The 68,298-nt window shown below is 43.9% G+C and overlaps 7 protein-coding genes across 17 annotated transcripts; 3 read left to right on the forward strand and 4 right to left on the reverse strand.

The window, feature by feature from the left end:
* The first annotated feature begins 7,766 nt into the window (after nt 1-7,766).
* Nucleotides 7,767-11,905, forward strand: LOC119301369 (agmatine deiminase-like). Of its 4 annotated transcripts, none has more exons than XM_037578325.1 (11): nt 7,767-7,996; nt 8,485-8,598; nt 8,740-8,835; nt 8,923-8,998; nt 9,071-9,121; nt 9,439-9,482; nt 9,604-9,682; nt 9,980-10,114; nt 10,333-10,568; nt 10,782-10,922; nt 11,307-11,905. In XM_037578325.1, the coding sequence occupies exons 1-11, from the start codon at nt 7,811-7,813 to the stop codon at nt 11,418-11,420; spliced, it is 1,272 nt and encodes a 423-aa protein (XP_037434222.1). In that variant the 5' UTR covers nt 7,767-7,810; the 3' UTR covers nt 11,421-11,905. The 4 variants fall into 4 exon arrangements, with proteins under 4 accessions (XP_037434222.1, XP_037434223.1, XP_037434224.1 ...); XM_037578326.1 differs by having other exon boundaries at nt 7,767-7,984; XM_037578327.1 differs by lacking the exon at nt 8,740-8,835.
* Nucleotides 11,906-13,463: 1,558 nt separating this feature from the next.
* On the forward strand, nt 13,464-17,932 carry LOC119301370 (THO complex subunit 6-like). The gene is made up of 12 exons (XM_037578329.1): nt 13,464-13,764; nt 13,853-13,959; nt 14,070-14,146; nt 14,688-14,733; nt 14,848-14,908; nt 15,069-15,122; nt 15,301-15,381; nt 15,460-15,499; nt 15,786-15,892; nt 16,001-16,111; nt 17,368-17,484; nt 17,603-17,932. Exons 1-12 carry the CDS (start codon nt 13,513-13,515, stop codon nt 17,696-17,698), a joined length of 1,149 nt encoding a protein of 382 aa, XP_037434226.1. The 5' UTR covers nt 13,464-13,512; the 3' UTR covers nt 17,699-17,932.
* Nucleotides 17,933-18,091: 159 nt separating this feature from the next.
* LOC119301371 lies at nt 18,092-21,755 on the reverse strand. 2 transcript variants are annotated; one of them, XM_037578330.1, is made up of 4 exons: nt 21,558-21,753; nt 21,149-21,412; nt 19,611-20,536; nt 18,092-19,074 (listed from the first exon to the last, which is right to left on the reverse strand). In XM_037578330.1, the coding sequence occupies exons 3-4, from the start codon at nt 20,510-20,512 to the stop codon at nt 18,576-18,578; spliced, it is 1,401 nt and encodes a 466-aa protein (XP_037434227.1). In that variant the 5' UTR covers nt 20,513-20,536; nt 21,149-21,412; nt 21,558-21,753; the 3' UTR covers nt 18,092-18,575. The 2 variants fall into 2 exon arrangements, with proteins under 2 accessions (XP_037434227.1, XP_037434228.1); XM_037578331.1 differs by lacking the exon at nt 21,149-21,412 and having other exon boundaries at nt 21,558-21,755.
* Nucleotides 21,756-22,621: 866 nt separating this feature from the next.
* Nucleotides 22,622-28,811, reverse strand: LOC119301374. 2 transcript variants are annotated; one of them, XM_037578333.1, is made up of 15 exons: nt 28,623-28,811; nt 28,415-28,518; nt 28,125-28,260; nt 27,845-27,970; nt 27,653-27,751; nt 27,462-27,566; nt 27,255-27,365; nt 27,032-27,163; nt 26,833-26,931; nt 26,644-26,739; nt 24,874-25,057; nt 24,631-24,758; nt 24,440-24,510; nt 23,961-24,089; nt 22,622-23,031 (listed from the first exon to the last, which is right to left on the reverse strand). In XM_037578333.1, the coding sequence occupies exons 1-14, from the start codon at nt 28,648-28,650 to the stop codon at nt 23,973-23,975; spliced, it is 1,536 nt and encodes a 511-aa protein (XP_037434230.1). In that variant the 5' UTR covers nt 28,651-28,811; the 3' UTR covers nt 22,622-23,031; nt 23,961-23,972. The 2 variants fall into 2 exon arrangements, with proteins under 2 accessions (XP_037434230.1, XP_037434231.1); XM_037578334.1 differs by lacking the exon at nt 28,623-28,811 and having other exon boundaries at nt 22,623-23,031; nt 28,371-28,469.
* A 6-nt stretch (nt 28,812-28,817) lies between these two features.
* Nucleotides 28,818-30,325, reverse strand: LOC119301378. Its single transcript, XM_037578341.1, has 4 exons — nt 29,595-30,325; nt 29,396-29,493; nt 29,109-29,243; nt 28,818-28,948 (listed from the first exon to the last, which is right to left on the reverse strand). The coding sequence occupies exons 1-4, from the start codon at nt 30,025-30,027 to the stop codon at nt 28,847-28,849; spliced, it is 768 nt and encodes a 255-aa protein (XP_037434238.1). The 5' UTR covers nt 30,028-30,325; the 3' UTR covers nt 28,818-28,846.
* Nucleotides 30,326-30,549: 224 nt separating this feature from the next.
* Nucleotides 30,550-35,271, reverse strand: LOC119301373 (CRM-domain containing factor CFM3, chloroplastic/mitochondrial-like). The gene is made up of 9 exons (XM_037578332.1): nt 33,972-35,271; nt 33,305-33,824; nt 33,085-33,215; nt 32,334-32,684; nt 32,018-32,174; nt 31,634-31,926; nt 31,490-31,549; nt 31,310-31,399; nt 30,550-30,935 (listed from the first exon to the last, which is right to left on the reverse strand). Exons 1-9 carry the CDS (start codon nt 35,205-35,207, stop codon nt 30,852-30,854), a joined length of 2,922 nt encoding a protein of 973 aa, XP_037434229.1. The 5' UTR covers nt 35,208-35,271; the 3' UTR covers nt 30,550-30,851.
* Nucleotides 35,272-35,281: 10 nt separating this feature from the next.
* Nucleotides 35,282-42,162, forward strand: LOC119301375. 6 transcript variants are annotated; one of them, XM_037578339.1, is made up of 6 exons: nt 35,282-37,344; nt 37,455-37,516; nt 37,625-37,818; nt 38,020-38,120; nt 39,043-39,295; nt 41,923-42,162. In XM_037578339.1, the coding sequence occupies exon 1, from the start codon at nt 36,142-36,144 to the stop codon at nt 37,183-37,185; it is 1,044 nt and encodes a 347-aa protein (XP_037434236.1). In that variant the 5' UTR covers nt 35,282-36,141; the 3' UTR covers nt 37,186-37,344; nt 37,455-37,516; nt 37,625-37,818; nt 38,020-38,120; nt 39,043-39,295; nt 41,923-42,162. The 6 variants fall into 6 exon arrangements, with proteins under 6 accessions (XP_037434236.1, XP_037434234.1, XP_037434233.1 ...); XM_037578337.1 differs by lacking the exon at nt 38,020-38,120 and adding an exon at nt 38,405-38,496; XM_037578336.1 differs by lacking the exon at nt 38,020-38,120 and adding an exon at nt 38,405-38,464.
* The last annotated feature ends 26,136 nt before the right edge of the window (nt 42,163-68,298 follow it).

Raw genomic sequence — 68,298 nt, forward strand, 5'->3', positions numbered from 1 at the left:
ATTGAACAAAATTAGAGGTTAATTGTTTTAGGAAGTCCCTTGCTTTCATATATAAGAGAGTAATTTTGGGATAACTACCGGACTTGCCCTAGGGCTTCCATAGTAAGCATCCCCCGAGCTGACCCTAACATGTGCCTTTACAGGCAACAATGGCATCTTCTTAGGGCATTTTAGTATGTACTCCCTCTGTTCACTATTATAAGATGTTGTAACTTTTTTCTAAATATGATGTATGTAGGCACGTTTTGGTGTGTTTGTTCACTAATTTTAGTCTATATATAGTTCATATTGAAATATTCAGAATATCTTATAGTAGTGAATGAAGGGAGTATCTTCTAAACCGACCTGAATATGTCCTTAAGGCAAGCAACGAGAGAATCTTTAATAGTGCTTAGAGCTTCTACAACTGGAGTCCCTACTTCCTCCCTAAACATGTGGGCAGGCATGTCGAACACCACTTGGATCACGCCACCCAACCGAACCCCTCAAACCCATCTCAAACGTATTTTCTTAGCACTCCTCATATCCGGTGCATTTGTCGGGCGGATATGGGCTTCACATTAGTTTTCTTTGGTATATGGGTCCATGGTAGTAGCTAGTTGGTTTCTGATCTATTATCTCATTTTTTGTGTCTACATGATTAATGATACTTTTTTGCCGGGATGATTAATGATACTTTAGTAATCATATTCTGTATCTTTGCTTTTAATAAAGTGCCAAGTTTAGCCTTCACCATGCCCGGTTCATAAATTTATGAGTTGTTGTTTGAAAACAGATACTTTTCTGTTGCTGTTTAAATATTCCTAAATAGTCAGTACGTGATAAAATCTTGAAATGTTTACATAGTAAGAAATTATAAGTTCAATGTTATGTGGTAATATTTCAGAATTTTTGGAGTTACAGAAGGATGGAAATTTATTCGTCCATTACAGACTATTATATTTTTGACAGATTGTTGTTATAGTTGCATTATTTCTTTAATATTTTATGCGGGAATGGAAATATTAGAAATGTGTAGACATTTAATGTTCAATGTTAAATTTTAACTTGATGATTTGTTACAATAGAGAATGTTAATATGTTGAATTTATTTTGTACTAACCTATCTTACATGTTTTTGTCAAGTTTTTGTGAATGAAGTTTTAACTTTTAAGATCCAGGGGAGACTGTGATATGAGAGGAATTAAGGATACACAAGAGCTCAAGCTTGGGGATTCCCAAGGCACCCCAAGGTAATATTTCAAGAAGTCTCAAGTATCTAAACTTGGGGTGCCCTGTTAGGCATCCCACCTTTCTTTATCAACAACTATCAACTAATCTCAGTTGGACCTATGTTTTTATTTGTTCAGATGATATGTGTGATACTTAGAGCATCTTTTGTTTTCATTTTATTCCCTTTTTATTTTGTGTGTGATCATAATCAATCACCATATCCTGGTATACATATTTAGAGAGAGCTACCAAGTCCTTGTTTATACAATTTGCTCTTTTGCTTAACTTATATTGTTAGAGCATGGTGGTGGTCCTATTAGAAACGATTAGAACTCTCTTGCTTCACTTATACTCCCTCCGTCCAGAAATACTAGTCATCAAAAGGAATAAAGGGGGGTGTATCTAGATGTATGTTAGTTCTAGATACATCCCTTTTTATCCATTTTGATGACAAGTATTTTCGGATGGAGGGAGTATTTGCTTTAAGAGTTGAATAGTAATTGGTAGTTGGCATTGGTTAATATGTTGGTGATTAAAATAATGAAGTATGCTTGGAGGTATAATATTATATGAATTAATTTGAATATCGTAAGGGGTTTAAGTTGAAGAATTTTGTAAGTAACTGCTCATGTAGAATGGATCGGGATGCACAATGAGGCCTCGGCTCCACCAAACTCTTCCCCTAGCAGTAACTGGTTTCACGATAATCTTCATGTAGACTATGACGTACTAGTAGAGTGTTTGAATATGAGTTGCGATCTTCACCTATCCATATTTTGTTTTGGTGCATCCTTCGCTGATACATCCACCACTTGTGAGAGAACTTTCTCTTGTTCTCCCACACATAAACCACATATCCTTTCTCAAAATAGCCACCATACCTACCTATTATAGAATTTCCATAGTTATTCCAATATATATTGTCATGCAACTTCCATCATTATCCATTACATGATTATAGATATTTATTATCATCACAGCATGATTGTAAGATAGCCAGGATGATATTTACATGACTTGTCTATTTTTTATATGTCTTTGCTATGCTAGATCACCACATATACTAGTACACTGCCAGAGTAATTCAGTAGATGTTTTTACATCATGTTTATTATCAATTGAGTTATGAGTACAACTATTGTACTGGTCATCATGTTAAGAGTGTTGCCCCTACCTTGTGAGGAACAAAAAAGCCAAAAGGGACAAAAAAAGAAAAGAGCCACGAAGGCCACTGCTTACTCTCGCAAGATGATGGGATTCCCCCAAGAGAAGGCTGAAGCAGCAAACAACAAATATTTCCCTCAGTTAGAGAACCAAGGTTATCAATCTAGTAGGAACTTCCAAGCTAAACAAGTCAACAACATCGACACACACGACACAAACAAGCTTGTCCCCAACATGGCAAGAGGGTTGTCAAGCCCCTTGTCTTGCTAGTTACAAGGTAAAACACAAGTGATAGAGATAGATAGTAGCAAGGTCACGACAAATAGAAGGTAGCAATTGTGTAGAAGAATTCGATAATGGATCTTAGATCTAGGGGGGCATAGGTTCACTAGTGACATCTATCTCGAAAATAGGCGAATGACATGGTACATAAATTACAGTTGGGAAATTGACCAGATTGCAATATTTATGAATATGCTCATTCATGATATAATATCATATAAGCATTACATCTGTGATAAATAGACTGTTGATCCAACTGCATCTACAACTAATACTCCACCCAAAACCACTATCCAGCATGCATCTTAAGGTATTAAGTTTGCAAGAAACAGAGTATCACAATAAGAAAGATGACATAATGTAGACATGAAGAAGCCAATCAATATGACAAAACCCCGCCGTTTTACCCTTAGTGGCAATAATAAATCACGTGACTTGGCCCTTATTGTCATTGGGTTAGAGCACCGCAAGATTGAACCCACTACAAAACACCACTCCCTCTGAAGAAAAACCCATCGAACTTGGCCAAAGAAGATAGATAGATCAAAGAGCATGCAAAGCTGTTTAATTATAAAACAAATAAAACCTCAACAAATTCAATTGATTCCAATGAATAATCTAATCATAAAGTGACAATTTACCATGTCCCAACAAACACACCACTGCTTACATTGAATTGATCCCGATCATGTGAGAAGCTCACGGGAACATGGTATTGAAGATCCAAAAAGAGAAGAGCCATCTAGCTACTACTATGGACCCTAAGGTCCTGATGGAACTATTCACACATCATCATGGAGGCAACATGGGTCGATGAAGAAGGCTTCGGCAATTGCTTCCCCCTCTGGCAGAGCCCCGGAACAGGCCTCCAGATTGGATCTTCATGAAACAGGAACTGGTGGCGGTGATAAAATTCTTCTAAATACGGCGTGCCACCTAGCCATGTGGGCCCCTGGTGGTCGTCTTCTCCTTCCCTGAAGCTTCTAGGGTTTCTTCTGGTCCAGAAAATCGTCAAAAATTTGCGTCATGTTTTGACCTTCCTACATATGGATTTCCTGTGAAACCAAAACCAAGCACAAAACAAAAACTTTCACTGGGCACAAAATTAACTGGTTAGTCCCAAAAATAATATAAATTGCTACAAAAAGTATATAAAAGTGATAATATAATAATATGAAACAATAAAAAATTATAGATACAGTTGAGACCTATTAGCCACCAATAAGAGGAGAAGGGAATATAAGAGAGAGGGGGCACACTACTATACTTCTTTGCATACATATGTGTTTCATAATGTAGCACATTGATTTATCATATAGAGAGTTTCCATATGCTTTATGTTTCTATACTAGTTGGGGATTTTCCACATAATAGAACTTTGCTTGCATATTCCTATGAGGAGCATCTTCAAATGCTCTATGTCTCTATGAGCAAGTGAGTTGGATGGACACCCCACTAGTCCATTAGGAGAGCTTTCATACACTCATAGATCTAGTGTGTCCGTTGCATGGCAATTAATTCCTACTCCTTGCACCAATATCGATTATAAGGCGTCTCCATTGCCTGATGATCAGACATGTTGGTATGCGACTTTCTTTATTTTCAACTTCTTATTAAACCTCATCATTATCCTATTTGTCCATTTGATAAGTGTAAATATCAAAGCTCGTGTTCGAACATCGTGTGGGTACTATGTAGTTGAAAAGGGAGTCATGTGATTAGTTACTTGACCGGTGCTCTGGGTCATGTTATAATAAAACGTTTGATACGATACAACCTTGAGCATCACGTTTCATGATACAATTGACATTCATTCTAAACCTTATAGTGTTGATGAGTGTGACGTGAAAGTTCTGATCCATGAAAAGCAATAATGATTTTACTTGCATATTTTGATATTATTTGCTTTATATCAACTATAGACAATTGCTTTGTATCACCATCATTTAAGATCATACGCAATTACATCGAATTGATTAGAATTCATGCTAGTGTCATTCACAACCAAAAAAATATTTTTATCATCTATCTACTCAAGGACGAGTAGGGATTAAACAAGGGATGCTGATACGTCTCAGACTATATCCACAAAACCATACTCCTAATAACCTACGATCAAACACCATAATAAATTTCACCTGGGAGAGGGGGAGTAGTTCAAATATATCCCCTGGTAACTTTTGAGCAAACTTACCATGTTGCACATGTTAAAGTTACCGTGCTTCTTATGATGTAGTTACTAGCCTTCTTACGATATAGTTACCAGCTTTATCATGCCATTTTTTGTTACCAGTGTGCTAATGTTGAAGTTACAAGGATACACATGCCATAGTTTTTATCATGTTGCTCATGCCAACGTTATCAATGTTGAAATTAACCTTTTTGTTGACATTGTAGAAGGAAGAAGGATTCAGATTCCCCCATGACTACGAGTTTCTTTTTGATATTTTTGTGACAACATGTAAAAGTGGTTGAGTTGGTTATTGGGTTTAGTAGCTACTTATTAGATATGGGTTCAAGTCCTCTTTTAAGCACTTTATTTCCTTTTTCTTCCCGCCTAGACTAACCGGCATAAAATCAGGAGAGATAGAAAAATTAGTAAGCTGGTTTGTAAATAAAAATCGTTGTAAGCATTGACAACGATCGATCGAAGGGGAGCTGGTGGGGTAGCGATCAAACAGTCTTTTTTTGTTTCCTTTTCTGAGAGGAACAATGAAGCAAACTATGCCTTTCACGAGAAGCAAATATGTGTTTCTCGCAAAAGTTTTTTTCTTTTTTTTCTTTTTCGAGAGTCACTATTGTGTCTCTCGCGAAGCAAACCTGTGTCTCTATGAGAAGAAAATTTGTGCCTATCATGAAAGAAAAAAACATGTTTTTTTCCTTTTTCGAGAGACACAGTTGTGTGTCTCTCGCGGAAGTAAATTTGTGCCTCAACAAGAAGCAACTCTGTCCCTTTCACGAAAGAAAATTCACTTTTTCATGTAATTTTTTTTTAATTTTTGTTTTGTCTAAAACCTAGGGGGACGGGGCAAAAACCAAAAAAACCATCTAAAACCCGAACACACAGGAAGAAAAAAGAAAATCCCGAGAAGACACCCAAAACGCGACACGCGACGGTGGCGCATGTTCAGTCCACCTAAAGTAATCTTTGAAGAGGACCTTTCAATATTATTAGTTGCTGAAATCACTAGTTGAGGAGTACTCGTTACAAAGATCACTTCCACCTCCCCAGGTTGCGATAAGTGGTGTGCTGCATGTACGCCACTTGTCGCAACCGGGGAGTTTTCCATTTTTTCGTAGATTCGTTTATTCAAAATGTTTTATCTCTTAAACCATGCGTCCAAATCTTGAACCGTTTTCATCGTTGAATTCCTCGTGTCGAGATATTCAAAACTAGATCCCATGTTGATAGGTTTTGATGAACTTTTTTCACGAAAAAAATCGTACGAAAAAACCAACCTGGGAGTATGTTTTTTTTCATTTTCGAAAGAGGCACGTCCGTGCCTCTCGCAAAAGTACAACCGTGCCTCTCGCGGAAGTAAAACCGTGCCTCTTGCTGAAGGAAAAAAACAAAAAAACACGTTTTTTTCTGTTTTCGAGAGGCACGATCGTGACCTCTTGCGAAAGCACAACCATGCCTCTCACGGAAGCAAAATCGTGTCTCTCGCGAAAGAAAAAAAATGCGTTTTTTTCGTTTCCGAGAGGCACGGCCGTGCCTCTCGCGAAAGCACAACCGTGCCTCTCGCAGAAGCAAAATCGTACATCTCGTGGAAGAAAAAAAAACAGAAAACACATTTTTTCCGTTTTCGAGAGGCACGGGCGTGACTCTCGCGAAAGCACAACCGTACCTCTTGCGGAAGCAAAACCCTGCCTCTCGTGAAAGAAAAAACAGAAAATGTGTTTTTTCGTTTCTGAGAGACACGGCCATGACTCTCGCGAAAGCACAAACGTGACTCTCGCAGAATCAAAACCCCGCCTCTCGTGAAAGAAAAAACAGAAAACGTGGTTTTTTCGTTTCCGAAAGGCACGGCCATGACTCTCGTGAAAGCACAATCGTGATTCTCGCGGAATCAAAACCGCACCTCTCACGGAAGAAAAAAAATATTTTTTTCCGTTTTTGAGAGGTACAACCGTGACTCTTGCGAAAGCATAACCGTACCTTTCGCGGAAGCAAAACCGTGACTCTCGTGAAAGAAAAAAAAGAAAACACGCTTTTTTTACGCAATTTTTTTGACCTGAAGCTAAGGAAGACCGATAAAAAACCGAAACATCGAAAAAAGAAAAAATGTTTAATAAAACAAAAACATGTGCAGAAAAATAAAAATAAAAACAAAATCTGAAGAAAGCGCCGAGAGCGCGACACGTGACGGGCGGCTGAGAGCGCGCCAAGTGACACTGATAGTTACGAGGCTCCCGAAGGAGCGCTCGTCAACTTACTCTCTCGGGGCTGGCCCTCAGCGGTGCCGTGTCGGGCTGACCTGCATGGTCAGGCCTTTGCCCGACACGGCACGGCCTACCCAGACCCTTTTATAGTCGGGCCAGGCCATTTGGCCAGGTTTTGTGTCACGTTGATGATGTCCATTTTGAAAGGCGTGAGGCTAATGTTGAAGCCCACAAGTTAGCTAAATATACTTTGTCTTTATTTTTAGGGCGTCATGTGGGGCTTGACCAGCCACATGACCAGATTTGTATCCCATACCTTGTGGATTTTGAATAATAAAAGGCTTTTACCCTAAAAAAAGGGAAAACTTTGTTTTTGCCAATTTTGCTTATGTCACTCTAGAATTTGACATCTTACTTTTGCCACTCTTAACTTTTGACAATACATTATACATCACAACTGCCATTCCATGGTAAAAACGATGATTTTTCATTTTACTTTTGCCACTCTTTGCTTTTGACATGTATCACAATTGCCACTCTAAATTTTTTGATTTTGCCACGGAACGGCAAAAGTGATATATTGTCAAAATTTTAGAGTGACAAAAGTGAAATGTCAAATTCTAAAGTGACTCAAGTAAAGTTGACAAAAACTAGAGTGGCAAAAACAAAGTTTACCCTTAAAAAAAATGATGATGTCCACCCTGACCAATTTGAGCGCAGGAAGCAAAGCTGAGATTGTCTCAAAAAAAAAAAGCAAAGCTGAGAATCGATGCCCACCCAGCTCCGGCTTCTCCGGCGAGGCTACCGAGCCGCCGCCGCCGCCACCGTCGCGGCGTCCAAGGCAGGGGCGAAGAGGAAGGTTCTTGATGGAACCCCGGCGGCGCTCGGCTTCCGGATGCCGGCTGAGTGGGAGCCGCACGACCAGTGCTGGATTGGGTGGCCGGTCAGTACTGAGGTGCTCTTGAGTCTTGACTCTTGAGAGACCTGGTTGCTCTTTCTTGAAGTTTTATTTACTTCTGTAAACATTTACAAGAAGGAGGCCAACACGGAACCCTAGCTAGATGATGAAAATTTCACAAAATTTCATTCATTTGCCGATTTGCGGTCTTTACATTTCGGAAATGTACCGTTGTTATGGTGAATTGGTGATTGCGGACCATACTGCACAATGTTGGTAGTTTTTATAAACAAATTTCTTCTAGTGAGATATAGTGGACCAATGGTTGACTACATTGGACGTAGTTAATTATGTGGTAGTAATTCATCTTTTTAGTATGATTTGTTCACCTTCATGTTGATGTTACTACTGATTTTAGCCTGTGTGGAATTGCGTGGTAGTTTGCCTTTGTGCTCTTCCGAAGAAATGCTTGCCACATTTCTCGCATGGCCTGACAGTTAAGGATTTGCACTGGAGGCTCACATATTTGTACTGCTATATGCCAGGATGCTCAAGGATTTTGGAGAGATGCGGCTGCCCCTGCTCAAAAAGCCTTTGCAAATGTTGTAGATGTAATCTCAAGGTTTGAGCCTGTCACTGTATGCTGTAACGCTGCCCAGGTATGCAGACTCATCCATCAGAGATTCCTTTTTTTTTTGGGATCATTTGTCAGAGATTCAGGATACGAATATCATCGGCTTCAATTTTTGTTGGTTTCACCCTAGAAGTTTACCTTTGTTCTATTTTTTGCACCCGTGGAGTACGCGAGGGTAGCCCATTTGATGGAACATAAATCCAACGTTAGAGTGGTAGAGATGAGCGCCTATCTTGTTTGGTTGCGTGATTTGGGCCCCAGTGTAAGATTTCCCCTCTCTGTTTTATGGAGGAAATCGCTGTACTCGCTGGAAATGGCTTTGTTGACCCACTATTTGTTCTATCATCAGTTTGTTGTGCGTGAAGGCGACGCAAGATCGAGGAGAGAAATTGCAGGGGTGGATTGGCAGTACAATGCATATGGAGGTACTACCTCCATCTTCACAGTCTGTGATATCAAGAAATATGTACCAACATCTAATTTGTGCTGTTATCAAGGTTATAATGATTTATTTGGGCCAGAAGATCATCAGCTCAATAGGAGAAAAGGTATATCCTGCCATTGTTTTGAACTACCGTACTTTTATTTTTTATCATTATATTTGCACAGTTCTTAATGTACCCGTAAAGTTGCAATATGTGGCTTATAGTCTTACTTTTTGGATATTACCGTGCATTTTTTTCTGCTACCACAGTTTTCTTTTATGTGAGAATATAGTTGACACATGCTTTCGGTGCATTCAAATGCCAAAGTTTTTCACTTAGAGCTTCAATTTACATGTTACTGCAACCTAATTCTGGAGCTCTGGGCAGCTAATGGGTAACATGTATTGAATTCAACAAACACTTCTTGTTTGGATCCACAGGACATGAAGAACATATAACTCAAGACAACCTTGTTGCCAGGAAGGTAATTTTTTACTAAATCCCAAATCACAAGCATTTAATATTTTTTGGCAACTAATCACTCTAGTTTGTCTTGTTTAATATTTGAGTTCTGGGTAGTGCTTACTATTATTTTTTATTTGTAGGTTTTGGAATTGGAGAGGATTCCTAGGTTTGAAACCAATTTTGTTCTTGAAGGTGGAAGCATTCATGTCGACGGAGAAGGTAGCATGGAGATGATCAACCCACTTAACTTCTTCCATGTTTCGAAAACACTTTCTGCTCTCTGAAAGATTAGAAGTGCTGGCCATTCTATTTCCCCCACTTTATTTGTCGCAGAAGTGCTGTACTGCATTCTTGCATCCTATGCTATTAGAAATTTTTATCCTTATAATTTGGATTTAGTAGAGCTCTCTTATATTTGAAATTTTTATCCTACTGATTCTCAGATTTAGATTTTGTAGAGCTCTCTAATATTTGCATCCTATTGCATAAATCAAAGGCACCTTCCCCTCTACACAGGAACATGTATCACCACTGAGCAGTGTTTATGCCATGGAAACAGAAATCCCCATATGAGTAAGGATGAGATAGAGAACCAGCTGAAGACTCATCTTGGTGTGTCGAAGGTCATATGGTTACCCAAAGGGCTTTTCGGTATGTTATTAAAAGTCAAAAACACCCCATATTCGTAGTGTATAAAGTGATTTTTTTTCTTCTGTACCATTTACTTAAATTACAACCTCTGTAACAAAATGTAGGACGGTTTTTTGTAGCCAACTAATCCAAAAAACGTCTTATACTTTCTTACAGAGGGAGTATCATTTTGGTGCTTACATTGCTACCGACTTGCTACTGAGCCTCTGACTCTGCAGGGGATGAAGTGATCAGTGGGCATGTTGACAACATATGCTGCTTTGCGGGACCATCCACTGTCCTCTTATCATGGATCGACGACAAATCTGATCCTCAGCATGAACATTCAGCTGCCGCATTCGATGTTCTGTCCAATACCACTGATGCCAAGGGCCGGAAGTTAGATATTATCAAGATTCATGTCCCTGGGCCACTGTACATGACTGAAGAAGAAGCACAACCATTTCTAGGCTTGGTAAGGGTATTTGATACATATATTTTTAAGTTTTGCTTTGCAGTCTTACCCTAGTTCACCCGATGTTAAATTCCTTTACAACTTAAGCAAATTTACATGAATTTCAGCTTTGCCGGTATTTGTTGGACAAAACAGATAGTTTCAGTGAGTACTCCTTAGGAGCTCGCGATATCTCACTGGTTCTTGTGTGGTGACAATGTATGATGGTTGCAGGTGGCATTAGGGCAGCAGAGGCTAGCTGGGTCGTATGTGAACTTCTACATCGCCAATGGTGGGGTTGTAGCACCAGCCTTTGGTGACAAGTGGGATGAAGAAGCACGCAAAGTTTTGGAGAAAGTGTTTCCCAAACACGAGGTAATATCTCCAGCCACACATTAGCTAGAAACTTAATCGGTGCCAGAGATTTTTCTCGTACCATCCTCCTATTCGTCTGGAGCCTTGTACTTATACTATCAGTAATGGGTGTTTAAGATTTCTTCGGGCCGAATGTGGATAGTCAGTAGCACTGCGAAGTTTGTCTATTGGAAATCTACTCAAATTGCTAACATTGGAGTCTTGTTAACATGTGCATATTATGCATAGGTCCATCTGTATCTTACTCGAAGGAGATTTTTCTTATGTCTCTCTCTATATATAACATGAATACAGTCAATCTCAATGGTGCGGATTATACCTTTGTACACCTCTCTTTTTGTATCATGAGTTCATCCATGTGATGTGATTTGCTGCCTGTTGCAGGTGGTGATGGTGGAAGGGGGGAGGGAGATTGTCCTCGGAGGAGGAAACATTCATTGCGCGACGCAGCAGCAACCTGCCGTTTGCTCCAATCCCTCTGATGCAGACACCATGTAGGATCAGGGTTGAGGGAAGGGGCGAGAAGCTGGCACCATGATGGACAGGCAAAAGAAAAGGAAAGAGGACACTACCAGCATATACGGTGGTACTGTTGCCCACTCGAAGATAGACAGTTCATGCCTGACGTGTCTCGTGGTCTCAGGGAGCAACAAGTCCTCTGAAAGTCTGCAAACTGAACGAAGCATACGCAAAGTTCAAGTGTTTCTCTCTTCTTCTTTCTTTTGCACAAATCTCTTCTAGGTAATTTGTAGTAATGTTTTTTTACTATTTCTAGGTTGCCTATTTTTCTGAAGCCCGGTTATTTTGCTGAATAGGAGGATTGTTCTGAAGCCTATTTCTAGGTTGCCTGTGAAATCATACAAATAACTCATACTATTTGGTTGCCTATTTTTCTGAAGCCTAGTCATGCACAGGACTTCCTTTGCAACTCTAGAAATTGTTCAGGAACTTATGAGTGAAATCATACAAAATAGTCTTTTCTATGAAATTGTTTCAGCCTCTTTGATCTGCCAGATTCTTACTGTGCAATCATAGAATAAAGACCAAATTGCATTGGCATGCTTCCCTGTATTCTATAGGGTTGATTGTTGCATGAATTTGCACCAAATAGTGATTGATCCAATAATAGAGAAAACATAGTATCTCCAAGATATTTGAGCCAAAATAATTTAATATAAAGTGCAGTGCAAATGATTCCTTAAAAAAAATATGTCTGCAAGCATACAAATTAAGCTGCCTGCATGAGATAAATCCGCAAACATCACAATCCCCCAAAACCCTTTATGTTATTTTTTTTCTGTGCGGGTCCTTATGTTGTTATTGACCGGGTGAAACAAAAAAAAAGTTATGTGTGAAACTATGGAAGATCTTCTAAGGATAAGCAATTCCATCAAACTGAGTGTATGGCATGCGGTACCGAGAATATCAATATACCCTATATTTGCAATTGCTCAGATACTCTCTTTTAGCTAAGTCAAATTTTCAGTGCAAGACTTCAGTTAGATAATCCGTAAGATAATCCTAAAAAACAATTGGTTGAATGCAAAGTATTCTCTTAGCAGGAGGTGATGACCCTGCTGATAGCGAGACTAATATGGTGATTTGGTCATCTGGTCTTAGACTCTTAGCAAGCATCGATATGTTGTTCTTGCAATTTCTTAAAAAGAAATCAAATATTGTATCATAATCCTAAAAACAAGTAGGCTTGTGTCTCCGTCTCCTAAAGGAAGATCTATAATTTTTTCTCTCAATTCAAACGGTACAAAATTTTACCAAAATTATAGAAAAAACTTTAAACAACCACAATACAAGATTAGTAACACTAAATACACAATAAGATATATTTTTATACAGTTTTGCTAAAGCACATCTAGATGTGCCATAAGTATTGCACATCTAAGTCATATGTCATCGATCTTACATTGAGATTCGTGTGAATATTTTCTTTTTCTTTTTTTTTTCTCTTTATGCTTGATTCACTCACTTAGATGTGCAATAATTAGAGCACATCTAGATGTGCCCTAGACACATTATATTATATAGATTTGATATTGTAGTAGTTGTGAATATTTTTTTCCTAAAACTCGGTAACTTTTGTGCAGCATTTAACTCGAGACAAAAGTTATAAGCCTATTCTCAACTGATAGGTCTCTAAATTTTCTATATAAACCACCTAATTTAGTAAGAGGATTTGAAAAATATGAACAAGGTAAATTTTTATATGGACGTTGCTGATGTTTTTTTTTTTTTGCGGGTTAAACGTTGCTGATGTTTGATCCATGTCAAAATCTTCATAAGCACAAATAAATCAAAGACCAAAGATTCATTCCCCGTGCATAGTAATTATATATATATATATGAAGAGATCATATACAAAAAGGCAAACTCTCCTAGAATTCACTTTTTGAACTTGCAAACTCTTCTCGACAGTTTGCCTCTAAATTCGAAAAAAACACATATATATGCGAGGCCCGGCCCAGCCCAGCCCACCGCACGCTTATCCAAGGCCCAGCCGCTGTTTTCCGGACCTGTGCCCCCCTGTACCTCACTGCCGGACGCAGAAGCAGCAGCAGCGAAGAATCGCGAGGAGATGGCGGCGGCGGCGGCGACGGCGCAGCCAGGGCTCGACGCGCGCGAGTGGGACGAGGCGGCGTACCGGCGGGGCATCCTGCGGGAGCGCGACCTCTCCTGCCGCACCCTCTTCCGCGCCGTCTTCTACGACCAGCGCGACGAAGCCGACCCGGACGTCCTCCTCGCCGCCGCCTCCAGCGACGGCTCCCTCGCCTCCTTCTCGCTGTCCTCCTGCATATCCTCCTCCGCCTCCGCCCACGCCGCCCCCCAGGTTTCGCTTCCCCCCTCCCCCTTCTTCCCCCATCCCTGCTCTATTCCGTGTTTGATACAAACGCCCCGTTCCCCTTGATTTGATTCAGCCGGCTGCCGCCGCGCTGGTCGACCCCGTCTCTATCGTCCAAGCGCACAGCGGCCCCGTTTACGACGCCAAGTTCTACAATGATCCGATTCAGCCGCTGCTCTTCAGGTAAATGCTTCTTCTTTCTCACCAATTCCTCTCTTTTGATGCCGTGGGATTGTCGGCCAAGAGTGTTCTCAAGAAGGAAAATTTACAATGTGATCCATTGCTCGTGACAGCTGCGGGGATGACGGCCACATTCGGGGTTGGAGATGGCACGAGATGCAGAGCTGCCTTCTGCCACTCTCTCTGCAAGGTAATGTACAAGAGCTCTCGTTCGTGGCTTGGTTTGCTAGATTAGTTGGAATTGGGCTTAACTAGCTGTTCTTACATAGATGTACTTTCAGTAAGAAGAGAAAGCTACATTTTTTTTACTAGCAAAGATGTCAATCTTGCACATTCAGCTTCTTGTGCATATTCTCAGTCTCATCTTATATACTATAGTTGATTTACAGCAGTTGAATAAAGAAGTATAAATGAATGAAATCTTATATAACCTTACTAATTTAGAGCATGAATGAAATCTAAATCAACAGTTGTAAAAGTGCTTGATAGTTGTGCTCACTTCTATGAAACTAAAAATGCTTTTCAGATGCTTTATGTCGATATTATCCCTGTGGCTTGATGAAAAAGATGATAGTTTGTCAATGAGTTGAGTCAAATATATTACTATGAGTGCAGAGTGAAACAAATTATCTGTCTAGCTAAGCTACCTAAAAAATAATGGTTGTTTATTAATACGTAGAGCACTTATTTTGATCTTTCTCATGATATTTTACCATTGCATTTTTCCCCAGGGGATCATGTTGAACCAATACTTGACTTGGTTAACCCTCAGCATGAGTAAGATTCCATACTAAACAATTGGACATGCAGATCTGACAGTTGTTTGTTCCTGAGGAATACACCAGTTCTCTCGCCCTCCATTTTCTCATATATGTTTCTGTCAATTTATAGAGGCCCTTGGGGTGCACGGTCTCCAATACCAGAAAATAATGCCATTGCAATTAGCAAACAGGTCAGTACTTCATATTTGCTTACTTTCACACTGTTTGAAGAAAGCAATCAGCACACCAGCCTCTTATGTGCAGTCTGTTCTCATTCTTCTCGTAGAATGCTTGATTCCTTATTTGGTTCTGTTGGATATTGATTTTCTCCACTACGCTTCTTTCAAACAGGATGGATCTCTTTTTGCGGCAGCGGGTGATGCATGTGCTTATTGCTGGGATGTGGTATGTATTTTCTTGAGGTAAAATATGACATATAGAAGTTCTGAATTAATTAAAATGAAATATGCTTCTGCCTAAGAATCATTTAAGTCACAAGCTTCCATATCCATAGTATTAATGTTCTATGTGACTGCTTGAGGAGGTGTCTGAGAATAGTTTCGATCATGTCTGCTTGTCTCAGGAAAGTGGCAAGTGTAAAATGACCTTTAAGGGGCATACTGACTATTTGCATAGTATCGCAGTTCGTGAAGCGAACCACCAGGTAGCTCATTATTTTAGTACTGTAACATTGTCTTATGAAAACCTGAGCTATTAATGGACAAACTTGCGCTTTTTTTAGGTGGTAACTGGATCAGAGGATGGAACAGCCCGTATCTGGGGTGAGCAATCCTCTCAATTCGAGAAAGTTTTTGTATTTGTTTTTTGTTTAAATATGGCTTATCTGTGCTCTTCCAGTTCCTAGTGGTATTGAAAGCAATATCTGCCTCTCTAGTTTGTTCAAAGAAAAAACACGCAACATGCTATAGCAATCTCTGCTCCTATTAGTTTTACTTCTCTGGCCATAAGACTGATGCAACATGCTAACAAAATTTATCGTATGAGTTCAATTTTGGTAGGCTTTTATTCTTTTATCATGCTTATTCATGCTCTTTGTGGACACTCCAGATTGCAGAAGTGGGAAGTGTACGCAGACGATACGTCCAGTACAGAACAAGAAATTTGAGGGCTCGTGGGTCGGCTGCATTGCCATTGATGCGAGTGAAAGTTGGCTGGTATTGGGCACATCTGGCTCATATAGATACTAAGTGTTTGTTAGTTTTAGCCAAGTTTTTTGATATATGCTATGTATCTTAATTTTTTTTGGGCTGTACTATTCCCAGGCTTGTGGTACTTCTAGTGGTATATCAGTTTGGAGTCTTCTTTCAAATGAGTGCATCTTTAACGCAGATTGTGGTGCTCCTGTTCAAGATCTGTTGTTTGACAAAAATCAAGTAAGTGCTGATCTGTACATTTTCATTTGTTTCCTCCCTGCCCAAGTAAGACCTTTAGTTAGCTAGCTAGGTTGGAATAAAACTTCAAAGTAAAGCAGTTTTTATAATGCTCATACCTATGAGTTTTATAGACGAACACTTCTTCCCTTTTTTCACCGATTCAAAATATAAATAGGACAGTAACTAAAACCCATAACACCAAAACTTAACCGAGAACACGTTTAGTAAAACTGGTCAATGGACCTTCCCTTTTGTTCAATAAATTGGTCAATGACTCAGTGTAACTCATGATACATATGGCCACTAAACTAGTGTCCAGTAAACTGGTAAGGTTGCTTCCCTCAAAAAAAAATGGTAAGGTTGCTCGATGCTCATCGTTAGAAATAACTCATACTATTTAGTTTGAAGATGGATAAGAAACATCCACTATAGTAATGCCTTGTAAACTGGTCAGGTTATCTAATGCTCATTAATAGAAAATAGCTCGTCACTAGTTTATAGATCGGCAGGAAATGATCAGTGTATGGTGAACTTCCAAGGTTACTCAATGCCCATCATTAGAAGCGGCTCATCATTGGCTTAAAAGTGGACAGGCAATAATACTGGAGACATATGCTTGTCTTTAGTGAGTTTAGCAAGCACTATGGCTATAACAAACTAGACACCCACATATCCAATTACTTCAATCATTTCCATGCATCTGATATGGTTAAGGCGAACAACAATCCCCACTGGTGTATGATTTATCACAAAAGACTTCGAGATTTATCACTGAAGACACCAGTAGCCTTTTCCAAGCATTTGAGATTTGGTTGACTGCCAAACCAAGACCAAGTAGCTCTCAAGCAGTTGCATAATACAAACTTTGCAGGTCAGAAAAAATGTTAGTGGATCTCCTCTCGAGATCCAGCACACACAAGTGCAGAAAGTATGCAATAAAATGGCGACTTGTCTTTAATGCTCTTTAGTCTGTGGCTGGCAAATTATAGTTTGCAATGTTGCTGGATGAGAGAATTGAAATGAGAATATAAGGACGACACTTCAAATAGAGATAAAATAGTCTGTATTCTTCTTCCAAGAAATACCCCATTGTTTTCACCTTAAATTTTATTGGAGATTTACCAGACTATTTATGTGAAAAAGGGAGTTGAGTAATATAAACAATAAAGTGACATGCATGGTTTATCTCAACTCTTTTGCTTCCAATAGCATGCTAACTGTTTCGGCATTTTTCCTTTTCATCCATGTCCACTCAGATTTTAGCGGTTGGCGCTGAACCTGTGCTCTCCCGTTTCATGATCAACGGGGTTGTTGTTTCGCAAATAAAGTGCGCTCCTCCATCGGCATTTTCCGTCTCCATGCATTCGTCCGGGGTATGTATCCATGTCCCTTTTGGTGCTCAGTCGAGACCACTTCTTGGGTCTGCATCATCTCCCAATATCTGGGGCTGGAAATCCTGTTCTCACTTGCTTGCTACCCATGCCGTTACAGATGGCAGCTGTTGCTGGGCATGGGGGTCTGGTGGATGTCATCTCTGGATTCGGGAGCCATCTCTGCGCATTTCGTTGCCGTGGTCTGGATAGGTAATCAGTTACCGAGTGTTGATGAAGCGTCTCTGCGCAATTTCCGTTTGCCACTCCCACATTAGTCAGTGGAGTGCGAAACTGTATTTCTTTCCCCCCTCACTGTTGTAATACTAGTTTCAGTTCAGTCTGCGGAATGATTTCCTGACAAGGATAGATTCTTTGTAAATGTCCTTGTTATAGATATTCTCCTGGAGCTTTTGATACAACCCATCTCAATCTGTTTTGCACGTGTTAACTTTTGAATTTAGCTAGAAAGAGTCACTCCTGCAACCCTACTGCTTGATGGACTTTGTTTTCTGAGATTAAAATAACTCTCGGTAACTTTAAACTATCAACAAGAACAACAAAAAGATAAAATTGCCACCAAATTGTGCTCAGTTGGTCAACACCAGGCTGAGTAATACAACTTCGCTTACATACATTAAACAAAGAACCAAGTTATAGGCTTGCTGCCCAGGTTTACATGTAGTCGCTACCAACCAGCGACTAATACAACTCCTCTTACATCAAGAAGACAACAAAGTTACATATGCTTACAGTACACATTGTCTAAACAGACATACTTACAGTACAGGCTTACACACCGTTCAAGTCGACTGATTTTGAAGTTCCACCACCACTCAGGCACACTATTTACACCTTCAACCCATCACCCATGGAACCAACAGGTGTGCCAGAAATACCCATTTCTGGCAAATATGTACACTAAAACCCTTCCTATATATGGCGTGGACCGCGCAGAGATATCACCAGCAAGGCTTCCAAATATGAGTGGTTCTAAGAATTCCATCATTTCATCCTCCTACTCCACAAAGCAGATATCTGGAGCTTTCTTTACCTACCACCTATTCGTCGAACTGCACGCTAGGTAGAAGAACTTACAACCTGGGCAGCAGCCACCCAAAGGTCCAGCCAAGGAGCAATCCCGCGCCGACGATGCCTACGCCAACTGCAAACATGATGGCCTTGCAGAAGCCACCTTCCTTGTTCTGCCTCCTGCCTTTCTTCTTTGCCCTGCCTTTTCGCTCCCCTTCTGGCTCGGCCTTCTCATCCTTCATCACCGTCCAGGGAAGCTCCGGGAACATGGCTGCTATCTGATGCTCTTTCAGCCTGAGCTGGAGGCATATGTTCTCCAGCTGCAGCATTTTCAGCCACTGCTTACACGCAAAGAGGTGCGAGGCCTGACGAAACAGTAGCTTGACGACATGGTCTTTCTCATCATGAGCATTCTTGGCAGCCACCTCGGCTTCCCTAGCCCGTGTCTGCGAATGGCGAAGAGCGTCCAGTAGCTGGGCCCTCTCGGCGTCTTTCTGATTCTGATATGTGGGCTTGCTGCCTGGTGTATGATCACCACTACTATATGAATCCTGCGTGCCCCTGCATTTCAAATGTAATGTAATGATATAAATAAATGCACAGAAATCTGGAAGAAGCTTGGATGAAGGAAAGGGCACCTGAGGTATTTCCAGGAATAACATAATAACAATATACTACAAAAGAGGCATAAAATGGACATCAGTGGACATGATGCCATATTACATTAAAATTAAATTCAGCCAACTTTTACCCGGGTGCATTTACCTTTTATCCAAAATAAGTTTTTTGTTCTTGTCGCAAAATTACCGAAAACAAGTTTAACTGGCTTGCAATTTTGATTATGAGAACGCACAAAGGACTGACAGAGATTCACTACATATATACAGACTGGAGCTAATTAAACAGCCTGTTCCTTTAATTTCAGCCTAACTAGGGTTGGATGTAATATGCAGATAATGGGGCTATAAAAGATTCCTTGTAGTGAAAAACTACATAATAAACGAAAAGAAAGTACGTGTGGCGTGCAAATCTACAAAGGAGGGCTCCTAGTTGTAGTTTTGATGGTTATGAAACAAGACAAATGAAACCACACATACCCATGCGCATCATTTTTGCGAGTCTGTTGCCAGCCTCCACCGTCAGATGAATTCATCTCATTGGTGCTTGAGAGGCTATAGCTGCACATCATAGTGTCGTGAAGTTGAGGCTGCGACTCTTTACCAGAAGAAGAAGATGAATTCCCACAGCCATCCTTGTTTTCATGGCCGTTCAATTTTGCCCCATGAATACGCACTATCTGAGTGGGTTTTGGCAGATCATTGTTCTCAATGTGCTGCATTGCTCTTTCTGCAACAAGCGAAGCCAATCCTTCCTCGTCAGCTACTTGCCACCAGGGCTGAGACTTCCTGTCTTGTTCCCAAGGTGGATCCATCTCATAGCATGCCTTCTTCGGTTTCTTCGGAAACAAAGGATCAAAAGTTTTGAAGTCCATAACCTCTTTATCCTCGTGAAGGAAGTTATTGGAATTTCCTCTGCACTTGAGACTCGTTTGAGGGCACCCTTCGCAAGGTGCTTCAGATGTTTGCTTCATAAAAGCCGTCGAAATCATCCACGGTGGCTCAGAAGGGCACTCGCTCTTCTTCGTGTTGATGTCGTCAAGAGTAGAGACAGGCGAGAAACTGTCCACTTTCTTGGCATTGGCTTCTCCGCCCATGTAATTCAGATGCTCGCCAGAAAGCACCTTGTGGCACCCGAAATTGGGCTGCAGCTGAAGAAACCAGGCATCTATTGGCTGATTGGAGTTCATCGGGTTCCAGTTCAAATGCATGAAATTCGGGATGTGGCAGTCTCGCGGACTGGTGGGGTTCCCGCTGTTTGCTTCATGCTGTTGCATTGTCGGTGGACAGCAGGCCAGTTTTGGAGCTCTCTTTGCATCCTCCTGAAATAAGCAGCGGTTTGCGGCCCGTTGCCAAGCAGCTCTCGCTTCTGCCGCCGCCATCAGTGTCGCATGTCAAGAAGCTGCCTGCACATCAGGAAGTTGACCATCAGCATTAGCTCATACACACATGTCGCATAAAGCGGAAATAGCATCACCAAAACCTTCTATAAGAGATGAAAGCCACAAAGTAACATGCATAACTCACAAACATTCCCGAAATTATTGGATAAACTCAAGCTTATGATGTAAACAATTCACAAACGTCCCCGGTGAACTGCTTCGTGTCGAAATTAATTTGGACGCCAGATATAGGAGTAGGACAGTGCTACGCTGTAAATGCTACTAGTACCATGTATCCTATGCTGCTTCCCCAAAGGCCCAAAGGAAGCAACCATTACTATTTCCATCCATCGCCAAGAAGAAAGTAACCGTCGCTACTAATTCCAGTGGTAGTGTGACTTTGGAAGGTAAGTATATACTGTAGTAGTAAAAGATTACGCGAGTACCGCCGACAGACCCCCGACCCCGACGCCTATCAAGGAAGCAGAGGAATCATGGCGACCGGATCTGGCCCGGGGAACAGCTCGGATTGACACATCTTTTTAACTTTAACCCCAAACCTCGACTCCATCGAATGATGGCATGACGCCATGGGCAATCATGGAGCAAGAAAAATTTCAGGCGAGGGTTCTTGACCTGGATCGGCAAGAAGTGGAGCCGGGACGAAGTGAAGATTCTGAGCCGGGTGCCGGAAGCTTGAGCGGCGAAGAGGAAGGCGCTGATCCGTGCGGCCGGCTACGAGCTAGTACTATTATGTGAGACGAGTGGATCAAGAAGTGAACCTGCCCCTAATAAATGGAGAAGGGGGGAGAAGAGCTCGCGGAGACCGCGGGCAGGCAGGGGATGGGATCGGAGCACTCTCTCTTGCGTCCCTTGCGTTGCGTTGCGTTGCTTGTCTGTCTGCTGCCCCCGGAGAATGACGTGAAAGCAAAGCAAGGGGAACAATCAGACGCAAAGACAGATATTTTTAGTTACTTATTATTGTTACTACTGGTGAAATGAAATTTAAAAGAAAGAAATTTTCTCGTCATTTTTTGTTACTTACCTTGGCTGGCCGACTGACAGCGCCGCGCCGTGCTTCCGACGAAGGCTGGATTTCCGCTGCTGCTCTGCTGCTCGTCCTCCCCGTCCGTCTTTGACTACGATTTTATTCCCCGGTTTTCCGTTTCTGGGGGCGAGCGAGGGGGGGATCCGTGCCGTCTCGCGGCCTCCTCGACCTCGACCTCGATCTCGATGGGAATCTGTGGAATCCTATCCATAGGTTTCTCTCTCCTCGTCTCCCTTTGGTTTTCTTTTTTAATAGTAACTTGTATTATTATATTTTGCTGCTGTTTTCTGCTTGGAGTGGTGTGATGGGTAGGCAGTAGGGGGCGGTGTGTGTGGGGACGTGTGTGCCCCGCTGATGCCGCCACATCACCTTCCACTTGAGCCAGATGTGTGACTCACTCCGCCACCAAAAACAATACCACTACTCATTGCTTCAAACATTATTTACGTACTAAATGAATGTATTCGAGCAGTAAAAGTAGGCCTCTTTTTAACTTTTTTTTTCTTTTTTCAATAGACCTCTTTAACATTTCGCTGTGACAATTATAGGTCCTTGGTTCAAATGAATTTCACATACAGTTTATCATGAGTTTAGTCTGTGCACGTCATTTCGTCCACATGATTCAAATCTTAGGACCTTTTTCTTTAAGAAGATTTGTTTGCACTCTATTTTGAAGAAGAAAATCCATCCACTTAACACATTCTGTTACAAAATTATTTGCTTTTGTTGGGGTGGGTCATACACTATTTTATGCTAATCCTATAGTTTCCTAATAATCATATACTCCATATGTTCCAAATTATAAGATGCTGCAACTTTTTTCTGAATCAGGTGTATAGATGTGTTTTAGTGTGTTTGTTCACTCATTTCAATCCGTATGCAGTCCACATTAAAATATCCAAAATGTTTTTTACAATTCGCAACAAAGGCTAGAATTGAAGAACACGTGTCATTTTTGTATTCTTCCTATTCTCATGTCTTAGAAACGTTGCAAATCAAAGGAACCCGTATGGACTTTCTGTTTTGAAACGAGTCTCAACAACGTTGATTTCCACAAAACTGCCAACAATATAAAAAAGTCTCCATGAGATTTCGATTCTATAAACAGCATCCATGACTTTTCACTGCAAATACATGTTTTTTTTTTTGCAAAAACATGTTTCAGTCTCTGATTTTATCAACAAAAAGGCCATGCTTTATATTTATAAAACAAAAGGTAAAGCAACGGAAAGGCCATGCTATATATTAGTAGTATAACTCAAAAGGTAAAGCAATCACTCGCTAACATAAACAAGGACGCAAGACAAGAGTAAAAAACTGTACAGTGACCACCCACACGTAGGATCATTCCTTCACCCGCTCAACGCGCCTAATTTCTTGAGAAAAACTGCTGCTTTTGCCTGATCTCTCGCCAGCAATCAAGAGATCTGATCGTTTCGTGACACAGTCCGCCCAAGCCATGCACGGCACCCTGCATACAATGCAAAGCAAAGCTCAGCAAGCAAGCAAAGGAAACCACACGAGTCAACAGTTTCTGCACAGATATTTTCGTTTCTGAAGCCGTCCAAGCGTACATTTCGAATGGACTGTACAGAGCAATCTCTGGCTTGCCAGTTGCCACAGGCTGTGCGTTTTCCTGTTACGTGCAAGGCTTTTAGACAACGTGCAAAAGCTGTGCACAGCTTCCCAACTGGTAGGCGGCAGCAGAGAAGCGAACGAGTGTACACGGGTTAGGCCTGGAAGTTGCCTCGTATGTATTGGTGCTCTATTGGGCATGTAGCAGCCGGTGGTTTTACCTAACGACAGTACATAGATAGATCCAGCAGCTGTTGGTCCACGAGTGGGACGTAGGCGCGTGAATCCAATTCACCACCACGTGCTGCAGTGATCAGCTGCCGGCGAGACGAAAGGGGCAAGGAGAAACTTCTACTGTGCTGTTGTGAAAGGCGTGGGTTTTTGTTACGTAGGTCAGTATGATTCTACCAAGTCATGGATGGTCGATGGTGACCGGTTCATGTCTTCACAGAAGCTGCGTTTGCCACGGAAGATATTTCAAGATTTTTTTTACTTTCATCCTGATTTGTGGCTTCAAAACGCGGCATGTCAAACATGCCCAAAATACGAGTTTTGTGCAAGTAAAGCATGCGCTTCAAGATGGGTCAAGTTCAGACATGCTTCACTATGTGCAATATGCGAAGCAAATATCCCAGATTATGTTATCTAATGTGACTAGCAAGTTGTCCCTAAGTTATTATAAATAATAAAATCATATAGTAGGCTCTATCAATAAGGAGGAGCTGGGTCAGGGGCGGCATACAAATTGCTGACGAAGATAGGAGAGAGGTAGACATCTTTGTAGGAGTAAAGATTATGCAGCACGAGTACAAAATAGAGCTGTACCTTCCACTTCCATTAGAAGCCAAGATCAAAAGAAGGGCAGTCATCTATCAAATCCTGGATCGTGGGATCTCTACACGTACGAGAAGGGCCATCATATTTAGGGTCCTCTGCTGTGTTATTTGCACCGAGCTGCAGACGCACAATGGCACAAGTCAGACGACTAACATAACATAGTATGTGCAAGATTTTTTTTATGACGTAACACTAAAACTAGAACTTCCATAGCCTCATCTGATGATAATGAAACTCCGGCTGTGGGCGCACAATATTTTGACAGTAAGCTGAAGCAGTAGCTTCCTCAAATTCAGTGTTAAAACTTTCCTCCTCAGGACTTGTTCGGTTAATCCCTCCCACAAGGGGATTGAGGTGGATTTTGACTTGTAGGAGATTTAATCCCTCTCAATCCCCTCCAAACCCCTTCAAATCTGAAGGAACCGAACAAGGCCCCAGGGAAAATTTTGACAGCATAGGGTGCAAACCTGATCTGCACTTCCACTTTTGTCTTCTCGCACGTTTGGCATGCTAGTGTCATTCGGAATTGGCGCAGAACCTGTCAAGTACAGACCAGTATGGCAGCATTTGTCGTTTAGTCTCGCGTGGCACTGGCACGGACGCTTGGTAAGATGTATAAGCTGGTCTCGGTGTGAATAAGTTCACTGAAGCAACTTACCTGTACCATTACAGTTTACAGTGTTAAGATTGCCTGATGATTCTAGTTTCTGCTCGTTTGCATTGCACATCTCAGATCCTGGGAGATCTATCAATTCCAAGTCCGAAGCATCAAAAGCTGGTGGTTTCCTACAGAAACATCATTAGTGTCAATATTCACTTGTTATTCTATTTGTCATGTTGGAGCCTCACTATAAGGCAATATTCTAGAATTTAAACATGAAACAAAGCATTAACATCTTACATGATGGCCTGATGATTGTAAGTTGGATAAGCATTCCCTGATAATTCATTCCTATTATGAGTGATTGCTGAGTTCTTTGCATGTGCAGTATCCAGCTTCAAGCAAGATTGCACAGATGTACGAAGCTGGGTAGCAAAGTGAGACAATCCAGCTGGGGGCTTCATGATAGATAGTATTTGGGAAGCTATAGATCAAAATGACGTTATTGTTATTAATATAAAAGCACATGAATATACATGAATTGGAGTAGTTGTGCAAACACATCAATAAACATGAATTGGAGTAGTTGTGCAAGCCATCCAAGTTGATACCACAAGGATCAAGCAGGCACCTTGGAAAAAATATTTCCTTCAGAATGAGCATCTTACTTTGCAATAACTAGTGCAGCACTGTGGGGACTCTTTAAGTACTTGTTTCTAAATTATGACGTTCCGAACTTTGATTGTCAATTAGTCTTCTGGTAATAAGCAAGAACAAGTTGAGGAAAATGTGCATAACTGAAGAATAGACCACGGCTGTTTCAAATTTTAATGCTTGTAATGTTTACAGAATCATGTATCTAGATTTACTATTTACCTATCAAGCGAATTAAAGGAAATAAGGAAGAACCATTTTCCATACATCACGACTCTGCAACAGTTGCTTCACGGTGCTATGTAACTGAACACTTCACGAGTTCACGGTGCAAGCAATCAAACATCCTGAACTGTTAATTGCTATGTTTTCAAGGCGTCGCCTAGGCGTCGCCTAGGCGACGCTTAGGCGTCAGAGCGCTCGGGGACGTCAAGGCGTCGTCGTCGCCTTAGTTTTCTGTCTAAGGCGTCCGCCTTCTGCTGTTGAGGCGTCCAAGGCGTCGCCTAGGCGGATAAGGCGCCACTTTAGTTGATTTTGGACGCCCTGGACATGCGTGGGCAGGTTGAGCAGGAACCAGCAGCTGGCGCGCGCCAGAAAGAGGAATTGGCGGGAGGGAAGAGAAATTGGGCGGGAGAGAGGGGGTAAACAGAGGCAGGAGAGAGAGGGGAACACACCCGTGACTCCAAATCGAGGGGAAAAGAGAGAGGAGCTCTCTCCTCTCACGCCGCCGGCCCAGATCCGCTACTCCTCCGCCGGCCTCCCCCTGTCCGGCCAAGCTCCTCCTCCACAGGCCCTTCCCCTCTCCGGCCAAGATCCATCTCCGCCGGTCCTCCCCCTCTCCAGCCAAGCTCCTCCGCCATATTAGTACCCCTACCGCCTAATAATAAGTGTCTAAGGCGTCGCCTCGCCTCGCGCTTTGAGCGCCTAGGCGTTGAGGCGCCCCCCCAGCGCCTTAAAGCGCCTGGGCGCCTTGAAAACATAGGTTAATTGACACCTATATCAAACTAATTCGGAGTTGGTACTGTGGAGTTACTCGAACCCGCCTTAGCTGAGCATTAGTCTCGAATAACAAACCCTACTTGTTCACCATTAACTTTGGCGTTACATGTTATGTACGGAATATTACACAATGCCAGCTGTAATCTGTTTCATGAATGGTAACCAGTTACTGTTTTACATGTTAAAATATGTTCACTCTTTGTATAACAACTGATCGGATTGTCATATTTGAGTTGTGTATCCATGATTCTTGGCTAGTCCAAGGAATAGCAGTAAATTGCCTCTCAAAAGTCCACTGTCCTTGTGGCATTCACCACAGGTGCATAACAAACTAATCTATTTTTCTTCCTATTTGTCTTGTCTGGAAGGAACTATGCAAAGATATTTAAGCTAGCAGTTCAGTAAAGGTTTACAAACCAGTCCGTAAAGAATCATCAGCGTTGCCAAATTTTGATTTTCCAACCTCTCTCCTGACAAAACTAGTGGGACACACTGATTTGCCATCCCGAAGACCTGCAAATTGTGGATAAACATGGTTATTTTTTGCATTCAAACACCAGCCAGTAGTAGAGCTAGGATGAAAGTATGAGCATCAAGTCCAAGTACCACAAAATTTTAGTGGATCATCCATTCTATTAAGAATTGATTTGTCAACTTCTGGCCGGTTATAGCTGGTAGGAAATCCTGATTTACCCCTCTGGATATCTGCAAAATCTGGAACCCATCAGCAGTCTCATTCTCACTACATAAAAGTGTACAAGAAGCTGCAGAAATAGTAATGGTGTGTAAAATTAATCCCAAGTACCATCAAATTTATGCGGATCATCCATGCCACCAAATGTTGATTTTCCCAGGTCATTAAATGTTGATTTGCCAACTTCTGGCCGGTTATAACTGGTAGAAAATCCTGATGTACCCCTCTGGGTGCCTGCAAAATCTGGAAACCACCAGGAGTCTCACTCTCACTACATAAAAGTATACAAGAAGCTGCAGAAATAGTAACAGTGCGTAAAATTAATCCCAAGTACCATCAAATTTATGTGGATCATCCATTCCACCAAATGTTGATTTTCCCAGGTCATTAAATGTTGATTTGCTGGTAGATAGTTCTGATGTGCCCCTCTGGTTATCTGCAAAATCTGGAAACCACCAGCAGTCTCAGTGTCTCACTACATAAAAGTATATAAGCAACTGCAAAAATATTAGAAATAGTGTGTAAAATTAAGCCCAGGTACCATTGAATTTATGTTGATTGTCGATGTCGCTAGATGTTGACCCCAGGTCTGTTCTTCTGTAACCAACCGTGCAATCTGGTTTACCCCTCTGAAGATCCGTAAATACTGGAAACAAACAGCGGCTTTACTACATTAAGATATACATGCAGCAGAAAATAGAACAAACTGATTATTAAGTTAAGCTCAGCTACCATGATAGTTAAGTGGATCGCCCACGTTACTACATGCTGATTTTCCGACCTGTGGCTTGTTAGAGTCGGTAGTGCTTCTTGTTTTAGTCTTCCGATGATCTGCTAATTGTGGAGACAGATGAATGATTGCAAATAGAATTGTGGTAAGCAGGAAGACACGTCCAATGTTTGTGTAACCTTGTGATCACATACCATGGAGCTTGAATGGACTAACAAACTTTGGAGATTTACTTTTGTCATCCTTTTCACGCATATTCTCTCCATTCTTAGGCACTGTGTGACTTGAAGCCTCCCCAGCAGCATGTGTGTGTTCTACATCTGCATACAAATTAGCAAACTAATAAGAAATCTCACATGTTACAGAACAAAAAAATATGTTTCTACAAGTAGAACTCACCTATTTGCAGATGCAGAATTATAAGTGGAAAACTGGATACAAAAATGACTGTCCTTAAGCACGAACGAAACTAACCTTTCATTTTATTTCTGAGCTCAGTGACTTCGATAATATGATTAGGAAACTGACATCTCTTTCCACATTCAATAGATTCACCTGGATTGAAATATCTGGTGCCAAGCACTCCACCTTCTTCATCCAGTAAAAGAATCTGCAAATACAGTTAATACAGCTAAAAACACCTTTGTACAGTCATCACAGCATTTGATTTGATATAATCCAACAGCATCTCCTCTGTTAAAGCTATCATAAAACACCAACCTCAAATTAGCATGTCCATTAAGAACTGAGCGTTGGTTGCTAACCTGCTTTACATTTGGACCAGCTTGGACAAGCCTTATAACGCCATCATGAAACTTCTTTGCCTTTTGAATTAGTTGGGCAGTGTATAAGACACTCCATTCCACTTCTACAAAAGGATGCACATTCTATATAAGCCTCAATATATAATAAAAATAATACATTACATGTTCAAAGCACAAGCATCGTTTATACGGGAGGCTACACATTAACCTTTGAAACTTGAGTCTGCTGAACCCATAAGGCTCCCTGTGCTGCCAGCAGCTGCAACTTCACTCTTTCCAAGCTCTGGCTTGTTAGAACTAGAAGTGGCTTCTGATTTACTCTTGTCAAAAGCTCCAAAATTGCTGAGACAAATGAGGTTCTCACTATGATATGCTGGAAGGATTTGTAACTTCAAGTCCACCTACAATGGAACTTCTGTGGACTGATGAATTTCAGGGAACTTGTTGTTCCAATTCCCATTTTGCTATTCGCATTCTCCACTCCCTTTGGTCTTGTCTGCACCATGTGTTCTTCTGAAGATTTAGGTTCTCCACCTTCATATTTATCAATGCAGAAACACATCCTTTCAATGACAGCACAGAAAATGTTCTCTAGGATTTTTCTATAAGTCGCAACAAGAAATCAGAAAGTCTCAGGAGGCACACCAGCATATTTGGCACATAAGTCTATCTATACTAGATGTACGAAACCAACCTTTGTTAGATTTGTGGCCTCGCCGATCTCAATCAGATAGCCAGGAAAACTGCATTTCTTGCCGCTTCCCACACACTCCCCTGACTTGAGGTGCCTGGTCCCCAGTACTTGGCCCTCTTCATCCAGCAAAACGATCTGAAACATTTTAATTCACACGATGATTCAAGACATTTTATCACCCGAAATAAACTGATCGCATGCCAATCAGCCTATGGTTACTAACTAGCATCTCCGGCCTTCGATATACGAATGGAAAACACTTATCAGAGATGCGCATTGCATCCTACCTGCTTGGAATACAACCCAGATTGAACGAGCTTCACGAAGCCGCCGTGATACCTCTTAGCCTTCTGCGAAACCTGGGTGGTGTACATCGCGCTCCACTCTGCAAACAAAAGCGCATCCTACTCATTCAGCCCTCGGGGCAGGGCAGAGCCAGCTTGTTCAGCCTCCACAGGACATACGTAGAACAGGTGGCGCGCAAACCTTGGGACGTCGAACCGGCGGGCCTGGCACAGCCAGAGCCCGTGGCTTCAGTTTTGCCGGCGCCGGTCGTGGGTGGGTTCACGAACGCGCGGGGAGCGCAGGTGTTGGCCACGCCGTGACGCGCCCTGGCGCCGCCGCGGTAGGCGGCTCTGGGAGCGGCGGGCTCGGAGGGCCTTCCGGGGCGGGCGGCGGTGGGGACGTGCTGGGCCTCGCCGACGTCGACGAGGTGGCACGGGAACTCGACGGAGGCGCCCTCGGACACGGACTCGCCGGCGCGGAGGGACCTGGCGTCGATGGTGACGCCGGCGTCGTCGAGGAGGACGAGGCGGCGGGAGTCCGGGCGGAGGAGGAGGACCCCGTCGTGGTAGGCCTTGCGCTTCTGCCTCAGCTGCGTGGTGTACGTCGCCGCCCACCGCTGCGGCTCCGGGTCCATGGCGGACAGGCGGAGTGGGGGATCGGAGAAACTCGACGGGAATTCAAAATTCGAGACGGGGAGAAGAGGGGAGGGGAGGGAAACTCACTCACAAAGCGAGGGAAGCAGAGGGGCTGAAATGGTAAAGCACTAAAGCTCAGCCCAGCCCAGCCCAGCCCAGCACGAGACGTATTTTGTGCCAAAGAGATGGATAACACGGCCATTGTTCAGGCTACTTTCAGTAGATATTCTAAAAAAAAAGCTACTTTCAGTAGAGCGCGCCTTTCAAACGTGAGAAACGTAAGACTTTGTGGTACATTGAGTTGATGTATGTTTTCTGGAGGATTTTATTCCTTCAAAAAAATAAAACCCCGCGTGAGATTTTTGATCTGTCGTTTTATTCGTTGCAATCCATAGATAGGTTTCCTTACAATTTGCTTGCACTACATTATACAATGTAAAAGATTCTAAGATATTTTTATGGTCTCTCGGAACAGCTCTTACCCCGCTTTACAGATAAAACATGAACCAAAGTACACGGTCGAACGAAACACCAGCTTGGCCATATGTTAGAGCAAACCTTGTTTGAGTCTACATTTTGACAAGGGGCATGGAGGTGCCCGTGGCAAATGCAAAATGATGCCACTGAAGTTACATCCTCATTGGTGGTAAGGAACCATATGAACCACATACTGGCAACATCTTCAGTGGAAGGCTACATACATGCTATCGGTGTGATGTAGCAATGCCGAACTCGAAACCACACAGGCATGTGCCGACTTACCAATTGGCCACGCGAGGGAAGAACACTGGCCTGGAGCTTCATCGGTTAAAACTGCCACAACTCAGAGATATTCATTGGAATCATCGTCCGCATCGTCCTCATCGTCGCTGCCGTAAGTTTGCAGGTAAGCTTCATCCCCTTCATCCTGCGACAGCAGAAGCTACCTATCAGCCTCTTGGTTTTTAGAGGCAATCGCCCAAGCAACTTACTAAAATCATACTCCCTCCGTCCGAAAAAGGTTGTCCCTCAAATGGATGTATCTAGCACCAAGTTAGTGTTGGTGCTAGATACATCCATTTGAGGGACAAGCTTTTTCGGACGGAAGGAGCACGAGACTAATATTAGCATCTAAGATAGTACTTTCAAAAAAAAGTGAAGTGTCTGTGATACTGAGACGATATGCAAGGACACATGTACATTGCCATTGTAGAGAGTGCTTGAAAGGAATCACTCTAGCTTGCAGGAAACGATTCTCTAATCAAGTATTTTGCTAAGCCAGCCTGGTCATGAATGATTTACCTGTATATTATCATCATCTGAAGACAAATCGTCCTCAACTGTTTGGAGTAACTCTGCATCCTGTTTTCTCCCAGCAGCCCTCATCTGTACCTGATGATGATAACAAAGGTGTAGCGCATCATCAAGAAGTGTTAACATGGAAAAATTAGATTCGATGAAATCAGATATAAATTGCCTTACAAGCTGTGATTTCAACTTCCAGATCTTGTGTCGCAGAACTGAGATATGATGGTTTAATGCCTGAAAATGTTCAGCCATCCGATATATAAAAGGTAGGTACAAATTGTACAAAAAGAGGAGGATCAGAGTTTACGGTTGAGTTACCTCTCGTCTTTGGAGCTCAATGGACCGTGCCATTGCTCTTCTCCTTGTCAATAGGTTCCGTGGCTTTAAAACTTGGGGCCTTTTATAGTTCTTACCACGGTAGAAAATGATTGAATATCCTTTTGTTGTCTTGTCAAGTGCAATGAGCACACCTCCACTCTCAGCTTCTAGAGAGATTGCAATATGTTTAACTTGTTCAAAGGTCTTTCCCTTCACAACAATTTTGACCAATTCTCGATGCTTCCAATGAAAGTGCATGTTTTGCACAGTACCATCAAAAACTTCCCGCCTGCCTACGAAATTTTAACAAACAGAGGTAAATCATGAGATGTTCACCCTATGCCTCCTACATTGCAACTTCTATGTGAAAAGTTTCGGTTGTACCAAGCATCAAAAAGGCCTTCATTTTCAGGCCAATTCTGCGGAATAGGAAACGCTCCTCGTCTGTAATAGTTTCCAGATCCGTTGGAAGCTCTGCTGGAGAGAGATATTCCTGAACTTTCGCCAAAGCCATCTCTGCTTTTGCAACCTTTGTTTTCGCCTGGACATACATAAGAGTTGTTATTAATTTTTATTATATATAGACTGCAATTAGATTTTCTAAATATGGAGAGAGAAAGTGTAATGCTGCCTCGGAAATGAACAATGAAAATAGGAAAATATAGACTTCCCCTCTACATGTATATTTTGAAGAACATACCAAAATCAGTTTTCTCTTCATGTTCTTCAAAAGAGAGGTATGTTTGGCCAAAATCAAACGATTATTCTCCTTTTTCCTCAGCTCGTCATTAAGTGAATCTCCCCATCGAGATGTGGCTTCTCTAGTTTCTGCAAGAGTGCCAGCAACTAGAGGATTCTTTAATGCTTTGGGGATGGGAGTAATTGAGGCTGATGCTTTAAGCCTGGCCAGCTCTTCCTGTTCCTGCTGAGTAATTGCGTGTTGTTGCTGTTCCACCAAGACCTTCCTTACTTTAGGAGTCACGAAGTCATTTCCCCTATAGAAATTAATATACTCCTTGTTCCTCGAAACAAGTACTCCTCCTGTCAATTTCTGCATGTGTTTTGTTACAAAGATTCAAGACACACGTTCTCATGAAAAAACATGCATAGGCTGTAACGTGAGCAGGGACACAATGATCATATTCAGAGTTCAAAACATACTTCAGAAGAATCAACAGGGGAAGATAAAACATTGCACAGTACGAAAAGGAGATACAACAACAAATATATCCATTCATGGAATTGCTTTCTCAGCAACTCACTCTTCAAGGTTTCAAACAGTATGATTTATGCAATAAATATCGAATCAGTCATAAGGGGCAATTGGTAACATACTGCATCCTCATAAAAAAAAGTAAGCAAAAGCAGAAAATCTGCATATAAAGCAATCTCATGTGATTTTAAGCATTTAGATAATGTGGTATAATGATCTTTAAATATGTCCAATTTACCTTGATTTCCTCCGCCATTCTATCGTTGCATGTGTTTGGCACCCCCCTCTTGATGGCAATCTTTACAATAGAACTTTTCTCCCATACTTTAACAATAGCAGCAGCTAAGCCTTGGTGTTCCCTGTTTCTCCCTGTCCACAAATATGTAAAAAAGTGTGAAGAAATAATTGAAGCTTAAGTACAAGTAATTACAAGCAAGCAACTTCACAAACTCCAGTACCTAGAGCGAAATGTGGAGCAGTTTGTCTAGCAAGTCTACGCAAAGCTGTCATTTCCTTATCTTTCAAACTAATTTTAGTCCTATAAGGAAGTTGCCTAAATGGTGGCTTGTACCCTGGAACTAAACCAGGAAGCAAGTCAGCATCCACAGGGACGGGGCTGCGACCAGACCAATCCTTGTAGCGTGGTCCCAACTGATCCAAGAAGCTATTGATATCAAACGTTTCCGTAGCTTCTTGAGAGAAATTCATGACAGATGTCGATCTTTTCACATCCTCTGCACTTGACTTTTGCGAATTACGCTCAACAACTGGCTTTTGCAAATCATGCTCAACAGTTGGCTTTTGCAAGTCATGCTCTTCAGAGCTGGGTACAACACCAATGGCATCGCCAGCATTTTCGGATGAATCAACTTCCGCAATTTTGGCATATGACTGCACGCATCGAAGGTTGTAGTTCATTCCTCGGTATAAGACAATCGACCTCCCTGACCTCCATATCACAGTTCCTCCAGTCCTGTCCTGATTGACAATAACAAAGACCACAAATGCCTATCAGATTTCACTGAACTGAAAGCATCGTAAAACAATAACACATGCTTTTGCTCAATCTGTGGCTGTAGTGATAAGGCAAATCAAAGGGGTGAAGAAGGCCAATGCCACAGGTACCTCTAGTATCTCATGGGTTCTCTTCATGTTCAGGCTCGGAGGCCCTTCAAACCTCATCTTGACCACCTCGTCCACCTTCCATTTACTGTGGATGTTCTCCACAATGGCATGTGTAACCCCTCCTGGACCAACCCTCATCCTCTCCTTCATCCTCAATGCCGCGTCTCTAAGCCTCCGCAGCTCTGGTTCTGGTATAGTCCTCTCTGCCAACTTGGTGTTGCTATGCCTCCCTCGCTTGTCACCATCGAACGCATTCCCCTCCTCCCTCTCCCATGGGAGGAGCACAGAACCCAGCTTCTGGACAAAATCTTCCCCTTCGGAGCTCCCAATTGTGGCACTTTCCTCCATCGAATTCCTGAGTGTGTTGACAATTGAGCTTACACTGCTTCGCCTAATACTCCTGTCGAACCCACTGCCTGTGGAACTTTGGTCCTCCAGTATAGAGTCCAGCGGAAAAGAAGAACTTGCTGTCGGCGCAGCAGGATCCTCATCCTCATACAATTCCTCTTCTAAGTTCACTGCCATTGGCTCTTCTTCCAATACCTCACTGTTGTCCACCCATTCTTCGTCTTCATCCTCCGAATCTAGCTCATCATCGAACACACCACTCCTGACAGCCTCTTCCTCGTCTCCACCCACCGGACCCGAGAGCGGCCCGTCGACGACGGTGGGTCCTTCTTGCCCGTGCATCCACGGCGCGGAGAACGGCCGGGTCCCGAGCAGGTAGTTCGGTTGGGGACGCGACTCTTCATCCCGGTCCTGGGCCGCCTCGCCGTGTGCCACGCCGTCATTGCCCTTGTCCTTGCCCTCTCCGACACCGCCGCCGCCATCCTCCGAGGAGTCGTAGTCGAAGTACTCGACGATGGACCGCAGCGTGGCGCTACTGGGCTCATGATCCTCCGCGCGCTCGTCTTCTCGGTGAGCCGGCTGCGGCTGCTGCCGCTGCCAGGGGAAGGAGGCGCGCTGGGAGGGCGCCCTCACGGACCAGCGGCGGAGGGCCTGCTCCTCGAAGCTCGGCTTCAGGTTCCTCCTCTTCTTATTCTTCCTTATCTCCGTGCCGCCGTCTAGCGCCGGCGCCTCGTACGGCGAGGAGGTGGACGGGGAGGGCGCCGAAGCGGGAGGGCGAGGGGAGGAGACGCTGCTGATGCAGGTGGCGCGCCGCGGCCGCGTCGATCGGAGGGTGGATGGGAAGGGGGGTTTGGGTGAGAGGGCCGGGGGCGGGAAGAGCAGTGCCATTGGAGGGAGGAGCAGAGCTTTGGGGACGGAGTGAGGGAGGAGATGACGAAACGAGGAGGATATCGTGGGTTTACCTTGTTGGACCTTGCTTGGGCCCCCGGCGTCTTCTTCTTGTGCCTGTTGGGAGTATCATCGTCCCTGGCTTCCCTCAAAATCTGCGAAATCTCTACCCTAATGAAGCAGTTGGTGGTCTTGCTTCTAGATTTTTCTTAATCCCATCTTTCCTGGGTTTTTTGATACCTCCTCCCATCTCTGACTTATCCACCACAAACCGAAAAAACCTTCTCCTGAGGCCCCAACCCGCACCCACCCACGTACAAAAAATAGACCTACAAAGGTTAACCAACGAAAAAAGACCTACCAAGGTTAACCAGCCAAAAAAAACCTAAACCTATCGCCCGCACGTACGAGCGACCTCTATGCCCTCGAGCGAGGTCTCCCTTCGCCGCCGCCCTTCATCCCTTCGCCGCCGCGCTTCACTCGCCGCCCTCCATCCATGAATCGTACGCACGAACGAGCGAAGCCTGCGTGCCCTCGAGCGAGAGCCACCCTCGCACATCAAGCCGCCGCCGATCCATCCCTTCGCCGCCGCCCTCGCCCATCAAACCGCCGCCGATCCATCCCTTCGCCGCCGCCCTCGCCCATCAAGCCGCCGTCGATCCCTGGCTACTTCGATGGGAGCCATCGATCTTCTTCAGGAGACGGCGCCGATCCCGTTGAGGAGCCGCCGCCGACCACGTCCAGGATCCGACACCGATCCCCTTCAGGAGCCGACGCCGATCCCCTGAGTCCGTGGCGCTGGCCAGGCTCCAGACTAAACCCGGGCAAACGCCGGGCCGGGCCGGGTTTCGGGCCGGGCTTGTAAAAGCCCGACCTTCATTTCTCAAGCCCGAGCCGAAATACTCCTTGTTTTCAAGCCCGAGCCCGGCCCGAAATGAAGCCCGAAGCCCGAAAGCCCGGCACGAACGCTATTTTTCAGTGTACGCACGTGCAAGCCCGGCCCGAAGCCCGAAAGCCCGGCCCGAAATACATGAAAAGTGAAGCCCGAGCCCGGCCCGAACTATCTTTCGGGCTGCAAAACAAGGCCCGAACCCGGCCCGAATGTGAAGCCGGCCCGGGTTTTTTGGGCCGGGCTCGGGCCGGGTCGTCGGGCCGGGCTGTCCATGACCGGGTTTACTCCAGACCGATGGACACGCCTGCTCGCCGCTCCTCGGGGCCAGCCCCTCCCGCCGCGCCGGATCACGCATCGGCTTGGGGACCCCTCAGGGATGCCGCCCCACACCCATCTGATGCCAGCACCCCTCCCGCCATGCTGCCCTTCTGCTCCGCCGCGCCCACCCCATGCTCCCCCCTCTGCCCAGTGACCGCCGGCGCGTGGGCGCTGCGGAGGGTCGAGGCCGGCGCGCTCAGGTCCTTCCCCGCCGACCCGCTCGTCACGCAGGCGGTGCCCGACCGCTCGCTCTTCTCCGACTCCGCCATCTTCTCCCCTACGCCGGCGCGCCCGACGACATCGTGCCGGGGTTGCCTCGGCCGCCGAGCTGCCCGACCCTCTCTGGCGCGCCGGGGTCGACCCGCCGTTGATGCCCGTCTCCGCCGTCGACCTGGCCGCGGACGCTGTGGTCGGTGCGGTCACCGACGATGCCGCGCAGCAGGCCTGATGGACGCGGAGATGCCCACCACATTCCCGGCCGACGCGACCGGCGTCGAGGAGTCCGTGGCCAGGTTCATCGACAAGCTCAGCAAGCAGATATTCCAGGCGGAGGACGCTCTCACCGAAGGCTACGACAAGCTCAGGCTGTCGGCGTACGACGCTCTCGGGGCCTACAGGAAGGCGATAAGGGGAGTCGCTGGTAGCCTCACGTCCTCGGTGGCAGCCACCAAGAAGCAGGCCGCTGGTGGGGTCCCGGACGTTTCCGGTGGATTTCAGGATAAGGTGGCCGGAGCTGGTGCCGTGGCGACTGATGTTCAATTGTTGTAGCAGAGGATTCACTCACTGGGCAGTGCAACCACGTCGTCCCTCGTATACTACTATGGCTCGGCCAAGTCGTCGTTGCCACCAAATGTTAAAGATTTGCTGAACTCATCCGAGGAGAAAGCTAACATAGTATTGCCACCAATTGGAAGTGCCCTCCAACAGGTATATTTGTGCCAAGTCTCCCCTTAAGACACTCCTAGCAGTAAATCTATAAATTGTTGAGCCAATTGTTGCTGAGGCCACTGAAAATATTCTGACATGGAATGCTTCAGGTATACATTATCATAGAAGGCATGAAATTTTGGCTGATTGGCTGCATGTCGCTTCGGATTTGGTACTATCTCCATCTCTCTCTCTCTCTCTCTCTCTCTCACACACACACACACACACCACTTTCTCTCCGTCTCTCTCTCTCAGTTTCTGCGTGTGCTTGCTGACGCAGGTGCATGTGTGTGTGCGCGCGCGTGTGATGTGCCGCTGACCGCTGTTGTGTGTGCTTGTGGCGATGCTGCCTGTGAGTGTGATTTTTGCCGCTATCCTGCGTGATTCTTGGTGCCTCGAGGATGAGAGGAAGCCACCCAGAAAATGGCCAGAAGGAAGCACCATATGTGCAGGTGTGCTCATGTGTGTTAGAAAGTGAGTTTGTGCTTCTAATTTCCTAAACATTCCTGTTACAAACAGAAAACAGCTATGGTTGATGATAATAATTATTGGTGAACATTGTTATTGGTAAACCTGCAAACCTGCATGATGTCCATCTTCCTCTTCTTCCTGTTGCAACTATTGATGGCCATTATTATTGCAATTTTATCCTAATTTATGTTCAACTATTACCAGGTTCTTTGATTGAATCCTAATTCAAACTTCTAACACACGCAATACTTTTTGAGCAATTATAAGATGATGCATACTCTGACAGTGCTTTGGCCACATAAAAGGTAAATCCATCATTGTGGAGATGTCAAAGACATCACAAAAACAAGCATCTGAACTTTCTTTTTGGAATGAAACAAAGATGCAGACTAACAATATTATGTTTTTTTTGACATCAACCAATATGATGGGTTGGTTCAGGACTTCAGTTATATATCACCAATATAACAATCTATTAACCATAGCAATTGTTACTTTTTTTAGCTACTCTCAAATGCTTCTCTATTTTAAATACGTAATAAATGTTGTCACAAACACCCTATTTCCGCCGCACTGACGGCTGTGGCAGGAAGGAGCCCACCGTCGGCATCTCCCATGGCCGAGAAGACCGAGGACCCAGCGCCCTCAAGTACGATGGAGTTCTTTCTGTTGCGACTTATGGTGATGACTGAGGAGTTTTGAGATCAATCTCGATCTGCATATGACCGTGACCATGAGGCGAACCTGGTTGCGCTTAGAGACAATTGATTAATGGAGATCCTCCGGCCATCGAGCTCCTAAAGGACACCTAGGCTAGAAATCCACGCTTGTCCATACCGCTTGCCTTTTAGGCCGAACAACCTCGTGAACTTCGACCCCATCATGCTGTAAATATAAATAGTTTACAAATTAACTAAGTTTTTAGATTGGATATGGGTCTTGGCGCAGTGGTAAAGCTGTTGCCTTGTGACCATGAGGTCATGGGTTCAAGTCCTAGAAACAGCCTCTTACAGAAATGTAGGGAAAGGCTGCGTACTATAGACCCAAAGTGGTCGGACCCTTCCCTGGACCCTGCGCAAGCGGGAGCTACATGCACCAGGTTGCCCTTTTTTTTAGATTGGATATTATTCCACATCTATGCATATATTTTTTTCTTACTGTGGTATATATCTAACACTAGAAAATGAGTTGTTGAAATATTTTATACTAATAATCATTGGTCTATAGGACAAGGACTCGGCGGATGATTCCTCCTTGACTTTCTACCAGCTGCGCCCTGACTGCGTTCACAGCGTCCCCACGCCGTGTTCAAGACCAAGTTCTAACCCACATATCCAATCTCCCTCCATGGATCTCGCCTCTCATTGACCAAGAGCAACAATTCAACTCAATTTGAGATTTACAAAAGAGATGGACCTAGAGCAAACAACCTGCGAGGCTTGGTTCGTGTCCATCGACAACGTTGCTGCCGTATGTCAAGGTATGTAGCGGCAGCTTTTGTTATCCTTTCCACACCAGCAAATGTCAGAATTTATCATGTGGGCAGTTTTTTTACTGTAGTATGAGTACAAGGTTCAGGGAAGTTCAGTCATTTAGTGGTTGTTTGGATAGCGATGATTAGCCATGAGTTTATAGAAAATAGGTTTTTAGCCGATTTTATGTAAAATCAGTTTTACTAGTTTGTTTTTGACTAATCAGTTTATGAGCAATCACGTTTGGAGTAAGAGAAGTTAACGCTGGCTTCTCTTGTTTCTTGTTTGGATATGTATCTCTCCGGTGAGATCCCGTGAGATGAGGAAGGAGCAGGCTGCCAGAAAAGAACGGGATGGCCTGAGTCCGTTAGGATCCAGTATTTACAAAACGGGTTTATAGGAAAACTACTAATTCTCGTTTTTCCATAAACTTGAAATTCTGGGTTTCTGAGAACCACGTTTTTTATATCTATGGATTAGTTGGAACAGCCAAACAAGATTTTATTCGGTTAGACGGTTTTTCTAATTTGTAGAGATTGCGTTTTGTATATTCTATCCATCCAAACAACCCCTTAGTATCTCACAGATTGTCTAGGCTTTAAATTTAAGAGATGATTTGGAAGCTCAACATAGAAACTTATTTAGTCAAATGCAGATTACATATTAAACGCCTTTTCAAAGCAAGTATGGAAGAAAATGTGGTGACCTCTCCATGAGGAAATTTAATATAACAGTTTCTTTGACTTGAAGGAATATTTGCAGATTTTAATCTATAGAAAGTTTGAGGGTATCCTCAAGTTAACACACTTGATTCTTACTGCTGCTTATGCATCCCTGAACTTCAGTTAAATTTATGATTATCTGGATATTTCCTATACTTTATCAAGTGTAGGGTTCTTAAAATAAGGACAGACATTTGTTTCACCTTTTGTAGTTCATCATAATAGCATATTATTTTAAAAAATGGCAAATTGCCAAGTACAGTTCTGAAGCGGAGAGTTACTTATGTATTTTTTTATTCATGAATGACATGATCAAGGAGTCAGGTGTGAAAATGCTTTATAAATCAGGTGAGACAACATGCTAAAATTTTGTGGCGATTAGTGAAGGAAAGAACCATGTACTCTTGTTTCAAGTAGACTTCATCGCCTTATTGTTAGAGTCAGCTTCACCTCCTATTGTTATATTCTTGACGTGAATATTATGCCCCATGGTGATATCCCATGGTGTATGCTCTTTGCGGATGATGTGGTGCTAGTTGACGATAGTCGGACGGGGGTAAATAGGAAGTTAGAGTTATGGAGACAAACCTTGGAATCGAAAGGGTTTAGGCTTAGTAGAACTAAAACCGAGTACATGATGTGCGGTTTCAGTACTACTAGCTGTGAGGAGGAGGAGGTTAGCCTTGATGGCCAGGTGGTACCTCGGAAGGACACCTTTCGGTATTTGGGGTCAATGTTGCAGGAGGATGGGGGTATTGATGAAGATGTGAACCATCGAATCAAAGCCGGATGGATGAAGTGGCGCCAAGCTTCTGGCATTCTCTGTGACAAGAGAGTGCCACAAAAGCTAAAAGGCAAGTTCTACAGGACGGCGGTTCGACCCGCAATGTTGTATGGCGCGGAGTGTTGGCCGACTAAAAGGCGACATGTTCAACAGTTAGGTGTGGCGGAGATGCGTATGTTGAGATGGATGTGTGGCCACACGAGGAAGGATCGAGTCCGGAATGATGATATACGAGATAGAGTTGGGGTAGCACCAATTGAGGAGAAGCTTGTCCAACATCGTTTGAGATGGTTTGGGCATATTCAGCGCAGGCCTTTAGAAGCTCCAGTGCATAGCGGACGGCTAAAGCGTGCGGAGAATGTCAAGAGAGGGCGGGGTCGACCGATTTTGACATGGGAGGAGTCCGTTAAGAGAGACCTGAAGGATTGGAATATCGACAAAGAGCTAGCTATGGACAGGGGTGCGTGGAAGCTTGCTATCCATGTGCCAGAGCCATGAGTTGGTTGCGAGATCTTATGGGTTTCACCTCTAGCCTACCCCAACTTGCTTGGGACTAAAGGCTTTGTTGTTGTTGTTGTTGTTGTTGTGAATATTATGCCCCCCACCCCCCACTCCCCATTTATGTTGTTGAAAATGGCAATCGCTTGATCTTTGAATCATGCAGCTGCCTATCTACAAATCATAAATGAACAAATAAAACGTACTGATATATCCAAATAGTTGAGTATCCTGCTTGTAGAATTTGTTCCTATTTATCCTTTTGTCATTTTTACATATGGGCATCCGGTGTTTGCGGTATCTCAAAGTTTACATTTTTAAGTTGATATATTGTACACGTCGGAATTTTGTGTTGTGCCTCAAAGTTTGCCCTTTTTACAAGTAGATGTATTTTAGTTATAGATACATCCCTTGTTGTCCATTTTGATGACAAGTATTTTCGGATGGAGGGAGTAATATATTGTGTATTTTGTTGATGATTTGTTGCTGAGATATATTCCAAGTGATAATCATACATTATATGTTTGCTCCTCCATGTTAGGAGAGGAATGGAAATATGGTTAAATTCTAAATATGATATTACACAGCATGACCAAAATATCACATCTTATTAATCCCTTTCTCTTGGCAGTGTGCTACATCTGGTCGCTCAAGGCCAAGGAGGTGATGAAAGGCTTCTTGATAAGTTTTTAGCTGTCTGATTCAAATCCATATAGCTTGCGAGATGATGGCATAGTATTATCTGACATTTTATCTGTATTTGATTAAATGTCTTTCCCTTTAAGAAATATAGTGCAATGGAATTGAATTTTAGAAACAACCGTTGGTTACTATTATTTGTGAATTCTATTTAACGCTTCACGATTTTTTCCCGGTTCCAGTTCTTGTAAAGGATATGATAATCATTTAAACAAAGTTGTCAAACTTAAAGAAAAAGAATCTTCAACTACTGAAAAACATTAAGGATTTGCACATTTGTGCTTGATCATGAAGTGAAATGGACCACAAAGGGACATTTTAACTTGTTTTATTGAGAGGGCATGAGAGGTCTGGAGGGATCATCTTCCTTGGCCCATGATAATACAAAAGGTGTCTTTATATATGTGTTTGTTTTCATAGAGTATGAGAGATGGAGATGAATTATGTCGACGTTCAAAAAGAATATTTGAAGACCCTTGGATTTTTTTATGGCAGCGCACAGGCACCTTTCAAAGACAAGGGTCTTGACTTATGGCATTGCACGTGCACCTAATATACTAAATTCAGCTTTGACCTTATCATTTGTTTGATTCATTTATATGCATGCATTGTAGCCCGTAGCAAAGCACGGGCGTTCTACTAGTCACTAATTAAGAAGTACTCAGCGCGCCACTTGTCGCGATCTGGGAGTTTTTCTTTTTTTCGTAGATCCGTTTATTCAAAACGTTTTATCTTTTAAACCGTGCGTCCAAATCTCGAACCGTTTTCATCATTGGATTCCTCGCGGCGATATCTTCAAAACTAGATACCAAGTTGATAGGTTTTGACGAACTTTAAAAAAAAAACCGGATGAAAAAACCGGGTGAAAAAACCAAAGCGGGAGCACGGTTTTTTTCCCTTCTCGAAAGAGGCACGCCTGTGCCTCTCGCGAAATCACATCCGTACCTCTTGTGAAAGCAAAACGGTGACTCTCGTGAAAGGAAAAAAATAGAAAATGTGTTTTTTTCCCATTTCCGAAAGGCACGGCCGTGACTCTCACGAAAGCAGCAAAACCGTGACTCTCGTGAAAGAAAAAAAAACAGAAACACGTATTTTTTCCCTTTCCGAGAGGCACGGCCGTGACTTTCGCGTAAGCACAACCGTGCCTCTCGCGGAAGCAAAACCGTGACTCTCACGAAAGAAAAAAAAACAGAAAACGTGTTTTGTTTTTCCCTTTCCGAGAGGCACGGCCGTGACTCTCGCGAAAGCACAACCGTGTCTCTCGCGGAAGCAAAACCATAACTCTCGCGAAAGAAAAAAAAATAGAAAACGTGTTTTTTCCGTTTTTGAAAGGCACGGCCGTGACTCTCGATAAAGCACAATCGTGCCTCTCGCGGAAGAAAATCCGTGACTTCCGCGAAAAAAAAGAAAACACGTTTTTTCGCGTAATTTTTTTTTTCGAATTTTTTTATCGAAAGCTAAGAAAGACCGGGGGAAAATCAAAACGTCAAAAAAAACATTTAAAAAGCCAAAAATGCGTGCGAACAAATTAAAAAAATAAAATCCGAAGGGAGTGTCCAGAGCGCGATACGTGACGAATGGCTGAGAGCGCGTCAAGTGGCGCCGATCGTTGCGAGACTCCGGAAGGAGCGCTCGTTAACTAGTTGCTCCCCAAAATCTGGGAGAATCTTGTAAAAGAATTGGGCTATAGATCCTTTTCCTAAAGAAATAAAATTATATATAGGTCAACCTCCTAATCGGGACAAATATCTTAAGTTTCCCCGCAAAAAAATACTCTGTATATCTTAAGTCACTACTAAACTCCTTGGGAATGGAGCCTCCTCATGTAGAAAAAAAATAATGGAGCCTCCTGATGCATCGAAGTAATTGCATTCGTGAGTGAATTGGTTGTGCGATGCGGTTGAGCCTATCCGTAAGTGAATGTAGCGATCCTACATTGATCCATAGACAAATCTTTAAAATCGTGACCATTTTTTAATTCATGAATATTTTTCAAATTTGTGAACATTTTCTGAAATTCGGGGAAGTTCTTTTGAAATCTGGAAATATTTTCTAAATTCGTGAGCATCTTTTAAAATTAGAGGACATTTCTGAAATTTTTGGGAAGAATTTTTGAAATTCAATAATATTCTACAAATTGTATAAAATTTTAAATTCACGGGTATTTTTTCAAGTATGTAAATGTTTTTAACAATGTTTGCAAAAATTGTGGACATTATTTTATATTTTAGAAACATTTTAAATATTCTCTCTATTTTTCTATTTGTCCTTCCTCTTTGTTACTTTTCTTCGCTTCTATTTGGAGAGCCCTATGTGAATGTCGTGATGTATTTAAGCTCAGGATTATCATCGAATTGGCATTGGGAATGAGACAAGCTATTTTGGCGATAATTGTATCCCTACGGATTTCAAGTTAAGGCTGGTGTATCTGATTTCTTCTCATCCACCTCAGAGGGTTAGTGAACTAATTGATGATGCGACATGCTCATGGGATAGTACTATGATTCATGCCCACCTACTTCTGATGGATGAAGACGCCGTCCTGAATATACCCTTGAGTATGGTTACCCAGGACGACACATGGGCTTGGCATTATGAGAAGACAGGGAGATTCTCGACCAGATCGGCTTATAGATTGCTGGTAGACACAAAATCTCAAAGAGAGGCTTGGCTGGAGAACAAGTAGGGGAATTCAGATGTGCAATGATCAAGGAAAAGTTGGACCAAACTTTGGAGTATTGATGTTTCTTCTAAGGTGAAGATGTTTGTTTAGCAGTTAGTAAAAATATCATTGCCAACGACAAATGTTATGGCGCATCGAAACATGATGGACTTGGATCACATTGCTGCGAGTAAGCAACTGTCTGAGACACCGAGTTTATCATTGACTCTCGGCCTTGACTTCAACCTGTTGGAACTAGAGGTACACAAACACTAACGCCAAATGAAAATGCTCTACTGCGCACGCGAGATCATACTACTGGAAATAGATCACGAGATCGGGTTTATCACTAGACGCGCAATCATCACAGCGAAAATAGAGTTGGTGATCTCCCGCGAACAACTCCCCACGGATCCCTCAAACAGACCCTTACGGTTCCCTCGAACAATTCGTCCAAGCACCGCAGATGCGATGCCTCCAAGGTATCCACACGTACGGGGGGCAGCGTCGGGCGGCGAACTGCTAGGTCCGGATGCTTGATATTGGGGCATGGGGAGCGGCGCCGGCGGTTGTCCAAGGAGGACAAAGATCAAACCTAAGTGGTGTGCCCACTCCCTTTTATATAGACCTTCGAGGTGGGCTCAACACTTGAGCCCCACTAGAAGTCCATACCCATTTTCCACTCATATCCAATCCAAATAAGCCGCTGCCCCTTAAGTGTGCGATCTTATAGGTTCACATACACATGGACAAGACCAGAGTCGATAGTTGGTAGCGGCTCCTAGCAGAACGTGCCAACTCTCATGTGTGCGTAAAGTCGTTCGATGAACCTCGACAATGTGTCATATTGTGACGCTCCCGTTTATAATCGTGCACTAATCATCCACTCAACATGCACCATCACAAACGGTGACTCCACGTTAATATCACAACCTAACTCTACGACACAAATTAAACATAAATCTTTATATACAAATCCATGTCACGAGGACCCATATTAACAATACATATAGCAAGTTAGGTCTGGGTACAGACAATGTTAGAGAAGTTTTGTCTTAAGAAGACTGAGCATAACAATGACACTAGATCGAAAAGGCGCAAGCCTCCTGATACGTCTCCATCGTATCTACTTTTCCAAACACTTTTGCCCTTGTTTTGGACTCTAACTTGCATGATTTGAATGGAACTAACCCGGACTGACGTTGTTTTCAGCAGAATTACCATGATGTTATTTATGTGCAGAAACAAATGTTCTCGGAATAACCTGAAACTTTACGGAGCCACTTTTTAGAAAATATAAAAAATACCTGCCAAAGATGAAGGCCAGGGGGCCACCACCTGTCCACGAGGGTGGGGGGCGCGCCCCCCTACCTCGTGGGCCCCCTGATGCCTCTCCGACTCCAACTCCAACTCTATATATTGTGTTTCGGGGAGAAAAAAATCAGAGAGAAGAAATCATCGCGTTTTACGATATGGAGCCGCCGCCAAGCCCTAAAACCTCTCGGGAGGGCTGATCTGGAGTCCGTTCGGGGCTCCGGAGAGGGGAATCCGTCGTCATCATCATCATCATCAACCATCCTCTATCACCAATTTCATGATGCTCACCGCCGTGCGTGAGTAATTCCATCGTAGGCTTGCTGGATGGTGATGAGTTGGATGAGATTTATCATGTAATTGAGTTAGTTTTGTTAGGATTTGATCCCTAGTATCCACTATGTCCTGAGATTGATGTTGCTATGACTTTGCTATTCTTAATGCTTGTCACTAGGGCCTGAGTGTCATGATTTCAGATCTGAACCTATTATGTTTTCATCAATATATGAGAGTTCTCGATTCTATCTTGCAAGTCTATAGTCACCTATTATGTGTTATGATCCGTTAACCCCGAAGTGACAATAATTGGGATACTTACCGGTGATGACCGTAGTTTGAGGAGTTCATGTATTCACTATATGTTAATACTTTGTTCCGGTTCTCTATTAAAAGGAGGTCTTAATATCCCTTAGTTTCTGTAAGGACCCCGCTGCCACGGGAGGGTAGGACAAAAGATGTCATGCAAATTCTTTTCCATAAGCACGTATGACTATATTCGGAATACATGCCTACATTACATTGATGAACTGGAGCTAGTTCTGTGTCACCCTAGGTTATGACTGTTACATGATGAACCACATCCGGCATAATTCTCCATCACTGATCCATTGCCTACGAGATTTCCATATATTGTTTTTCGCTTATTTACTTTTCCGTTGCTATTGCTATCATCACTACAAAATACCAAAAACATTACTTTTACTACTGTTACCTTTTGCTACCGTTACCACTACTATCATATTACCTTGCTACTAAACACTTTGCTGCAGATATTAAGTTTCCAGGTATGGTTGAATTGACAACTCAGCTGCTAATACTTGAGAATATTCTTTGGCTCCCTTTGTGTCGAATCAATAAATTTGGGTTGAATACTCTACCCTCGAAAACTGTTGCGATCCCCTATACTTGTGGGTTATCAAGACTATTTGCCGGCACCATTGCCGGGGAGCATAGCTCTATTCTTTGAGTCACTTGGGATATATATCTGCTTATCATTATGAAGAACTTGAGAGATCCAAAAACCAAGATCTATCCCTCAACTACGAGGGGAGGTAAGGAACTGTCATCTAGCTATGCACTTGATTCACCTTCTGTTTTGAGTAAGCTTGCGACACCTACACCTGCTTCTGCTATTCGTTCTGATATGTCGCATGTTATTGATGATGCCACTTCTGCTATGCATGATACTTATGATGAAACTACTTCTATGCCTGATACTACTCTGCCACTTAGTGATTTTCTTGATGAACAAATTGCTAGGGCTAGAGAGATTGAGAATATTGAATCTGATAATACTGATGAAATTGATGATGAAGACTTGCCTGTTATTTCTGAGGGTTATGTTTTTGATCAACAAGCTTCTTTAGCTATTTTAGCTTGCAAAGATAGTTATGAACTCAAAAGGTTATTAGCTAAACGGAATAAGCAATCCCTAAATGCTAGAATGAAACCTGACCCTGCTTTTGCTACTTCACCAATCTGTGTTACTGATAAGGATTATGAATTCTCTGTTGATCCTGATATAATTACTTTGGTTGAATCTGATCCTTTTCATGGTTATGAATCTGAAACTGTTGTGGCACATCTTACCAAATTAAATGATATAGCCACCCTGTTCACTAAAGATGAGAGAACTCGTTACTTTTACATCCTTAAAATATTTGCGTTCTCATTAAAGGGTGATGCTAAGATATGGTTTAATTCTCTTGATCCTGATTATGTGCGTAGTCCCCAGGATATGATTTACTACTTCTCTGCTAAATATTTCCCTGCTCATAAGAAACAAGCTGCTTTAAGGGATATATATAATTTTGTGCAAATTAAAGAAGAGAGTCTCCCACAAGCTTGGGGGAGGCTTCTCCAATTACTTAATGCTTTGCTTGATCATCCTCTTAAGAAAAATGAAATACTTGATATCTTTTATAATGGACTAACTGATGCCTTCAGAGATTACCTGGATAGTTGTGTTGGTTCTGTTTTCAGGGAAAGAACACCAGATGAAGCTGAAATTCTATTGAATAATATGTTGGCAAATGAAAATAATTGGACATCTTCGGAGCCAGTTCCTGAGCCTATTCCTAAACCAACTCCGAAGAAGAGGGGTATTCTATTTCTCAGCCCTGAAGATATGCAAGATGCAAAGAAATCTATGAAAGAAAAAGGTATTAAAGCTGAAGATATTAAGAATTTACCTCCTATTGAAGAAATACATGGTCTTAATTTACCGCTTGTTGAAGAAATATATGATCTTAATCTTTTACCTATTGAAGAAACTCATGGTCTTGATAACCCGACACAGGTAGTAAAGGTAAATTCTCTCTATAGATATGATAAAGCTGAAATCCCATTTACTAAGTTTGCTAGCCCATGCTTAGATGAGTTTGATAAATTTATGGCTAAGCAAGAAGATTTTAATGCTTATTTTGGTAGACAATTGAAATACAATTCAAATATGCTTGGACACTTGGGTGATTATATGGCTAATGTCAAAGGTGAACTTAAACTTATTAGTAAACATGCTTCTATGGTTACCACTCAAGTAGAACAAGTACTTAAGGCTCAAAATGATTTGCTCATTGAATTGAATAGTAAGAATAATGATAATGTTGTTAGAGTTATGACTAGAGGTGGTAGAATGACTCAGGAACCTTTGTATCATGAAGGCCATCCTAAAAGAATTGAGCAAGATTCTCACAGAAATAATATAGATGCACCTAGTTCTTCTAAAAAGAAGAAAAAGAAAAATGATAGGACTTTGCATGCTTCTAGTGAACCTATTACTAAAACAACTGAGAATCCAAATGATATTTCTATTTCTGATGCTGAAACACAATCTGGTAATGAACCTGAAACTAGTGATAATGTTAATAATAATGTTATTGATGATGCTCAACCTAGTAATGATAATGATATAGAAATTGAACCTGCTGTTGATCTTGATAATCCACAATCAAAGAATCAACGTTATGATAAAAAAGACTTTGTTGCTAGGAAACATGGTAAAGAAAGAGAGCCTTGTGTTCAGAAACCCATGCCTTTTCCTCCTAAACCATCCAAGAAAAAGGATGATGAGGATTTCAAGCGCTTTGCTGAAATGATTAGACCTATCTTTTTGCGTATGCGATTAACTGATATGCTCAAAACAAATCCTTATGCTAAGTACATGAAAGATATTATTACAAATAAAAGAAAGATACCGGAAGCTAAAATTTCCACCATGCTTGCTAATTATACTTTTAAAGGTGGAATACCAAAGAAACCTGGAGATCCAGGAGTACCCACTATACCATGCTCCATTAAAAGAAATTATGTTAAAACTGCTTTATGTGATCTTGGAGCCGGTGTTAGTGTTATGCCTCTCTCTTTATATCGTAGACTTGATTTGAATAAGTTGACACCTAATGAAATATCTTTGCAAATGGCTGATAAATCAAATGCTATACATGTCGGTATTTGTGAAGATGTGCCTGTTGTAGTTGCAAACGTTACTATTTTAACAGACTTTGTTATTCTTGATATTCCCGAGGACGATAGTATGTCTATTCACTACAAAAAAGACACATCCGTGACATTTTGGGCCGAACGATTTTTTTTCCTGTCATACATATGACACTTCTATGACGATAATTGTGCAAAACCTGGTATCATCATAGATGTGGTGGGCTCCTACTTCTATGACAAAAAATCATGACAGAAAATGGGCTTTTCGTCCTGGGCGGGCCAGAGACGCAGCTGCATGACATTCTTTGGGCCGTCCATGACGGAAAAAACCGTGGTAGAAGCAAGGGCGAGGAAAATTTTGGGGAGTTCCCGGTTACGGTGGGAGGTCGGGGGCCGAGCGATGCGCGTTTTTCTCATACACGTATGCGTGTGTGTGCGAGGCGTTGGCTCTAACTGAACCCTAGCGAGGCGTTGGGATCTAACTGAACTCGAGCGATTGCACTGCAGGCTACGCGTTACTAAATCCAAGCGATCGATCGATGGCTGTTAACTGAACCCGATCGAGCGATTCCTTCGCTACTGCTGCTAAGCGAAGCCGATCGATGCTGCCTCTGGATGAACAGTGAGCGTTGCAGGGGGGGTTGGATGAACAGTTCCCGGTGGGGGTGGATGAACAGGCCCCCGTGGTGTTGCCTCTAGATGAATAGGACCCCGATCGATCGAGCCGGTTGGGGCTGGATGAACAGGACCCCGTGGAGGGCTGGATGAAAAGGACCACTCCGTGAAGGGCAGGATGAACAGTAGATGGTGGAGGACAGGATGAACAGTAGACGGTGGAGGGGTGGTTGAACAGGAGTCCGTGGAGAGGGCTGGTTGAACAGTAGCCGGTGGAGTAGCGCGCGGTGGAGGCTGGATGAACAGGAGCCCGTGGATGAACAGTCACAGGTGGAGGCTGGAGGAGGTCGACGGTGGATGAACAGTAGCTTGTGGAGGCTGGAGGGGGTCGACGGTGGAGATGAACAGTATCCCGTGGAGTCCCGTTTTGCGGTACGCCACACCCCTCCCGATGAACAGGACCCCTGTTTCGACCGTAGGAGGTCCGTTTCGTCCGTTTTGCGGTATGCCACACCCCTCCTGATGAACAGGACCCTCGTTTCGACCGTAGGAGGTCCGTTTCCTCCGTTTTGCGGTACGCCAGACCCCTCCCGTTCAACAGGATCCCGTTTCGAACGTGGCCGGTCGAACACAAGGCCGTTTCCTCCGTTTTGCGGTACGCCAGGCCTCGTTTCCATCGCCTGTTCCGTCCAAGCCCTCCCGATGAACATGACGCATTCCGTTGCCTTCCCATGAACATGACGCATTTCGTTGCCTCCCCATGAACACGAAGCATTCCGTTGCCTCCCCATGAACACGAGACAACGCTGTTTCTCCGTTCCGACCCAGCCATGTACACGAGTCCTGGCCGTATGTATGCGCGAGTAGGCGTTCGATACCCCGCCCGTATGTACACATATGTGGCCGTGTTTTCTTTCTTGCACCGTGGCCGCTGTACGTACGTGTATATGCTACGTGCGCGCCTCTACTACGACACGTGCGTGCCTCTACATCGACCAGTATATATGTACGTACACGTTCGCGACCAGAATGACAACGCTACGTATGCTTCGACCAGGTGGGTCCCGACTGTCAGGCACTTCCTTGCGTGCGAAGATGTAGCTGGTGGGTCCCAGCAGTTAGGGGCAAACGTTTTTTCACAAAATACGGTGGCCCGTCTGGTGGGTCCCCGCTGTCAGGTGGAGGAATAATTATTTTGCGCGTAATAAGGAGGCACTTCCTTGCTGCGGCCGCGGACCCAGCTGTCAGTGTCTCCACGCATAGTACTCTTCCGATGAAAGTCGGTCGTTGACCACATTGACCACGCAACGCCAAGAGCACCACGGCGGTGGACGACGGCGAGGCCTAGGAAGGGGACGACGCGGAGCCGGGGAAGACACGGCAGTGGAAAACCACGCGGAGAGGAGTACGAGGGTTCACTGGTTCGGCTGCGGTGTGAGGCTGCCGTCGCCGCAGGGCCTGGCCAGCGGTGGGAATAGTAGGGGGCGGTGAGGCCTCTGCGGCAGCACAGCCGGCCACGGGAGGCAGGAGCATGCGGCACGACCGACGCTTCTTTGGGTGGCTGGAGCAAGAAGACCAGAGGTTAAAGAAGCACTACGGCCGTTGGATGGACATCGTACGGTCACTGGAGCTAGAATCGTTCATATTGACTAAGTTGACAAAGCCCTTCATCCCCGTCAACTTAGTAGGCCCACAAGTCAGCCTCCCACCAAGGTGGGTCCCAGCTAGCCGGGGGAGTATTCATTTTTTTGTGCATAATAAGGAGGCACTTTCGATGGGTCCGAGCTGACAGCGGGGGGAACGTTTTTTTTTGTGAAATACGGTGGCCCGTCCGGTGGGTCCCAACAGTCAGGTGGAAACGATTTTTTTCGCAAAATACTGGTGGCCCATCCGGTGGGTCCCCGCTGTTACGTGGAGGAATAATTATTTTGCGCGTAATAAGGAGGCACTTCCTTGCTGTGGCCGTGGACCCAGCTGTCAGCGTCTCCACGCACAGTACTCTTCCGATGGAAGTCGGTCATTGACCACATTGACCACGCCGCACCGAGAGCACCACGGCGATGGACGACAGTGAGGCCTAGGAAGGGGACGACGCGGAGCCGGGGAAGACGCGACAGTGGAAGCCCGCGCGGAGAGGAGTACAAGGGTTCACTGGTTCGGCTGCGGTGTGAGGCTGCTATCACCGCAGGGCCTGGCTAGCAATGGGAATAGTAGGGGGTGGTGAGGCCTCCGCGGCAGCACAGCCGGCCACGGGAGGCAGGAGCATGCGACACGACCGGTGCTGCTTTGGGCGGCTGGAGCAAGAAGACCAGAGGTTGAAGAAGCACTACGGCCGTTGGATGGACATCGTACGGTCACTGGAGCTAGAATCGTTCATATTGACTAAGTTGACAAAGCCCTTCGTCCCCGTCAACTTAGTATGCCCACAAGTCAGCCTCCCACCAAGGTGGGTCCCAGCTAGCCGGGGGAGTATTCATTTTTTTGTGCGTAATAAGGAGGCACTTCCGGTGGGTCCGAGCTGATAGCGGGGGAAACGTTTTTTTCGCGAAATACGGTGGCCCGTCCGGTGGATCCTAGCAGTCAGGGGGAAACGATTTTTTTTCGCAAAATACTGATAGCCCGTCCGGTGGGTCCCCGCTGTCAGGTGGAGGAATAATTATTTTCCGCGTAATAAGGAGGCACTTCCTTGCGGCTATCGTGGACCCAGCTGTCAGCCTCTCCACGTACAGTACTCTTCCTTTGGAAGTCGGTCGTTGACCATATTGACCACGCCACGCTGAGAGCACCACGGCGGTGGACAACGGCGAGGCATAGGAAGGGGACGACATGGAGCCAGGGAAGACGCGGCAATGGATGCCCACGCGGAGAGGAGTACGAGCGTTCACCGGTTCGGCTGCGGTGTGAGGCTGCCGTCGCCGCAGAATAACAGGGGGTGTGGGTGAGTAGAGGGATGCCCTGGACAACGGTGGGAGTAGTAGGGGGCGCTGAGGCCTGCGCGGCAGCACAGCCGACCACGGGAGGCGGGAGTAGGCGGTCCCGCCGGCGCTGCTTTGGCGGCTGGAGCAAGAAGACCAGAGATTGAAGAAACACGACGGCCATTGGATTGACATCCAACGGTTACGTCTGCTAGAATCATTTGTTGACGTATATAATAACTAAAAAAAATCTTGCATACGCGTCAACTAAACAGGCCCACAAGTCAGACCACTCCCTTTTTTGAATAATTTATATATAGCTTATGGCAACTTCTTATGCAATTTATTACAGTCGTTTTTTTGGTTGGCCAGGGCCAATTTCGCATATTTCTGTGGGTTCCAAACTATTTTTAATACCGAAATGTCCAGCCAGATTTAAAGTACTTTGAAGATATATTTAAATTAAATTAATGCCTAGTGAAATAGGAATATGAAAATGTAATAAAATTCAGAAATTATAAAGTAATTGCCGATTTGTCATCTGTTTTTATATTTACAACCCATTTCATATTATTTTCAAGATTTGCAGGCGTCTTGAAAGAGTTGCAGCCCATCAGGGCGTAGAAAATAAGTAGGCCTGGATTGGGTATTCTTTAGAAAAAATAAACTGGGATCATTTTCACAAATAAAAAATAGCTGGGCTGGTCACATGGTGAACATAAAATATAAGCCTGGGCTAGACGGGCCACAACCCAGTTCAGATCCTGCTCCGTCTCAACAATACCAAACAAAAAAAATACTGCTCGAGTAGCTACGTCTCAGGTGTCAGCCGATCTTGTGATGTTCACTTGTCTATTGACTATATACGCTCACAATGTCATGGGTCCCAGATGTCAGGAAAACACTAGTAGGAAGCATTTTATTTTTCTATACGCTGACGTGGTGGGCCCCTACTGTCATCCTCTTCACGTACTTCTGCCGATTCCTATTGTTTGTTGACCATGTTGACAACGCGAGAGGGCAGCGCCGCGGCGAGCGCACCAAAGCGCGCGGAGGATGTCGGCGTTAACGATTTAGGAGACGGTGAGGCGGCGATGCGTGCGCTGAGGCGCAGCCAGCCGTGGGAGGCGGAAGCAGGCGGCCCCGCCGGCGCTAGTTTGGTTTTGGCGGCTGGAGGAAGACAGGACTGAAGAAACACGACAGACTGTAAAAGCAGCAGGAGTACTTAACAACCTTAACTAAAACCAACAAGGGCACTTAACAACTAAAGCTGAAAGTAGCATGAGTACTTATACAGGTTCAACCGTACAAAGCACACCTCGAACAGTGCTACTTTGCCTACAGTTAACCAAGGGTGAGGCCGCCAAGCCCCAGGACAAGGCTCAGGCGCCACCCCGCGCATCCACAACCTTCTGAAAGCGGCTTCATCTCGCAACATGGTCAATAAACAGGATATTCGCTTTAGAGCCATGGAGAAGCATGAACATAATCTTCTGTCTTATTCTCCAAGATGGACGGGCCTTCATTATTTGAGACCGTCCCATGAATAAGTATCTTTTCACCTCCAAGGGGAATTGAGTAGGTTGACATAAACATCATGTTGTGACCAAGCGCAAGTCTGACCCGACCATGGTCAGGCATCTGTATAGGAACAATAGAACTCGGCAGTTCCCGTTTCAAGAAGATCACATCTGTAAAACTGTGTATAAGCAATAGTTTATGAACAACACATATAACAGAAAACAGCTCGTACCATAAGTTTCTCGACACAGTTGGACTTGTTCAACGAGTGCAGCAGTGGCACACATATCCCACGTGGCCTTCCACCATTGAAACGCCCCACAAGGACCTCAAGACGATCAATAAAGTGTAGGAACTTGTGGATGTCGATCCAGTCAACTTCAGTGCCATTAGTAACAGTCGAGTTATTACAGAGTAACAAACGAGTAGACTGCTTAACTCTGAAAAAACCTACACGTGCCACCAATTATAAGAAAATATTAGTTAGAAGTAGCATCTTCGTGAGAGATTCGTTGCTACTTCTAAAGTTAAAATGTGATTAGTTAGACAGAATAGGTGGATTAAGAAGTAATCGAGGCAACAAGCAAGAACCAGATACAAAACTAACATGGATGAACAATTGGAACGACGTCGGGGTGGAAGATCGCAGTGAAGATGAGACCAGGTTCTGCTATTTCCATCAACATTCGTGTGCCAACTTTCAGTCCGTAACACTTGAGAAAGTTTATCCAAGTTTGGCCATAAAAAAGCAACGATCTTCTTGGTTCATGAACCCAACTCGGAACTTATATCCATGGCTTGTCTTCACTGTGACCATTAAACTAGTGTATTTAGTTATGGCAAGGCCGAGAATCTTGAGTACATGTGTTCTGGCAGAGCAAATAATACACTGCAGGAAAAATAATATGAGAACACAGCATGTTCAAAAAAACCCCACCCTCCCGGATAGAAAAGAGGATTCTAGGAACATACTGTGCGAGTTTCAAAATGCTGTGTTAGGATGAGAAGGAACAAGCGTGGCGTCTCGTCGAGGGCGCAGAAACATGTAGGGTACTCGCACTTTGGGCACTGCAAATGAAACACACTAGATTCAGTAGGAAGAAAAATGCATCAACGACGGTGGCTGCCATCCTAGGATTACCTGCGACCAAGGGACTTGGGTTTATCGGGGATGGATGAAGAATTCGTACATGGTTCTCCATGAGAAAACCCTATGCAATCGCCGAGAGGGGGTTTTCTCTGAACAAGCAGACAAGGGAGAAGGGGATTCAGGCGTAGTGAAATATTGCCGCTTCGTTCGTCCAGCTTACTGCTAAAGCTGGAAAGGGGGGGGTTGTGATTTGACGGCTCATTGGGCATTACTGCGGCGCTACGACCGGGGTGTGTCTACCGTGAAGTTGTGCACTCTAATTTGTGCATATGGCACGTGGACCCCATTGCCGGTTGCCCCACATATCAGCAAAAGGAAGTAGAAAGACATGAGTAACTAGTTACACATAAATATATATTTTGACAGAGAGATACTCCCTCTGTAAAGAAATATACAAATCTTTTATATCACAGGCTCACCTTGCCGAGAAATATACCCCCTCTGCAACGCACGGCATTATGGGGGTTCAGCTGAGAATATAATACTCAGATTTTTTAGGGATAAAAGCTGCTTTATTGAAGATTAACAGTCATAGGTATACAAATAATTTCGGGGGTTCCTGTGAGCCAAAGATGGCGTCCACAGGCAAAGAAGCAGCAGCTTTTGCGAGCACATGCGCTTCAACATTACACTCACGTTTTTCATGTATGATCTCCATGGTTTGGAACATATTCTTCTTCATCTTGATCTCGTCCATAATAACTTTGTTGGGCCCCAAGTATGCCTCTCCGATATGCTTGACTGTTGCTGAACAATCGGTGCTAATCTGAACTTGTTGCAGGTTTAAGTCAAGAGCCAGAGATAGCCCCTCGCAACATGCCATTGCCTCTAGGATCTCTGGACCAGTAACACGTTCGCACACCAGTGCCGATGCTCCAAGGAAGAAGCATGTATGATACCGGCTCACAACTGCCAGGGCTCCCCTTTCACCATTGCGAGATAACGCAACATCAACATTCATCTTCGCCCAACCCACAACAAGAGGAGGATGCCACTTCTGCACTGAGCTAGTGCTTCTCGAAACCAGGTTCTGGACTTTGGGCCGCAGGCCGACCCTGCATGTTTGGGGGCCCATGTGTTCTACCTCAGCGCTTTTCATATTGCAAGCGATCGGTACGGCGCTGGTTTTAGATGCCGTCGCAAGGCGAATACACAAAACTGAATAAAGCACAGCAGCTGTTGGAATGAAATCGAATGACAGTTCCTAACTAGCAATCAGAGTTGCAATTCTATCAACAATATACCATGTGATAAATAATACTATCGTACTACTTACACACAGGACACTTGTTTCACCATGCCAGATTATTACATCAAAATCTCTCAGAGGATAGATCAGTTAGGCAGTTGCGTGCTGCTACTGAAGAATTTCAAAGTTGATTTGGACCAGCTCTCCTTGCCGAGAAAGTTCAATTTTGACATCATCCCCTACCGCAAGATATGATTTAGATTTGAACCTTGACCATCCTTTAGCATCAATCATCATGCGACCATCCTTTGTACTTACGATATATTGAGCAGGTTCATTCACACCAAGGCTGCGCATGGTAAGAGAAACTTGGCCACAGTCGCCCGGATTGTTGAACGACTCCCTCGTTGCTCTAGGAATTCTCTGTTTGCAAACAAGAATACATACCCAAACAGTTAGATCAACACAGTGAATCATGTGAAACAACATGGAAAGAAAAAAGAACGAAGCACTTGGGCGGCCAATGCTTACCAAGAAGGTGGACATGTCGGTTTTTGTAAGGACTTTGGTATATGAAGTGTGAAATGGAGCCCAGTCTGTTGCTGGTGCAACTGCACGGGCCGGAGCATATGCAAGTGCAAGTGTTGGTGCAGGTGCCGAAGCCGCTGCTGCTACCGGAGATGGTGCTCCTTGTAGAGCTGGTGCCGGTGTCGGAGCAGGTGCCGGTGTTGATGCCCGATCCTCCGGTAGATCAGACTGGTCCGCTGACGCGGTCGGTGCCCAATCCTTAGCTGGATCAGACTGAGCTGTTGCCGCTATCAGTGCTAGAGCAACTGTCGGTGCTCGATCTGTGCGAGACAGCGGCGATCGTGTCTGGTCTGCTATGATCAGCTTTCTAACTTGACTAGGATCCATGACCGTGATCTAGTTTTGTCTTCATTTCTTTTAAATGCGAGAAGGACTAATTGTGGCGTTTTTGTTAAACCAAACTGCAGTTCATCATAGGGATTCATCTTGTACTCAGACAACAGACTGATCCAATTTTTTCCAGTAATATAAGTGATGGACAGTGCCTTCGTTACTGACACGACATAAGTGAAACCTGCAAAAATAGCCATCGTAGAGCAAACCAAACGGTTTATTATGTGATGAATGTCACATGGCAAAACCTGCATCGTAAAATTGCAGGAAAAGAAAGAAAACATGACATTAAATCAATAAGATTTAGACAGTAAATCAATAAGATTTACTTGATGTGACACAAGTGAATCCTTACCAGGAAATCACTATGTTGAAGTACTAAACAGAAGATTGATCATCCAACTACGTGTGGCATGCAGGGGCCCCGCCTACTCCCACAAGCAGGACAGTCCAAAGGTCGTGACAAATCGTATGGACCGAACATCCATGGGGCTGGAAATCCTGGTGGGTGCGATAAACCCTGCAATGCATACAAATATTGGAGTGTAACCATAATTGATAGACCGTCCTCACAAAAAATATGATATGGATACTTCAAAATATACAGACTGAATTGAGTGGACAGACATTAACATAGACCGTTCTCAGGACTGACCACACACCAAAAGCGGTAGTACTAATAAACAATACAGGGTTCACAAACACAAATCAAGTACTGAACAATAGTACTTACTATAGACAAGCAAAGTTGCACTAACTAAACTCTGTAGACTATTTTTTGCCACCGACCTACGGGATGAACCCCGCATAACTAACTAGGCCATGGACTTCGTGTGAGATGTCTACATGCACCATCACCATCTTGTCAACCTTGGAGAACCTAACAGAGTGGTCTTTCCACTCATAAACATGATGATTAAGACATGCCGCATCAGATTTGTTGGGAAGCTTTACAAGAACCACACCCTTCGTAATCGAAGGCACATCCAGGAAATTGTTGTGGTCAAGTACAACCTCGAGAACACGCCTGACAACAATGCTACAGGAAAACACTACTTCAGGACACGTGGCGACAAGGACACAGCAGCTGGATAGTTCAGCGGTAGAACTCATCATCAGGTCTTCCAGTTCACACGGCATGACTTTGAGAACTTCATCTCCACCGCGGACCTGGTTCTAATTCAAACAGAAACCATATTTTATTACTACCTCCGTTCAGAAATATAAGATGATTTTCGATATTATACTCCATATATGACTACATATACGCACAAAAATGAGTGAACAAAGACACTAGAACATGTCTTCAAAGGCATGAGAGCAGAGGGATTACATGCAATATCCATAACACAAGTTACTGAGGCAAATATACCCTCTTAAAAGGTAGCATTGATGTTCATAAAGTACTCGCTCCGTCCCAAAATTCTTGTCTTAGATTTGTCTAGATACGGATGTATCAAGTCACATTTTAGTATTAGATACATCTGTATCTAGACAAATCTAAGACAAGAAATTTGGGATAGAGGGAGTAGTTGAAAGTAATCTATAAGAAATCAGTGTCAACCTCTCGCATGTTTTGGTCAAAGAGGAATTTAGAACCGTCATTTGGCACACAAAAATCACATGCAAGATCACCCAGAAAGTTGTACTACTAGTACTAGTATTGCGTGTTAGATGAAAAAACACGATCAAGATCGAGAAAAAGATCGTCAAGAAGAGATATTACCTGGACTTGCTTAATGAGGGATCCCGGAGAGGGGGGCTTGGACAGGGCGATGGCTTTGAGCTTGTCTGCGGTAGTCTCGGCGCGGTGCTTACGCTTCTTCGTACCATGAGCCTCGACGGTTTTGGCCGGAGCCATAGACATCTTCCGCCGGTGCTCCAGCGTCCATCAAGAAACTGTCAAATAGAAATAAAAGAAAAGAAACCATAATCACAAACCCAAAAGAAGAAAAGAGAGGGAGTTATAGGGTCAGTCTCGGGGTTGCAAGACCGGGCTTTGGCCAGAATCAACACCATTGATGCGCTCACCTTTCCTTCTTTGGGAGAGAAGAACAATGGCAGAAGCAGGTCGGGGTTTTCTTGAAGAAATGAGGAACAAGATGAGGCAGAAGCGAGGGTTGGGTAGAGAGGAAGCTGAGAGAGAAGAGTGAAATGATGGTTGCTTCGTCCGTCCAACTTACTGCTGGAAAGGAGGGGGTTTTGTGATTTGATGGCTCATTGGGCATTACTGCGGCGCTTCGATCGGGGTAGTCTACCGTCACTCTACTACAGAGTAATTTAGTGCATGGACGATGCACCCTGATGCTGGCTGTCCCACACATCGGCGAAAGTGAGTAATTTAGTGCATGGCTGGAGGAGGATCCGCACGGTAGAGCGTGTCCACTGTTTTTCAGAAGAAAAAAATGATTACAGCAAGCGTTTCCACTCTTACGACGGAGGAGTGCGAAACACGGCAGCCACTTGAACATACACAGTGCTCCTACTACTAGGCATGTGCAGTGGTTCATACGTCAGTACTACACAATCTTGTTGCTAGTGTAGTAAGATATGACGATAACAAATGATGTTGTGCGCATGTCAACTACTCCTATATGTAACATAGTACCGCTTTTTCGACTGTCCGGTCGAGAATGGACGGTGAGATCAATGTTAACAGAACTAGGTCCACAGCGCACGGAGAGTACGGTGCTACAGTACTCCACGAAACATGAACCATATGAAGCACGAATAGTGTTAGGCAGGGTGTATGAAGGGTGCACGGGATGGGAGCAAAAGTTCCCTTCTCGACCCACTTTTGGGTGTTTGGCAGAGTGCATGAAGGGTGCATGAGTCCACACTAGTTGGTTGACAAAAATACATGAAGAGGAAACAACTATATTGAGATGAGAATGCAACCAAACACACCCGCACGCTTTGTGCTACAGTGACTAATCTGCACCGTCTGAGTTTGATCCAACGGTCATGTTGCGACGAGACATGGACATGCCCATGCAGAGGGAGCCTAAACACCACCGAAGTCCCTCTGCTTCTCGAGGCGCACGACGTTGGTGATGCAGGGTGCAACCTGTTGGAAATATGCCCTAGAGGCAATAATAAAAGTATTATTATTATATTTCCTTGTTCATGATAATTGTCTTTTATTCATGCTATAACTGTATTATCCGGAAATCGTAATACACGTGTGAATACATAGACCACAATAGGTCCCTAGTGAGCCTCTAGTTGACTAGCTCGTTGTGATCAACAGATAGTCATGGTTTCCTGGCTATGGACATTGGATGTCGTTGATAACGGGATCACATCATTAGGAGAATGATGTGATGGACAAGACCCAATCCTAAGACTAGCACAAAAGATCGTGTAGTTCATTTGCTAGAGCTTTGCCAATGTCAAGTATCTCTTCCTTCGACCATGAGATCGTGTAACTCCTGGATACCGTAGGAGTGCTTTGAGTGTATCAAACGTCACAACGTAACTGGGTGACTATAAAGGTGCACTACAGGTATCTCCGAAAGTATCTATTGTTTTATGCGGATCGAGACTGGGATTTGTCACTCCGTGTAAACGGAGAGGTATCTCTGGGCCCACTCGGTAGGACATCATCATATGCGCAATGTGACCAAGGAGTTGATCATGGGATGATGTGTTACGGAACGAGTAAAGTGACTTGCCGGTAACGAGATTGAACAAGGTATCGGTATACCGACGATCGAATCTCGGGCAAGTAAAATACCGATAGACAAAGGGAATTGAATACGGGATCGATTGAGTCCTTGACATCGTGGTTCATCCGATGAGATCATCGTGGAACATGTGGGAGCCAACATGGGTATCCAGATCCCGCTGTTGGTTATTGACCGGAGAACGTCTCGGTCATGTCTACATGTCTCCCGAACCCGTAGGGTCTACACACTTAAGGTTCGATGACGCTAGGGTTATAAAGGAAGCTTGTATGTGGTAACCGAATGTTGTTCGGAGTCCCGGATGAGATCCCGGACGTCACGAGGAGTTCCGGAATGGTCCGGAGGTAAAGATTTATATATGGGAAGTCCTGTTTTGGTCACCGGAAAAGTTTCGGGCGATATCGGTATTGTACCGGGACCACCGGGAGGGTCCCGGGGGTCCACCAAGTGGGGCCACCTGCCCCAGAAGGCTGCGTGGGCCATGTGTGGGAGGGGACCAGCCCCTAGGTGGGCTGGTGCGCCCCCCACAAGGTGCCAAGGCGCAAGGGAGAGTGGGAGGGGGCAAACCCTAGTCCAGATGGGCCTTAAGGCCCACCTAGTGGGCGCCTCCCCTCTCTCCCCCTCCTGTCCGCCGCCCCCTTTGCCATCTAGGGCTGGCCGCACCCCTTGGGGGTGGGAAACCCTAAAGGGGGCGCAGCCCTCCCTTTCCCTATATATATGAGGCCTAGGGGCTGCCCATAACACGCGATTTGATCTCTCTTGGTGCAGCCCTGTCTCTCCTCCTCCTCCTCCTCTCCCATGGTGTTTGGCGAAGCCCTGCGGGATTACCACGCTCCTCCACCACTACCACGCCGTTGTGCTGCTGTTGTATGGAGTCTTCCTCAACCTCTCCCTCTCTCCTTGTTGGATCAAGGCGTGGGAGACGTCACCGGGCTGTACGTGTGTTGAACGCGGAGGTGCCGTCCGTTCGGCACTTGATCATCAGTGATTTGAATCACGACGAGTACGACTCCATCAACCCTGTTCACTTGAACGCTTCCGCTTAGCGATCTACAAGGGTATGTAGATGCACTCTCTTTCTACTTGTTGCTGGTCTCTCCATAGATAGATCTTGGTGACACGTAGGAAAATTTTGAATTTCTGCTACGTTCCCCAACAGTGGCATCATGAGCTAGGTCTATTGCGTAGATTCTTTGCACGAGTAGAACACAAAGTAGTTGTGGGCGTTGATGTTGTTCAATATGCTTACCGTTACTAGTCCAATCTTGTTTCGATGGTATTGTGGGATGAAGCGGCCCGGACCGACCTTACACGTACTCTTACGTGAGACAGGTTCCACCGATTGACATGCACTTGGTGCATAAGGTGGCTAGCGGGTGCCAGTCTCTCCCACTTTAGTCGGAACGGATTCGATGAAAAGGGTCCTTATGAAGGGTAAATAGCAATTGGCATATCACGTTGTGGTTTTGCGTAGGTAAGAAACGTTCTTGCTAGAAACCCATAGCAGCCACGTAAAACATGCAAACAACAATTAGAGGACGTCTAACTTGTTTTTGCAGGGTATGCTTTGTGATGTGATATGGCCAACAAGAATGTGATGAATATATGTGATGTATGAGATTGATCATGTTCTTGTAATAGGATTCACGACTTGCATGTCGATGAGTATGACAACCGGCAGGAGCCATAGGAGTTGTCTTTATTTTTTGTATGACCTGCGTGTCATTGAAGAACGCCATGTAAACTACTTTACTTTATTGCTAAACGCGTTAGTCATAGAAGTAGAAGTAGTCGTTGGCGTGACAACTTCATGAAGACACGATGATGGAGATCATGATGATGGAGATCATGGTGTCATGCCGGTGACATGATGATCATGGATCCCCAAAGATGAAGATCAAAGGAGCTATATGATATTGGCCATATCATGTCACTACTCTATTTGATTGCATGTGATGTTTATCATGTTTATGCATCTTGTTTACTTAGGACGACGGTAGTAAATAAGATGATCCCTTACAAAATTTCAAGAAGTGTTCTCCCCTAACTGTGCACCGTTGCTACAGTTCGTCGCTTCTAAGAACCACGTGATGATCGGGTGTGATGGATTCTTACGTTCACATACAACGGGTGTAAGACAGTTTTACACAGCGAAAACACTTAGGGTTAACTTGACGAGCCTAGCATGTGCAGACATGGCCTCGGAACACGGAGACCGAAAGGTCGAGCATGAGTCGTATAGTAGATACGATCAACATGAAGATGTTCACCGATGATGACTAGTCCGTCTCACGTGATGATCGGACACGGCCTATTTGACTCGGATCATGTAATCACTTAGATGACCAGAGGGATGTCTATCTGAGTGGGAGTTCATAAGATGAACTTAATTATCCTGAACATAGTCAAAAGACCTTTTGCAAATTATGTCGTAGCTCACGCTATAGTTCTACTGTTTAGATATGTTCCTAGAGAAAATATAGTTGAAAGTTGAAAGTAGCAATTATGCAGACAGTAGATAGCTTATGTCCTTAATGCACCGCTTAGTGTGCTAAACCCCAAACGTCGTTTGTGGATGTTTCGAACATCGAACATACACGTTTTGATAACTATGTGATAGTTCAGTTAAATGGTTTAAGTAGAGGCACCAAAGACGTTTTCGAAACGTCGCGGAACATATGAGATGTTTCAAGGGCTGAAATTGGGATTTCAGGCTCGTGCCCACGTCAAGAGGTATGAGACCTCCGACGATTTTCTTAGCCTGCAAACTAAGGGAGAAAAGCTCAATCGTTGAGCTTGTGCTCAGATTGTCTGAGTGCAACAATCACTTGAATCGAGTGGGAGTTGATCTTCCAGATGAGATAGTGATGTTTCCCCAAAGTCATTGCCACCAAGCTGCTAGAGCTTTGTGATGAACTATAACAAATCAGGGATAGATATGATGATCCTTGAGGTATTCGCGATGTTTGACACCGCGAAAGTAGAAATCAAGAAGGAGCATCAATTGTTGATGGTTGGTGAAACCACTAGTTTCAAGAAGGGCAAGGGCAAGAAGGGATACTTCATGAAACGGCAAATCAGCTGCTGCTCCAGTGAAGAAACCCAAGGTTGAACCCAAACCCGAGACTAAGTGCTTCTGTGATAAGGGGAATAGCCGCTGGAGCAGAATTACCCTAGATACTTGGTAGATAAGAAGGCTGGCAAGGTCGATAGAAGTATATTGGATATACATTATGTTAATGTGTACTTTACTAGTACTCCTAGTAGCACCAGGGTATTAGATACCGGTTCGGTTGCTAAGTGTTAGTAACTCGAAATAAAAGCTACGGAATAAACGAAGACTAGCTAAAGGTGAGCTGACGATATATGTTGGAAGTGTTTCCAAGTTTGATGTGATCAAACATCGCACGCTCCCTCTACCATCAAGATTAGTATTAAACCTGAATGGTTTATTAAATCTCGATCGTAGTGATACACATTTTCATGCCAAAAGATATAAGATAGTAATGATAGTACCACTTACTTGTGGCACTGCCATGTAAGTCATAATGGTATAAAACGCATGAAGAAGCTCCATGTTGATGGATCTTTGGACTCACTCATTTTTGAAAAGTTTGAGACATGCGAACCATGTCTATTGGTATATATGCATGAAGAAACTCCATGCAAATGGACCGTTTGAACTCACTTGATTTTGAATCACTTGAGATATGCAAATCATACCACATGGGCAAGATGACTGAAAAGCCTCGTTTTCAGTAAGATGGAACAAGATAGCAACTTGTTGGAAGTAACACATTTTGATGTGTGTAGTCCAATGAGTGCTGAGGCATGCAGTGAATATCGTTATGATCTTACTTCACAGATGATTCGAGTAGATGTTGAGAATATTTACTTGATGAAACACAAGTCTGAATCATTGAATGGTTCAAGTAATTTCAGAGTGAAGTAGAAGATCATTGTGACAAGAGGATAAAATGTCTATGATATGATCATAGAGATTAATATCTGAGTTACGAGTTTTGGCACACAATTAAGACATTGTGGAAATTGTTTCGCAATTAATACCGCCTGGAACACCATAGTGTGATGGTGTGTCCGAACATCATAGTTGCACCCTATTGGATATGGTGCGTACCATGATGTCTCTTATCAAATTACCACTATTGTCCATGGGTTAGGCATTAGTGACAACCACATTCACTTTAAATAGGGCACCACGTAATTCCGTTGAGATGACACCATATGAATTATGGTTTAGAGAAACCTAAGTTGTCGTTTCTTAAAAGTTTGGGGCTGCGACGCTTATGTGAAAAAGTTTCAGGCCGATAAGCTCGAACCCAAAGCGGATAAATACATCTTCATAGGACAACCCAAAAACAGTTGGGTATGCCTCCTGTCTCAGATCCGAAAGCAATAAAGGATTGTTTCTAGAATCGGGTCCTTTCTCGAGGAAAAGTTTCTCTCGAAAGAATTGAGTGGGAGGATGGTGGAGACTTGATGAGGTTATTGAACCGTCACTTCAACTAGTGTATAGCAGGGCACAAAGAGTTGTTCCTGCGGCACCTACACCAATTGAAGTAGAAGCTTATGATAGTGATCATGAAACTTCAGATCAAGTCACTACCGTACCTCGTAGGGTGACAAGGATGCGTAGTACTTTAGAGTGGTACGGTAATCCTGTCTTGAAGGTCATGTTGCTAGACAACAATGAACCTACGAGCTATGGAGAAGCGATGGTGGGCCCAAATTCCGACAAATGGTTAGAAACATGAAATCCGAGATAGGATCCATGTATCGGAACAAAGCATAGACTTTGGTGGACTTGCTCGATGATCGGCAAGCCATTGAGATAAATGGATCTTTAAGAAGAAGACGGACGTGGATGGTAATGTCACCATCTATGAAGCTCGACTTGTGGAGACGAGTTTTTTTCACATGTTCAAGGAGTTGACTACGATGAGATTTTCTCATCCGTAGCGATGCTTAAGTCCGTCGGAATCACGTTAGCACAAGCTGCATTTATGAAATCTGGCAGATGGATGTCAAAACGAGTTTCCTTACCAGTCGTAAGGAAAGGTTGTATGCGATACAATTAGAAAGGTTTTGTCGATCCTAAGGATGCTAAAAGGTATGCTAGCTCCAGCGATCCTTCTAAGGACTGGAGTAAGCATCTCGGAGTTGGAATGTACGCTTTGATGAGATGATCAAATATTTTGGATTTATACAAAGTTTATGAGAAACTTGTATTTCCAAAGAAGTGAGTGGGAGCACTATAGAATTTCTGATGAGTATATGTTATTGATCAGAAATGACGTAGAATTTCTGGAAAGCATATAGGGTTATTTTGAAAGTGTTTTTCAATGGAAAGCCTGGATTAAGCTACTTGAACATTGAGCATCAAGATCTATAAGGATAGATCAAAACGCTTAATGGTACTTTCAAATGAGCACATACCTTGACATGATCTTGAAGGTATTCAAGATGGATCAGTCAAAGAAGAAGTTCTTGCCTGAATTGTAAGGTACGAAGTTAAGACTTAAAGCTCGACCACGGCAGAATAGAGAGAAAGGACGAAGGTCGTCCCCTATGCTTAAGACGTAGGCTCTTCAGTATGCTATGCTGTGTACCGCACCTAAAGTGTGCCTTGCCATGAGTCAGTCAAGGGGTACAAGAGTGATCCAAGAATGGCTCACAGGACAGCGGTCAAAGTTATCCTTAGTAACTAGTGGACTAAGGAATTTTTCTCGATTATGGAGGTGGTAAAAGAGTTCGTCATAAAGGGTTATGACGATGCAAGCTTGACACCTATCCGGATAGCTCTGAGTAGAGAGACCGGATACATATAATGGAGCAATAATTTAGAATAGCTCCAAGTAGAACAGTTGTTTGGAATAGCTCCAAATAGAGCGTGGTAGCTGCATCTAGGAGATGACATAGAGATTTGTAAAACACACACGGATCTGAAAGGTTCAGACCCGTTGACTAAAACCTCTCTCACAAGCAACATGATCAAACATAAAACTCATTGAGTGTTAATCACATAGTGATGTGAACTAGACTACTGACTCTAGTAAACTCTTGGGTATTAGCCACATGGCGATGTGACCTGTGAGTGTTAATCACATGGCGATGTGAACTAGATTATTGACTCTAGAGCAAGTGGGAGACTGTTGGAAATATGCCCTAGAGGCAATAATAAAAGTATTATTATTATATTTCCTTGTTCATGATAATTGTCTTTTATTCATGCTATAACTGTATTATCCGGAAATCGTAATACACGTGTGAATACATAGACCACAATAGGTCCCTAGTGAGCCTCTAGTTGACTAGCTCGTTGTGATCAACAGATAGTCATGGTTTCCTGGCTATGGACATTGGATGTCGTTGATAACGGGATCACATCATTAGGAGAATGATGTGATGGACAAGACCCAATCCTAAGACTAGCACAAAAGATCGTGTAGTTCATTTGCTAGAGCTTTGCCAATGTCAAGTATCTCTTCCTTCGACCATGAGATCGTGTAACTCCTGGATACCGTAGGAGTGCTTTGAGTGTATCAAACGTCACAACGTAACTGGGTGACTATAAAGGTGCACTACAGGTATCTC

Source organism: Triticum dicoccoides, chromosome 5A (assembly GCF_002162155.2).
Source record: "Triticum dicoccoides isolate Atlit2015 ecotype Zavitan chromosome 5A, WEW_v2.0, whole genome shotgun sequence".
In the NCBI taxonomy this organism is placed as follows: Eukaryota; Viridiplantae; Streptophyta; class Magnoliopsida; order Poales; family Poaceae; genus Triticum; species Triticum dicoccoides.

Bases quoted from the DNA above. Each gene is read 5' to 3' on its own strand.
- LOC119301369 (XM_037578325.1), top strand. From the start codon at position 7,811: ATGCCCACCCAGCTCCGGCTTCTCCGGCGAGGCTACCGAGCCGCCGCC. The intron at 7,997-8,484 runs GTGCTCTTGAGT...GCTATATGCCAG, and splicing joins GGTGGCCGGTCAGTACTGAG to GATGCTCAAGGATTTTGGAG. The intron at 9,122-9,438 runs GTATATCCTGCC...TTGGATCCACAG, and splicing joins TCAGCTCAATAGGAGAAAAG to GACATGAAGAACATATAACT.
- LOC119301370 (XM_037578329.1), top strand. From the start codon at position 13,513: ATGGCGGCGGCGGCGGCGACGGCGCAGCCAGGGCTCGACGCGCGCGAG. The intron at 15,382-15,459 runs GTAGCTCATTAT...CGCTTTTTTTAG, and splicing joins TTCGTGAAGCGAACCACCAG to GTGGTAACTGGATCAGAGGA. The intron at 16,112-17,367 runs GTAAGTGCTGAT...ATGTCCACTCAG, and splicing joins TGTTGTTTGACAAAAATCAA to ATTTTAGCGGTTGGCGCTGA.
- LOC119301371 (XM_037578331.1), bottom strand. From the start codon at position 20,512: ATGGCGGCGGCAGAAGCGAGAGCTGCTTGGCAACGGGCCGCAAACCGC. The intron at 19,075-19,610 runs GTATGTGTGGTT...TTTGAAATGCAG, and splicing joins CGCAAAAATGATGCGCATGG to GGGCACGCAGGATTCATATA.
- LOC119301374 (XM_037578333.1), bottom strand. From the start codon at position 28,650: ATGGGTTCAGCAGACTCAAGTTTCAAAG. The intron at 28,519-28,622 runs GTTAATGTGTAG...ATCCTTTTGTAG, and splicing joins AGCAGACTCAAGTTTCAAAG to AAGTGGAATGGAGTGTCTTA. The intron at 26,740-26,832 runs GTACTTGGACTT...CACAATTTGCAG, and splicing joins TGATCCACTAAAATTTTGTG to GTCTTCGGGATGGCAAATCA.
- LOC119301378 (XM_037578341.1), bottom strand. From the start codon at position 30,027: ATGGACCCGGAGCCGCAGCGGTGGGCGGCGACGTACACCACGCAGCTG. The intron at 29,494-29,594 runs GTTTGCGCGCCA...TTTTGTTTGCAG, and splicing joins CGCCGGTTCGACGTCCCAAG to AGTGGAGCGCGATGTACACC. The intron at 29,244-29,395 runs GTAGGATGCAAT...AAAATGTTTCAG, and splicing joins CTGGGTTGTATTCCAAGCAG to ATCGTTTTGCTGGATGAAGA.
- LOC119301373 (XM_037578332.1), bottom strand. From the start codon at position 35,207: ATGGCACTGCTCTTCCCGCCCCCGGCCCTCTCACCCAAACCCCCCTTC. The intron at 33,825-33,971 runs GTACCTGTGGCA...ATTGTCAATCAG, and splicing joins GAACCCATGAGATACTAGAG to GACAGGACTGGAGGAACTGT. The intron at 31,400-31,489 runs GTAAGGCAATTT...TATCATCATCAG, and splicing joins GGAAGTTGAAATCACAGCTT to GTACAGATGAGGGCTGCTGG.
- LOC119301375 (XM_037578339.1), top strand. From the start codon at position 36,142: ATGAAGCCCGAAGCCCGAAAGCCCGGCACGAACGCTATTTTTCAGTGT.